The sequence below is a fragment of the Coenobita brevimanus genome, chromosome 68 (genome assembly GCF_032717465.1).
Source record: "Coenobita brevimanus isolate Jiangsu-jjx chromosome 68, ASM3271746v2, whole genome shotgun sequence".
In the NCBI taxonomy this organism is placed as follows: domain Eukaryota; kingdom Metazoa; phylum Arthropoda; class Malacostraca; order Decapoda; family Coenobitidae; genus Coenobita; species Coenobita brevimanus.
The window spans coordinates 4370674-4442762 of NC_137021.1; the positions used below are offsets into that span (position 1 = coordinate 4370674).

General features: G+C 41.9%; 2 protein-coding genes across 5 annotated transcripts in view; one reads left to right on the forward strand and one right to left on the reverse strand.

Annotated features, from left to right (window-relative positions):
- The first annotated feature begins 13181 nt into the window (after positions 1 to 13181).
- On the forward strand, positions 13182 to 42573 carry Scp1 (Sarcoplasmic calcium-binding protein 1). 4 transcript variants are annotated; one of them, XM_080277072.1, is made up of 6 exons: positions 13182 to 13313; positions 20113 to 20168; positions 34461 to 34627; positions 36088 to 36217; positions 41320 to 41423; positions 41877 to 42573. In XM_080277072.1, the coding sequence occupies exons 2-6, from the start codon at positions 20117 to 20119 to the stop codon at positions 42003 to 42005; spliced, it is 582 nt and encodes a 193-aa protein (XP_080133198.1). In that variant the 5' UTR covers positions 13182 to 13313; positions 20113 to 20116; the 3' UTR covers positions 42006 to 42573. The 4 variants fall into 4 exon arrangements, with proteins under 4 accessions (XP_080133198.1, XP_080133196.1, XP_080133197.1 ...); XM_080277070.1 differs by lacking the exon at positions 13182 to 13313 and adding an exon at positions 13348 to 13380; XM_080277071.1 differs by lacking the exons at positions 13182 to 13313; positions 36088 to 36217 and adding exons at positions 13348 to 13380; positions 37575 to 37704.
- Positions 42574 to 56902: 14329 nt separating this feature from the next.
- Positions 56903 to 72089, reverse strand: part of LOC145405815 (uncharacterized) — a 102276-nt gene continuing 87089 nt past the window's right edge. Inside the window, exons 4-10 of the mRNA XM_080277054.1 lie at positions 69140 to 69148; positions 67015 to 68289; positions 66618 to 66739; positions 65961 to 66113; positions 64560 to 64714; positions 62372 to 62480; positions 56903 to 59701 (exon numbers count right to left, since the gene is read on the reverse strand). Coding sequence (XP_080133180.1) covers positions 56950 to 59701; positions 62372 to 62480; positions 64560 to 64714; positions 65961 to 66113; positions 66618 to 66739; positions 67015 to 68289; positions 69140 to 69148 — 4575 coding nt within the window. The 3' untranslated portion in view covers positions 56903 to 56949. The remainder of the gene's footprint in view (positions 59702 to 62371; positions 62481 to 64559; positions 64715 to 65960; positions 66114 to 66617; positions 66740 to 67014; positions 68290 to 69139; positions 69149 to 72089) is intronic.

Genomic DNA, 72089 nt, shown 5'->3' on the forward strand with positions numbered 1-72089 from the left:
CCATACCTAATCCTTCTCTCCCACCCTTCCTCCCTTACCTAATCCTTCCCACCCACCCTTCCTCCCTCACCTAATCCTTCCCTCCCTCCCATCCTCCCTCACCTAAGCCTTCCCTCCCTTCCTTCCTCCCTTCCTTACCTAATCCTTCCTTCCCTCCCATCCCCCCTCCTGCACCCTGATCCAGCCTTGATTATTACACAGTCTGAAAAATGAAGCCAAGTTCTTTTCCCCTGCCAATTAAATTACATGTTGATTAGAGCACGGACTGAGGAGAACCCGATGCTGCTAACATTCTCTCACCCTTTACCCCATTCCAGATTTGCGAGTTTTGGGATGGAGGGAAGTTTAAAATATCGACATGGATAATTTTCGAAGTACACAGTCACCATAAATCGCGTTTATAATAGGTAAATATCATGTGCAAATAGCTTTGACGTCTTTTCCATTACTTGCAGAACATTATTATGCGTCAGAGCAAAAAGTGAAAGTAATAGGCTAAACAGTTTCTTAATATCGTCATAGCTTGCATCACTGATACACAAAGAGGGTATTGAAGTGTGATTTACAGAATAAGTAGCCACGGAAGAAGTGCTGCGAAGCTTCCTGTGCCACGTAGAATATCATATAAATCGCTAAGGAACAGGTACTACGAAGCCTTCTATATAGACCACCTGGAATAAATCCGTAACACGTATCCAAGTGCTTAAAAATATCGACCTCAGTATTGTCACTTTCCCAATTAATAATCCTCCCCCCCCCCCGTTTTTTTTTTTTTTTCTTTTTTCTTTTTTTTCTCTCACTAATACTCCGGCCTGATGCAACAAAGGGAATGAGACAATGGGGTGGCTGTGTCGGTAGGGCCTCGTGTGATTGATGGTGTTTGAACCTGTTGTAGTAGTAGGATTCCGATGCAGGTTTGATGGCGTCTGTTAATTACGCGTTACAGAGTGGTTGGGGTGGATGGTTGGCTTGTAGTGTAAAATGATTGATGTGGGTGGGTGGTTAGGAATATGGAATGGTTGGTGTGGGTGGTTGGTAAGTAATATAGAATGGTTGGTGTGGATGGTTGACTAATGTTGTGGTTGATGTGCATGGTTGGATAGTAATGTGGATGGTTAGTATTATAAAATGGTTGATATGGATGGTTGGTTAGTAATATAAACTGGTTGGTGTGGAGGGTTGACTAGTGTTGTGGTTGATGTGGATGGTTTGGTAGTATTAGTAAATGGTTGATATGGATGGGTAGTATTATAAAATGGTGAGCGGCGGTGCAAAATTATTTCCGTAGTATAAAAAATGTGGATTATATATGGTGGGGTAAGGATTATGTTTATATAAAATAGATATAGAGTGATATATAGATTGATTGATTGACAGGTAGATATCCAGGTAATTATTTTTTATCAGTGAAGCAAAAATATTAACATTTTGTGAAGGTGAAGCCAAAAGAATATTAACTTGTTATACGTAGGTGACAGCATATGGTAGAGTAATATTATTGACGCATTATACAAAGATTATTGCACATGGTTGAGTGAAAATAAATTATAGTGTTTTAAACTGAGCACTAGGTTTGAGTAGCATAATTATTCATACCTTTTTTTGGTTTAATGGCTTGATGTGTTTATTGAATGACCAGTTACTCGGATACATTATTTTCTTGTATTATTATTATTATTATTATTATTATTATTATTATTATTATTATTATTATTACTTCTGCTTCTATCATAGTCTTAAGGGAGATTTTTCGAACTGGAGGAGTTAGATAAGCATAAATTAACCCCATCAGTACGAGAGGCCATTTCGAAATTTAATAGACTTGGGAAAAAAGGAATATACTAAAATTTATCTCCTTGGACTGAAAGGCATGAATGTATATTTTTTCAGATTTTCTTTCCCATTTTTGTGCATACTTTTTTTTCTTTTCTTTTTTTTAATGATGTGTTAAATTTTAGGTGTACGTTTATGTGAATGTGTCTGTGTGTGTTCGTGTGTTTACATATCATGTCTGTATGTTTTTATACATTTGTATATATATAAGCAACGTTGGGTCTGGTTAGTACTTGGATGGGTGACCGCCTGGGAGCACCAGATGCTGTTGGCATCCCTACGTCAAGTGGGGTTGGTGGAGGATTAGTGCCCCTCCCTGTAAAACAATTAACTCTTAAGCCCTTGGCCACCCTGTCTGGGATACATGGCGTCTGGCAATGAATGAATGAATGAATGTATATATATAAATGTAACTGTGCCTGTAGGTGCAAGTGTATGTATGCCTGTGTTTTGTTGTTAATGTAGGTGTGTGTGTGTGTGTGTGTGTGTACAAACTAATCTGATTATACCGAGCTGTCCCTTATTGCAGTATTCAGAGCATCCTGGGGTTTGCAGGACATTCCCTACCCCGATTATTCCCCTCCTTTTTTTTTTTTAGGTACTTTGCGGTTTTGCTTAGTTCAGATTCCCTTAATTTTCACTTTGCCTCAGTTCAGCTTACTATCATATGTGTAGTTTGTTTGATATCGTGTGTGTGTGTGTGTGTGTGTGTGTGTGTGTGTGTGTGTGTGTGTGTGTGTGTTTTGCTTTTCTTTGGTTCATCTTCCTTAATTGCACATTTCTTTCGCTTCATTTATAAGCTATATACAATCGTCTTAAAGTTGAGCAGAACAAATTAAAATGCCCCGTTCTGTTCCACTAAGAGAGAGAGAGAGAGAGGGAGAGAGAGAGAGAGAGAGAGAGACGCTAACACTATCACTACAAGAATGGGTTATCCACAACAATATATAAATCTCCCCTGGTACTAAAAGGGGTTAATACGATTTGCTCTCAACCGCATAATTACTTCCTGCTTCCTTTGTCAAACAGATACGCGTGAGGCGAGGCAGGGGTGTAGGGGTGGGTGGTGAGGCAGGGATGTAAGGGTGGGTGGTGAGGTAGGGGTGACCAGGGGTGTTGTTGGTGGGGTCGGATGGTGAGGCAGGGGTGTTTTAGGTGAGGCAAGGGTTGTGAGTTAGGGATGAGGCAGGGGTGTTGCAGGTGAGGTCGGATGGTGAGGGAGGGTGATGAGTTAGGGGTGAGGTAGGAGTGATGAACATGAGGCAAGAATGGTGACTAGACAGGGGTTTATAGGTGAGGCAGTGATGTTGTACGTGAGACAGTATGGTGAGGCAAGAGTAGAGTAGGTAAGGCAAAGGTGGTGAGGGAGGGGTGTGTTAGTGAGGCAGAGGTGGTAACGAGACAGGGGTGGTGTAGGTGAGGCAGAGTGAGGCAGTGATATGTAGATGAGGCAGGGGTGGTGGGGCAGGGTGGTGAGGGGTGGCGTGGGCGGCGGTGGTGGCTAGGTAGGGATGGTGTGAGACAAGGGTGATGATGGTGGGTGAAGCAGGGACAGAGTGAGGCAGGGTCAGGTAGTGTGAGGGAGCGACAAGGTAAGGCAGGGCGAGCTACTGAGCAGACAGGCGAGGTAAAACAGGGTCAGGAAAGTTAGAACTGAGGGCTTGTACTTTGAGGTGAGGCAGGTGTGTGGATTAGGCAGAGCTTGTGAGGCAGCGGAGTGAGGCAGGAGGGATTAACAGGATAAGGCAAGGGGGCAGGAGATTGATGAAGGCAAGGGTAAGGCAGGAGGTGGATGGGATAGGTAGGTGGTTAGGTAGGCAAGGTGGTGAATAGGTTTGGCAGGTGTTGGATGGGTTTGGAAGGTGGATGAGGTAGGCTGATAGTGGATGGGTTAGTCAGATGGTGGATGGGTCAGGTGGGCATGTGGATGGGTTATGTGGGCGGGTGGATGGACCAGGTAGGCGGGTAGATGGGTTAGGTAGGCAAGTGGATGGGTTAGTAAGGCAGTGGAAGGGTTAGGTAGGAAGGTGGGTGAGTTAGGCAGGTAGGTGGGTTAGGGGCAGATTGTGAGATAAAGAAGTAAGGTAGGATGAGGAAGTAAAGTGAGGGAAAAGAAGTAAGATGAGGCAGGAACATGATGAGTAAGTGAGGAGCATCAGAGGGGACAGGCAGGTGGGATGAGGCAGGTGAGGTGAGGCAGAAGCGCGAGGGATGAAGCAAGCAAGGTAAGGCAGGTGCATGAGAAGTGATACTGATAAAGCAGGATGGGGTAAGATTGCAGAAGGTGAGGCAGATCAAGTGAGGTAGGATTGTGAGAGGTGAGGTAGGTAAGGTAAGGAAGAAAAATTGGAGATGAAACACGTAGAGTGAGGCAGGTAAGGTGAGATGTTTACAGGTGAGGTGAGACAGATAAGGCAGATGAAGTGAGACAGGTGAGATGAAGTAGGTAAGGTGAGACAGGCGAGGCAGATAAGGTGAAGCAGGTGAGGTGAGGCAGGTAGCAGGACACACACACACCTGAGGAGAGAAACAACCCGCCGTATGGAACTATCCCCTTTACCTCGTTGCCCCCACCAGGTTCACCTATGCTCCCCTCCCTTTACCTCCTCGTGTGTACACATACAGGCGATGTGTGTGTGTGTGTGTGTGTGTGTGTGTGTGTGTGTGTGTGTGTGTGTGTGTGTGTAATGTGTGCACCTAAAATTAGATGAGTGTTGGTTTGGATATGGGTAAACCTTAATGGAAATGTGTGTGTGTGTGTGTGTGTGTGTGTAATGATTTATGATGTGTGCCCTAAATTTCGATGATTGTTGGTCTGGATATGTGTAAACTTTAATGGAAATGTGTGTGTGTGTGTGTGTGTGTGTGTGTGTGTGTGTGTAATAATTCATGATGTGTGCACATAAATTTCCATGAGTGTTGGTCTGGATATGTGTAACCTTTAATGGAAATGTGTGTTTGTGTGTGTGTGTGTGTGTGTGTGTGTGTGTGTGTGTGTGTGTGTGTGTGTGTGAGAGAGAGAGAGAGAGAGAGAGAGCGGTCAAGCCTTTATTTCATATCTCTAATTTCTGTAGCATTTGGTGATGATACAATATGTCGGAAATTTATCGTTGCTGACCGCACTCTGTAATGTGGGATGCAGGCTAATCGCATCTAATAATTACAGGTGTTCCAGAATTTACCGTGAGAAATTAAGTGTTTTTAATCAGCTTCGTCAGGTTTAATAATGTGTTCGATAGCTGTGAGACAAAAGAATCTCTCTCTCTCTCTCTCTCTCTCTCTCTCTTCGTGACTAGCATCATATTCTAGTGCTAGTCTCTTGTTAGAACTCAACATTCAAGATGGAGAAGTGGCAGTTTGAGGCCAAGATAGGATAAAGAGAGTATACGGTAATGGGAGAAGAATTATAGCGTGTGAATTGGATTTGATCACGGACATGAGTGGCTACGGTATATATATAAATAGGGAACGCAAATAGGCAGGCAAATTATAATCTTATCTTTTTATAGCCAGACCCTTTAGTCCCGTAGGGTGTGAGTGTTACCATAAACAAATCGTCGAAATGTCACCCTGTCCTCAGTCATCAGGCTACACTTCCTCCAACTTGCACCACCCTCATTCATGTACTTCTTTACCCCATCCCTCCACGTCATCCTCAATCACTCCCAGCTCATGCCACTCTCGCTCATATTCCTCCCCACCCTATCCCTCCACCTCGTCCTTGGCTTCCCCCTCCCGTGCTCCCTCTCCACACATACGTCTAGTAAATATAACACCCAGAGCCTCACCCACTGATTCCCAAACACGGTAGGTACATAGATCACACTCAGGACCTCACCGACATGCATCCCAACACTGCAGCTACATACACCATCATCATCATCATCCAAGCCACCTGCTGAGCTATGGCCGTCTACTCAGCGCCGACTCTACGCTGAGCAGGCCAACACATACAATATTCAGGAGCTCGGAAGATACCTGCCGTGTTTGAGTGGTGTGTGCTGGGGGATAGGAGGGATGTATCTGGAGGAGGTGGGGGAAGGGGGAGGCAGGTACCAAGGGCATATCTGGAGGGGGAGGGGGAAGGCAGGTACCAAGGGCATATCTGGAGGGGGAGGGGGATGTATGGAATCCCTCGGTCTCCCATTCATCCAATAGACATAACATATAAATTGTGGTATGCACATAAATCAGTTGGGTCGTGGTATAGGAAGCTTCTTTGCGCCCTTAAAGAGTTATTTTGCGCATTTTATCTTGACATTCTCCTTCATGTTGTCTCTCTCATTTTCATACCGACGTAGTTTGCGAGATGCAGTCTACCAAACGGCAACATCAGTTCACTGCACGGGACGGTCCTGCAGGGGCGGTTGCTTGCCTGTGGTTGATGAGTCTGCTCGATCAGGGAGGCCGGGTTACTCAACAACAATAACAACCTCATTCCACCACACTTCCCTTCCACTTCATTTCACTTCCACCCCACAGTCCATTACCGAAACACGGCTAAATCCTCCCCAAGAGTTTTTTTTTTATTTTTTTTTTTTTATTTTTTTTTTTTTACTTTTTGGAAATATAAATCGATTCATAGTTTTTATCACAGAGTGCAGTTCCGGGTGGAGGTAGACAGGATATGTTTGGGTGGAAAAGGTGGATGAAGTAAAGCCATTTAAAATGTGGATTCCGTGATATGACAACAGGGATTTCAGATGTTGCTTTCTCTGTCTATCTGTCACCCTCCACCCACCTTTCTCTGTCTGTCTGTCTGTCTGTCTCTCTCTCTCTCTCTCTCTCTCTCTCTTCCACAGGTCATTTAATCCCTTCACTCCGATGACGTATGCAGTTATTCTTGGAACCTCCGGACGATTTTTCTTCACCTTAGAAAAACTTTTGTACTGAAGGGGTTAATATTTTACCTAACCCCTCCAGTTCGAAAAATCTCAAGGCTGAATAAAATCGTCTGGAGCGGCAGTAAATAAAAAATGTGTCATCGGAGTGAAGTGATAAACCCCTTCAGCACGAGGAAGCCGTTTTTATTTTTGTCTTCGTATTTTGGATCTCATTTACGTATTTATTTTTTGAAGAGATGTTTTGATTTTGAGGGGTCAGATACAGCCTGAATAACCACTTTCATTAACCTTAACCTGCATAAAATCGTCTGAAGGTAAGTTAAGGTTAAGTAAGGCAAGGTATGGTAAGGTATGGTAAGATAGGTTTAGGTAAGGTAAGGCAAGGTAAGGAAGGGTTAGGTAAGGTAAGGTAAGGCACGGGAAGATAGGGTTAGGTAAGGCAAGGTAAGGTAAAGAAGGTAAGGTAAGGTAAGGTAGGGTAGGGCAAGGTAAGGTATGGTAAACGGACAGATGGGCTTGATACCCTTAATCACCTAACACCTCTGTCCCGGGAACACACCTGGTACACCTGTCAACACCTGTCCAGTATTCTGCATTACATAGTTGAATTGAATATCCACCACGCCTGTCACACTCAACACCTGTCACACCCCACGCCTCGCAACACTTGTCATGCGCCACACCTGTCACACTCCACACCTGTCACACCCCACGCCTGTCACCCTCCACACCCGTCGATGCTACACCTGTCACTCAGCCTGGCAATACGAGCTACACACTTGATCAGATCCTGGCATCATGTTCTTCTCTCGCCAACTCCCCACCTCTCCCCCTTCCCTCCCCTTCCCCTCTGTCTTTTCCTCTCCCCTTTCTACCTCCCTGCTTCCCTTCTCCCGTCTTTCCCTTTCCTTCCCCTTTCCCCTCACCCTTCTCTCCATTACTTTCCTTCTGTCTCTCTTCTCCTTCCATTACCTCTCTTCCCTTCTTGACCTTCTCCCCTTCCTCTCCCTCCCTCTTCCTCCCTCCCTATCCCTCTCCTCCCTGTCCCTCTCCTCCTTCTCCCTATCCCTCTCCTCCCTCTCCCTCTCCTCCCTCTCCCTCTCCTCCCTCTTCCTCTCCCCTGGGCCACCTGCTTCGGGAACCTGTTGCATGTTGTCTGGGGGGAGGGGAGGGGAGGGGAGGGAGGGAAGGAAGGACAGGGTAGGGAGGAGAGAAGAGATGAGATGAGGGGAGGATGAACCAAGGATAGGTGAGGGGGAGGGGAAGGGAGGAGGTAGGAAGAGAGTGGGGAATGGAGGACCGAAAATAGGAGGATAGGCAGTGGGAATGGGGAGGGAAGGGGAGAAGGGATGAAAAGGTAAGGGTAGGTGAAAGAAGAAGACGAGGAGGGAAAGTAGGAGGAGAGAAAAAGAAAATTTCGTTTCGTATTTTGCTTTCTTGTCATGAGTCGTTTTTTGTTATTAAATATCGCGACTTAGGTTGTAAATATTTGGAATTAGGTTAGCTTAAGTTACGGTAGGCCAAGTAGTTTTTATTGCTGGATTTCTTTCAGTTATTCCTAGAGTGATTCAAGCATCGTTTTCCTTCTTTTTTTCACTGTGCCCTTTCCTCACAGTTTCCCTCGTTCTTCCAGGGCTGCGCTCTTGTGGGGACTAAGCTTGTGAGGGGAGGGGGTGAAAATTGTTGGGACCCAGTGAAAACAAAAGAAAATATTGGAAGCAAGACAGGAAGAAATGAAGGGAATAAAACTAGGAAGAAAATCGAAGAAACTGGACACATCATAACAAAATCCCACCCTATCCTTCGGTAAGAGTAATAGATTGGAATGATAAGGTATAGATAGATAGGTATATAGATAGACAGTTAGATAGATAGATAGATAGATAGGTAAACGTTTCCAGTACTATAAACGTTAGGGCTTGTTTCGTGGGTATACAATATAGGATTAAACTTTATAATAACACTTAACATTTTCTCTCGTGTGATTTATGCTGTTGGCTAAATTGCCCTGTTCAGTGTCCATATATAATTCCCAGCATACTCATTTGATAGAATAAACAGTGCCCCCCCCCCTGTCTCTCTCTCTCTCTCTCTCTCTCTCTAGCTGAGGTGTTTACAATTATACCTCGGCCACCTGTTGTGTAAGAGTGAAACGCTCTCACTTTTATACTGCGACACCTGAGAGAGAGAGAGAGAGAGAGAGAGAGAGAGAGAGAATCCTACACACAGGCGACGAGATTGTGTGTGTGTGTGTGTGTGTGTGTGTGTGTGTGTGTGTGTGTGTGTGTGTGTGTGTGTGTGTGTGTGAGAGAGAGAGAGAGAGAGAGAGTTTTAAACAATAATGCAGACAAAAAATTATTAGTGAGAAACGAAACTGAGGAGGAAGTTTGTGAATAGAGACGGGAAGTGCGGGGAAGGAGTGAGTCACAGATGAGAGAGAGAGAGAGAGAGAGAGTATGTGTGAGAGAAGAAAAGAGCGTATGTGTGTTGTGTGCGCACACTTGTGTGTTTGTTTATGTATGTGCGTTTGTGTTGGTGTGCTTGAGAGAGAGAGAGAGAGAGAGAGAGATTGAAAAGGGTGGGGTGATGAAATTGTTTTTGAATGGAGTGGGAGGGAAAAAAATAATACCTGAAAGAGAGTGAACAAAAGAGTGTGAAGAATTGGTTCTGAGGGAAGAGGCGTGAAAAAATATTAGAGAGAGAGGGGGGGGGGAGAGAGAGAGAGGCACTAAAACACACACACACACACACACACACACACACACACACACACACACACACACACACACACACACACACACACACACACACACACACACACATTGCTAGACTTTGCCAGATAAAGTTTCCCAGGTCTCTCTCTCTCTCTCTCTCTCTCTCTCTCGTTTCAGATCTACCGTTGTGTTTTTTCCTTTTTATTTGTCATGCTGTTTTTTTGTTGCTCTTACCGTACTTATTTTTATCCCTTCCCTCCGATGACGCAACAGGTTATTTTTAGCATCCGAAGACGATTTAAATAGCCCAGGGGAGTCGTGTCGTAGGGAAGGGGGTTAATGATTTCTCTGTCCAACCCCACCAGCCAGCAAAATCTCTACTAAGCTGAATAAAATCGTCTGGAGGTAGCAAGAAGAGAATGCAAAATAATTAATCGAATTGAGTGGATTATACTAACCTTATTTTTTCACGTAACAAGGAACCCTAACCCATTTCAGCTTAATTGATGGCCAGGTGTTGTGAGAGTGGGTGAGAAATATAAATGTAGTCCTTTAACCTTAACTTGGCCCAGATGTTCGTCCTTTTTGTAGCTTATTTCGTGTAGCTTAGTGACAGGAAAAGACAAAGCTACGGCACTACATCCTTCCCATAGCACTTCCTCGTGATTAGCACCACATTCTACTTTTGATCTAGTGTAACAACTCAGTATTCAAGATGGAGAGATGCAGTTTTGGCCAAGTTAAAGTAATGGGGTTTAGTAACCAAGGAGACTCATTTCTACCTCGGCCAAAAGTTGGATTTCATTCCACCACGATTTAGTAAAGTTCTAAAACTAACCCGGTTCCGTCATATGAAAACAAACCGACTATTGTTTGTTTTAGAGTAATTTTTTTTTATCTCTCTCTCTCTCAGAAGTCTCAGTCTCCTTATTTCACTAAACTTTTTTTTTTCTTATAATTATATTTGAAGGTTATATATCGTTCTTTCTCAGTTTTTTAATATTGTTCTCATGTCTTATATTTCCATTGTTTTTCTTCCCTTTACGTACTTTAGAATATTATTATCTTGTCTTTTATTGTTTTTTCTCATGCTTTCTCTCTCTCTCTTGCCTTTTCCACCTTAATACTCTTATACTGTTAGCTTTATCTTTTTTAATATATAGTTTGCCTCAGTAACTTAGTACAGGATATTAAAGCGCACTAGGCAGAGTAAATCGCAGATGAACAAATGTTACGAAATATTCATAGCCAGCGAGAGTGTAGCCCATTGAGATCAGATGTATGTATTTATTTCATATGTTTATTTGTACTGATTGATTTAATAGTTTGTTTATCGTATTTATTTGCGAGGGATCTGTTTACATGGATTCTCTTGATTAGGCTGTGTGTGTGTGTGTGTGTGTGTGTGTGTGTGTGTGTGTGTGTGTGTGTGTGTGTGTGTGTGTGTGTGTGTGTGACGGCCTTGACTCTCACTCTGCCGCCTGTCTTGTCCTCCCATGAGTAGTGACATTTATCTTCACTACCTGTCACTGTCACTTCCCTCATGCCCAGCCACGTGTTTCCCTTCCCTCACTGTCACTTCCCTCTTGCCCAGTCACGTGTTTCCCTTCCCTCACTGTCGCTTCCCTCTTGCCCAGTCACGTGTTTCCCTTCCTCCACTTCTCTCGGATCATTCTTTGTTCAGTCAGTCTTTATCTCTTATGTATTTCCTATCCTTCCCTTTCTTTCTCTGGGGTTAATCTTTCCATAATATTTTCATACCCATATACTTACGGTAAATATGATTCCCTAAGATGAGGAAGTAGATGAATTAAGATGAGGAAGTAGCTAAATAATTTCCTTTACCGGTGGAATATTTACGGTAGATATTACAAAAAATGATATTGCCTCTGTTTTCTTGGTATAATATTCCTTCAGTGATATAATATTTACATTAGATATCATAAACGAAGAGGGTAATATTTCTTCTCTCTTCTCATGATTTTTCTTTAACGATTTACAGTGTACGTTTGATATTATTACCTGATATAGTATGTATTTTCTCCCTATGTAATACGTGTAATTATCCTTGCCGATATACAAGTTACAGTAGATTATTCAGTATGTTATTTTAGTACACAAGAAATACTGTTACTTATGTCTTCCTGATATTCACCCCATCTTAAGTTAGGATGATGATGATGATGATGATGATGATGACAGTAATGAGGATGATGATGGTAGTGATGATGATGATGATGATGATGACGATGATGATGATGGTAGTGGTGATGATGATGATGATGATGATGATAGTGATGATGATGATGATATCTCTTCTTCAATGACTGTGAGTATAATTATCTTCTACCAGTAAATTATATATCTGAGATACTGTCAGCGTAATTTCCGGTTAAAAATATATATAAAAACTCTTGGCTCCTCTTACATAACTCTTGGTATAACATTCTTCACTTTTAATCTATTTTTATCACATATTTTCAGCCTTATTTCACTGGTAACAAAGACGGTATTATCTCGTATCAACTCTTATACAGCTCTTGGTATTATCTCCTTTAAGTTTATAGTATTTACACCACGTATTACCAGCGGCGAGTAAGTACCAAAGCCAGTACTATACTCCTTTAACCTTAACTTGGCCCAGATTTTCGTCCTTTTGCAGCTTATTTCAGGCAGCTGTGTGGTAGAATAAGATAATGCTATTGCTCTGTGTAATTTCCACAGTACTTCGTGACTACCATCGTATTCTAGTGTTAATATATTGTTACAACTCAGCATGCCAGATGGAGAGAGGTTAATTTTAGGTGAAGTCAGAGTCAAAAGAGTATCATTCTTGTCACCTCTCACGTAACTATTAGCATAATCATTTGCATTTATCCAGTAATATATTTCTAGTATCAAAGAGTTCATGTCTTAGAAGTATGTTGATATAATCTCTTTACCGCTACAAGATATAGCTTGATATTGTCAGCATAATTTTCTGATACCACAAGATTAATTAGCTCGTTTTTCTTCTTCTGACAGTTTAAACTAGGCATTGGCACCTTATGTTTCTCCTTCTTCATACAAAATAATTAGTATAGTTTCGCTTGTTTCGTGAAGCGTGTTTTCCTGGATGTGTTGGCGTAAATGGTGATTATGGTGGTGGTGCAGGTGTTGGTGATGATGGTTGTGGTGGTAGTGCTGGTGGTGTTTGTGATCGTGTTGATGATGATGGTGGTTCCTGTGTTGGTGATGATGATGGTGAGGAGGAGGATGGTATTGGTAATGATGATGGTGACTGGGTTATTGATGGTGATGATGGTGATGATGACGCTGGTAATGTGTGGTATGATGATGATGATGGGGATGTTTTTGGTGGGTATGATGTTGGTGATAGTTATGATAATGGTGATGATGGTGGTGCCGGTGCTGATGGTGGTGGTGTGGTGGAGGCAGTGAGCAGTAGCAGCCTGGAGGTAGGGCAGTGTGCGCGGCACTGGGGGTATTTTTACTGGGTCACACCTGAGGACCGCACAGGTATTCACCTCACCTGCCCCCTCCACACTCACTGAAATTACTTTTGGTTCCTGCCAGATGGTGTTGGGGAGGAGGGGGACAAGGCTTTTAGAGGGGGGGATGAGAGTAGCGGGGGGCAGGGCCGGGGAGGGGGGGGGGGGCGGCCACCAGTGGACCTGCTGGCAAGGAGTGTAACGGAATATGCAGGTGGTGTGTATATTTGGTGCGGCTAAAAAGAGGCAGGTACCTGGCCCTGCCCTCGACTTTGGCGTAAAGATGGCCAGGCCAGGGGTGACCAATCAGCGCGCAGGAGCAGCCCGCGCTACCAGTATATAAACCGCGGGTCCGGGCCACAGACGGCATCGTGCGGCTACGGCTTCCGAGAACAAGTGGTCTTAAGCGGTCAGACGACATCACCTACTAGGTGAGTTGAGGGAGTCAGTGAACAGACTCGGTGGTGTGCGGGTGTGTGGTGGTACAGGGAAGATGAGGTGAGGTGAGCGCATCAGGAGAGTCAGTCACCGTCACCAGTACAGTGAAGCAGCAGCAGTGTTCAGTAACCAGTAGTGACAGTGCAGTGAACTCCGCAAACACACTATACCCCATCACATTATACTATCTCTACAAAGTGACTGCAGAAGTAACTTTTCATCCGACCGGGAGTTTCGGTGTCAGCAAAGTGTTAAGCGCTGACTCGAGTGGGAGGAAAGCAGATCACCAGTTGATACATTAGTTTCCATCCAGTTGTTTCCCACGCTTTCCATCTTTCTAACCCACGTGTCAAAGGAGGAAACAAGTCACCAGTCGATAAAATTTCCGCTCAGTTATTTCCCACTCATTCCCACTTTCTAGCCCACGTGTCTGAAGAGGAACCAGTCACCAGTTGATTTGTTTCCACCTAGTTATTTCCCCCTCTCTTTCCTCCCTTCTCTATCCCACGTGTCTAAGGGAAAAACAAGTCGCCAGTTGATCTGTTTCTACCCACTTCTAGCCCACTCTTTCCTCGCTGCCAGTTGATATGTCCGCCCAGTTATAGCCCCACTCTTTCCCCTCTCCAGCCCACAATATATAAAGAGTCGCCCAGTTACAGCCCCACTCTTTCCCCTTTCCAGCCCACATGTATAAAGGGTCGGCCAGTTATAGCCCCACTCTTTCCTCTTTCCAGCCCACTTGTATAAAGGGAAAACAAGTCACCAGCTGCTATTGCCACCCACTTACAGCCCACTCTTTCCAGTCCACGAGTCTAACAAGCACTAGAAATGACCTTGCCTGGCCGACCTGCTGGAGATGATGACAATTGAGGAGGGGGAGCTAAAGAGGAACCACCCAGAGTTGAAGTAATCCCTCACTGACAGAGGTCTAGAGTCTCGTTCAGCCTCTCGGTCTCGCCCTTCTGTACTCTCTCTCTCTCTCTCTCTCCCTCTTTCTTTCACTCTCAACAACTCTCTTTCTTTCATGCTCTATAACTCTCTTTCACTCTCTAACTCACCCACAGTTTTTCGATTTGTGACTCATCCATAATCTTTCACACGGTCTTTTTCTCCGTGTCCTCTCCCTTAGATAATGTTGAGCTTTCTTTTACTCTCACTTTTTGCTCTCACTCTCTGTCTATCTGTCTATCTGTCTATCCATCTATCTATCTATGTATGCTGTAGTCGTTCTCACTTCGCTTTGCACATTCATTCACTCTGGTGCTCAACTCGCTCTGACATGGTTTTGTCAGTTCATTCACTTTCTCGCATTTACTATTTTACTCGTTCATGTTCACTCACTTTCACTAATTTTCTCATTTTCACACAGTCTTGCCCTCTCACTTACGCTCAGATACCCTACTATGTCTGTCTATCAGTCTATTTGTCTCACTCAAGGTTCGTCGCTTTCACTGATGTTTAAAATTTGTTGTGATAGTGATACAATGGCCGAAAGAAATTGGCTAGCGGCAGTTAACACGAGAGAGAGAGGGAGAGGGAGAGAGAAATGATTCGGTGTTGCAAAGGTTGATATAATGAGTGAAAGAGGGAGAATGTGTAATACTTCGGTGTTGCACATGCTGATGGAATGAGAAAGAGAATGTGTTATACCTGTGTTGCAAATGCTGATGTAATGAGAGAGAGAGAGAGAAGAGAGAGAGAGAGAGAGAGAGAGAGAGAGAGAGATGGTTATGTAAAAAAGCTAGCTCAAATTTTTCAGTGTTTTTCCCAAGTTCATTGCTTATCAGACCATCAGTATGAACTTAGATGGGGCGATAAGGGCACTGAGTAGAGAGAGAGGGAGAGAGAGAGAGAGAGAGAATTGGTTGACAGGTTATTATTTTTTTCTTCTCTTTATTCTTGTGTATTTTCATGTACAGTCGCGGTCAAAAGTCAGTTTACACGTCCTCCTACTTGTCAGTCTTGAATTCTGTCAGTTTATCTGCTTTCTAACTTCTCTTCCTCTCCCTGCTCTCCAGATTTCTTCCTTCATTCTTTCATTCCTTCTTAATGCTTTATATTTTCCTTCCGCCCTTTCCTTTCTCCATGCAGCACACTTTCCTTCCTTCCTTCCCTCCTACCTGCTTTTCTTTCTTCCTTCCTCCCCATGCAACACATCTTCCTTCCTTCCTTCCTTCTTTCCTTCCTCCCCTTGCAACACGCCTTCCTTCCTTCCTCCCCTTGCAACACACCTTCCTTCCTTCCTCCCCATGCAACACACCTTCCTTCCTTCCTCCCGATGCAACATACCTTCCTTCTTTCCTTCCCTCCTTCCGTTTTTCTTCCTTCCTTCTTTCCTCCTCACTCACCTACCCTGTGTCACTACAACATTTATAACCCTGTATCATGCCCCACCTGCTGCCACTCCATCCCATTCTTCTCTCTCTCTCTCTCTCTCTCTCTCTCTCTCTCTCTCTCTCTTATATTCTTTCCTCTATTAATCTCCAGGATGATCCCCCCCAGTGCACCGAATATAGATTTATTTTATATATATATATATATATATATATATATATATATATATATATATATATATATATATATATAATTTTTTTAGGATAATATCGTGCCAGATTAGGGTTCTGTCAGATGAAGCTACATATACCACATGGCCTCAGAATTTTCGTAATACAACTTCCTTAGCGTTTTCTTATTTCTTATTTTTTTTTTTTTAACCTCCGCGAAGGAAGTTAGGTTTTACCCCTCGTTGGTTTGTCTGTTTGTCCGTCTGTTAGCAAAAGTTATGAACAGATTTTGATGAAATTTTGTAGAAGGGTGGGCCATGGGCCAATGGCGAAATGATTAAATTTTGGGATTCGGATCCGGATCCGTAGTATCCCGCACAATATCTCCAAAAGTTCCCAGTGAATTTCATGAAAATTTGTGGAAAGCTGGGCTATGGACCAAGCAGTAATTGATTAAATTTTGGGGAGGATCCGGATCCGAATCCTTTTTAATGGCAATGGTATTGGCGGAGGTATACGTTCTATGAACGCTTTTTATTTCTAGAAATGAAGCTACAAAAGGACGAAAATCTGGGCCAAGTTAAAATGAAATGAGAATACCATAAATATCTCCTAAGGAAAAATGAATAAAAATGTCTGGTGGTAGTAGGACTAATATATACCAAAAGTCATAATAAAGTCAAGAGGTAAAGCCCCACTGTCTTACACTCTCCTAGACAGTCCCTCATTCTCCATTCTCTGCACATCGTCAGGTCATCTCAAAGTACTTATAACATTTTCCATTGCATCCACATTAACACCACAACGCTTCTGAACTTTCTCATTTACCTGTCTGTATCCACACAACTCACAACGCTCCTGAACTTCCTCATTTGCCTGTCTGTCTCTCCATGGAACAGTACACACTCCTCTCACACACTTCTAATACAACGCCTCTCCACTCCTTTCTTCCCAGTTTTGCCTGAAGATTTTTTAAAAACTAACGAAACATAACCAAACTCTTAATTGGACTTATGCGTTTCTCTGTTGGTTAGACTTTTTCGAGAGTTCTTCACTAACTTTGACACGATATTTGATTCTCTGTTTGTGCCATATTCACAGACTTTCTTGAGAGTAAGTTGTGAACAAGATTACTTTTTTTTTTTTTTTACGTATCTTCTGACATTAATTCGCTGTTTTAGAGGTTTGCTTATCGTAAAGAAATATTTGAATTAGTTTGTTGGGAGCCTTTATAATCACATTAATTAGTTCAGATCCCTTATGAACACTTTAACTGGTTCAGATCCTCTATGCACACTTTATTTGGTTAGTTCCAAGCCCTCATGAACACTTTAACTTTTCAATTCCTCTATGAACACTTTAATTGGCTAGTTCAGATAATTTATGAACACTTCCTCTGGTGCCACAGTGGATTCAGTATGGTCTTTAAGAATGTATAAATGTGGTGGACTATAATCAGTAATCAGATGAATATAATTGCGTCAGGAATTTGATAGTCCACGGCCCCCTCATCCTCTAACACCAGCCTTCCTTCTCTTCACTTCCTAGTTCCTTTCCCGTCCTTCCCAGTTCGTTCACTTCCTTTTCTTTCCTTCCCAGCTCTTTCCTGTCCTTTCCCTTCCTTTCCATCGCTTCCCAAGCTCTTCCCCTCCTGTCCTTCCCATCCCTTATTTTCTTTTCCAAGTGTTTCTTCCTTTTCCTCCTCCCTTCCTTCCCTTCGCGTTTTCCCACCCTTCCCAGTTCCCTCCTTTCCCTTTCCAGCTCCCTCCTGTCCCAGCCTCTTATCCTGCCATGCTTTCCCTTCTTCCCCATCCCCTGTCTTTTGCTTCCAGTCTTCCATCTCTTTACCCTCCCGCTTTTTTTTCCCCTATCCATCTCATTCACTCTTCCCAACCGATTCCCTTCTTCTCCCACCCATTCTCCCTCTCTTCCCCTGTTCATCTTTCCCTCCCTCTCCCTTCCTCCTTTCCCTCCCCCTCTCCCCTCCCTCCCTCCCAGCTAAATACTCCACCAATTAAGCCCCGGAGACAACCAGGCTGAACCAAAACACACACCACCTTTTCTATTCATTGCTCAAAATATTTTCAAAACAGAGTTAATGACCGCCTCTCCGTCCACAACAACTCATAAAAGAGGCCAGTTAAGGGGGGGCTTCAGGGCCAATTCAAGGGGCGTAGGAGATTACGTAACACTTTTTTCTTAGCGATGTATTCAGCCTGTTACACCTGGATAATCCCTTTACTCAACGTATTACATCTGGATATTCCCTTTACTCAGCCTCTTACACCTGGATATTCCCTTTACCTAGCCCATTACACCTGGATATTCCCTTTACTCAGCCTATTACACCTGGATATTCCCTTTACCTAGCCCATTACACCTGGATATTCCCTTTACCTAGCCCATTACACCTGGATATTCCCTTTACTCAGCCCATTACACCTGGATATTCCCTTTACTCAGCCCATTACACCTGGATATTCCCTTTACTTAGCCTATTACACCTGGATATTCTCTTTACTCAGCTCATTACACCTGGATATTCCCATTTTATTCAGTGCTCGTCTTAATTTCAAAACATAATCAATGACCGCCTCTCCCTCCACAGGTTGTAAAGAGGCTCCGTAGCACTTTTTTCTCAGCGATTTATATTACGTATCGGCATAACTTGTATTAATAGCCGATGGGAGAATATCCACCCTCAGTACAGATAAGAAGTGATAAGGGAAAGGGGGAGGTTGAGGCCACAGAGTATCTTTATTTTTTTCATTTCCTCACACCGATGATTATTTTGTTTTATTTTTGCTATTTTTAGACGATTTTATTCAGTTTGCGACCGTAGATTTCTCGAACTGGATGGGTTGATGGACTTCATTAACTCTCTCTCTCTCAAATAAACCAGTAGAGTAGGTCACCGGATTGAAGGGGTGAGTCCATGAGAAGGCAGCCCCCCCCCCCTGCAGTATATCATGTCGTTTAGCGTACTAGCAACGAACATAACACACATTTTCCTGGGCGAGCGGAATGTGTACCCAAGTGGTGGAAGGGGATGAGGGAATGAGGGCAGTGGGCAAAGTCGTTGTGACTCATTCACGCCAGGACGCTGCTTTAACCCCACCACGCACGCAGCAACAGGTTAAAGCCAGCCTGGGTTTGTGGGCTAGGGAGGCTCCGTTTAAAGAAAGTGGACTGGTGGGCTTGGTAGGCTCCGTGACACCCCATCCGCACAAGCTATCGTGACACCTTTTCATCTCTAACTTATTCTCACACTAATACCCCCGCGTATGACTTAAAATCCAGTCTCTCTCACTATCTCGTGTTGTGGAGCTGAGGCTGGCCGCTGCCTTGTCCAGCCCAGTTAAATAATGCACCTATCCCCCCTCCTTGCCTTCCCCAAACCTTCCCCATCTTCCCCTCACCCTTCCCTCTCCCTCTTCAAATGACCTTCCCATCCTCCCGTCCTCACACCCTCCCCCTTATCCCCCCGTACCTTTACATATCTGCGTGTTATTTCCCTTGTTTCCACCTCCTCCTTGCCATTCCATGCTTTTATGTATGTATATCTGTGTTCTTACCTCCCTTTTCTCCTTCACCGTCTTATCCCCTCTTCCCCCCTTCTCCACACCCTTCCCCCTTTCCCACCCCCTTCTTCACACCCTTCCCCCATTCCCACCCTCCTTCTCCACACCCTTCCCCCTTCTCCACACCCTTCTCCCATTCCCATCCCCTCTTCCACACCCTTCCCCCTCCCTTATCCCCGTTACTCTCGTCTTTCCCGTCATAGCTTTTGATGTCATTCCTCCTCCCTCCCGTCTCCCTACACCCTATCCCTCCACTCTCTCTTGCACTTCCATACTTTTATCTGTTTTGTTCTTCCTTCCTGTTTACTTCTTCACCATACCTTCCGTCCACTTCCATACGTTCATTTTATTCACGTACTGAAGGTGTTAAGGAAATGAATGAAATTGCTCATGTATATATATATATATATATATATATATATATATATATATATATATATATATATATATATATATATATATATATATTTTACTATACACACACTCTGAAATTATATATATACACGAGTATTTTGGGTTATATTGTCTTTAAGGTGGTTATATTTTACTGATTATGGATATGCTTGCCGAGGATATAATTCAGCTGAGTATAATTCCATTCTGTTTATACTCTTGCCATCGTAAAAAAAGATTTTTTTTTTTTTTTTTTATCTGTACCACCGCCTCGTTTCTCTCACGCTTATTTTTTTTCTCTCTCTCTCCTGCAGCAAAATGGCTTACTCTTGGGACAACCGCGTCAAGTATGTGGTCAGGTACATGTATGGTAAGTTGAACACCTTATTATTTTTTTCTTCCCTGTTCACTTTTACCTCTGAACACCCCACGTTAATGTTCCCTCTCTGTGTGTTTACCTTTATCTCACTTCCTCGATGTAGACAGTGTTCAGTTTTACTCTTTCACTCGTCTCTTGAACTCCATACTTGTGTTTTCTTTCAGTGTTAAGTTTCCCCTCATGTTCACTCGTTTGTTGAACCTCTCCTTTCAGTGGTCATTCCTACCGTGTTCACTTTTACATCATGTTCTCCCGTCCATTCAGGTTTGATCTCTGTGTTTACATCTTTGCTTCAGCGGTCTCTTCTGATGAATACTGTAATCTCTCTCTCTCTCTCTCTCTCTCTCTCTCTGTAATTCCCTCCTAACCTTCATCAGTGCCGCCTCACTAGATATAATCTTTCTCTCTCTCTCTCTCTCTCTCTCTCTCTCTCTCTCTCTCTCTCTCAGTAATCCTCTTCCCAGCTTTTGTAGAAGTTGCCCCGCGTAATTGGCCTCGACCGTCATTTGTTTCTTGTTCCCCCCCCCTCTCTCTCTCTCTCTCTCTCTCTCTCCACCTTCATAATTTCAGGGAGCCATCTCATTTTTCCTCTCTTCTTAAAATCATTCTTCCATCTCGATTATTTTGTCTCTTCCCCTTTGACATGGAGTCGAATTATTGTCAGGGAGCTCTCTCATTTTCTTCCATTCCCCTCAAGGTGTATCTTCCTTGTTTCCTATTTTCTTTCTCTCACCTTGACCTAGAGTCGTTTCCTCACTCTCAACAAGTTTCTGATATATTTTTTTCTTTTACACGTAACGCGTTTTCCAGTTTATTTATTTTCGCTGCTTTTACCATCAAGGAACGTTACTCCAGGAGCTTCTAATATTTTTTTTCTTTTACACGTAACACATTTTCTGGTTTATTTTCTCTGCTTTCACCATCAAGGAGCAACTTTTTTTTTTTTTTTTCCTCATTTCCACGTAATATAATTCTCCTGGCTTGTTTATTTGGTCTCGCGATGTCAGGGAGCTTCTTAATTTCTTCTTTCCCGCTTAAAACAGATCTTCCTTCTTTTATATTTATTCTATTTCCTCTTACTCTCTAGGACCTTTAACTTCTTGTCCTTCACATAAAATAAATTCTCTTTCTTGCATAAATCCTCTTGTTTCCTTCAGTCCAGTTCCTCTTATTCTCAAGGATGCTTCTAATTTTGTTTTCCTCCTCTTCCACGTAAAATCAATCTTGCTTATTTGTTTATTCTTGGTGCTCTCACTGTCATGTAGGTCCCCAATTTTTCGTCTCAATATTTTCACGTTAAATGAATCTTCCATCATGTTTATTTTTGCATTATTTTCCACAAACTCCTTATTATTAATGTCAAGGAAGTTTTTTTTTTTTTTTTCTTACACCAGTTTAGTGAGAGAGACTTTCCCCCCCCCTCTCTCTCATATATATATATATATATATATATATATATATATACCTACCTGTCTGCCCACTTGCCTTCCTCCATTCTCATCTTATCTATAACTCTTATCTATATATCTGACTGTCTCCATCCAGCTGTCTTTCACCCTATACTTCTATCTATATATCTGTCTAGCAGTTTTTACCTGCCAGCCTGTTTTCCTCAATTCTCCTCTCCTTCCCTCTCTCCTCTATCTGTCTGTCATTCTGTCTTTCAGCTTATCCATCCATCCATCCATCCATCCAGCTCACCTTTGCAAAGAGGGAGACGACACAAGGGGAAACAGAGGAGACCTTTAGGGAGCTTTGCGGTCAGGATTAAGTCAGGGCTTGCGGAGTTAGACTGGGGCTTCTCCTCTCTTTAATGGCACTACATTCTTTGGTGGAGGAGGCTTCGTTACACTCTTTTTCTTAGAGATTTAGTCTACATTATTACGCCTTGGTATACTCTCCTTATGTTACAGGTCTTTGGCGTAGGAAACTCCGTAGCACGTTTTCCCTTGCTGTTTAGTTAGCATTTTTTTTTTTCGTTGGCTGTATTATTGTCCCGTGTGTAAATGTTGTCTTCTGCTGATGTTGGGACTTCATATTATTATTACTCCGCCCTCTCTTCCTTCCCTTCCTCCTCTTTCTCCACCTTCTCCTCCATCCTTCCCTCTCTTCCTCCCTCCTTCTCTCTCTTTTCCTCCCTCCCTCCCTTCCTTCTCTCCCTCCTTCGCTGCCCAGTCTCCGCCATCCATTCTCTGTCTCTCTCTCGGTGATCTTTGACCTTTGCGATATTTGGAGGGATGATAATTCTCCTACTGTTATTGTTCTCTTTAGTCTGCTTCTGGCTCAGGGGAAAAGGAAGATCATGATGATGTTGATGATGGTGGTGGTGGTGGTGATGGTGATGATGATGATGATGATGATGATGATGGTGGTGGTGGTGGTGATGATGATGATGATGATGATGATGATGATGATGATTACCAGCTTCCATCCAGGTCTCCAGTTGCAGGCTGCTGCTGGGTGAATTGGGACAACGGGGAAACAAATGTAGTCCGCCAGTCTGATCGTCTCCGGGAACAGCATGAAGGGAAAACACAGGCTTGGAGAATCCTTGCCTTCCTCTCCTCTCCTCTCTCTTCATCTCTCATCGCTTCTCTCCTCTCCTCTCCTTTCAGTTATTATCAATGCCTTTGCGTGATAAATTCTCCTTCAAACTAAAAAACCAACTCATGTTAACGAAAACGAAATTGGAAAAACAAGAAAAAAGGAAGAAAAATGTCCCCAGAGAGTGGGAGGTTAGCCTTTCAGCCCGAGGACTTTTTTTTTTTTGTATTCTTGCTAACGTGGGACTTTTTTCCCTTTAATTTTTGGAGGAATTTTTCGAACAGGACGGGATGGATATAGTCTTAGTCAACCCCTTTGATGAAAAAAATCGTCTGGTGAAAAAATTTGGTGAAATAAATCGTCATGAAAAATCTGGTGCAATAAAATCTGGTGGAGTAAATCTCTGGTGGAATAAAATCGTCTGGCTGAATAAAATCGTTTGTTTGTCGTGGGAATAAAGAGGGAAAGGCAACAGTCCCCTTCATTCGTTTTAAAATGCTGGTTCCCTTGGGCTGCGATGCTGGGGTTTGATTCTTTGTGGCCTGGGGAGAGAGAGAGAGAGAGAGAGAGAGAGAGAGAGGAGGGTTATATCACGCATACATATGTACACACACACACACACACACACACACACACACACACACACACACACACACACACACACACACACACACACACACACACACACACACACACACACACACACACACACACACACACACCACCCCTATCCCCCGTTTTAGCACCATCATTATTTCACCCCCATCCAAGGCAGACCACACATCCCTATAATCCACCCTATCATACTGTGATTCCTAGCTCTCTGTGTCTATAATTTGGCTCCTATAATCACTCTAGGGATTTTCTTTTGTTTCTCTCTTTTTTCCTTGCTGCCGCTAGACAATTCTTTTTTTCAGTAGGGGAGTAGAATATGACTATAATCTGTTTCAGTTTATCATTTTGGGATTTCTGGTACGGTTTTTTTCTAGTTTTTTTTTTTTTTCTGCCTAGAGGATTTATAGTTGACATCCAGGGTGATTTTTCTAGTGAAAGTGTTTAGGGTTTGGCTTTCATCACCCCCCCCCCCCTCCCCTAGGCTTATTAAAATCGTCCGGTCTTAGTATAGCCTTCATGAAACCCTTCACATGTGGAAAAAATACACACACACACACACACACACACACACACACACACACACACACACACACACACACACACACACACACACACACACACACAGGTCTCAGAACGTGCTAAGACCCTTCCTGAATACACCTGAGCAGGGGAAGGGAGGAGGAGGGAAGAGGTGCGGAAGTGCGCATGCGTCAGGTGCGGAGTTCTTCATGAGATATTCACCGCGCCGCAAGTAACACCACTCACAGAAAAACACAAAACACAGCATCTCTTCCTCGCCCTCCTATACTCTCTTCACTGCAACTTGGCTCTTTACTTATACTTACTGCAACTTGGCTCTCTGTTTATACCCTTTTCACTGCATCTCGGCTCTCTACTTATACTTACTGCAACTTGGCCCTCTGCTTATACTTTTTTCACTGCAACTTGGTTCTCTACTTATACTCTTTTCACCGCAACTTTGGCTTCTACTTATACTCTTTTCGCTGCAACTTTGGCTTCTACTTATACTCTTTTCGCTGCAACTTTGGCTTCTACTTATACTCTTTTCACCGCAACTTTGGCTTCTACTTATACTCTTTTCGCTGCAACTTTGGCTTCTACTTATACTCTTTTCACCGCAACTTTGGCTTCTACTTATACTCTTTTCACTGCAACTTTGGCTTCTACTTATACTCTTTTCGCTGCAACTTGGCTGTCTACTTATACTCATTTCACTGCAATTTGGCTCTCTACTTATACTTTTTTCACCGCAACTTGGCTCTCTACTTATACTCTTTTTACTGCAACTTTTCTTTCTACTTATACTTTTTTCACTTAACCTTAGCTCCCTATTAAATTCTTTTCACTGCAACGTGTTCTCCTAATTATACCTATTTTTGTCGTTGTAACTTGGCCATCGCTGTCTTCCTCTCCCTCTTACAGTATTTCTCCCCGTCTTCTGAAAGTCTGACAGCTGTACAAACTCCTCCAAAGACAGCCCCCCCCCCCTCCAGCTATCCTTTTTCTCTCCATCCATCTCTTCCAAACTCCTCCAAAAACAGAACTCCCCCCCCTTCCATCAGCTGTCTTTTTTCTCTCCGTGCCTGCCTACTATTTTTTATTTTCCCCTCCATTTGGGTATTGATTGGAACATTATGTAAACTATAATTCAAACTTTTAGTCACAGAAGTTATTTTTCCGATGAAGATAGAACCCGTGAGCTGTATTCTTTCTTTAGTACAGGAAAATTCGTTACACCACTTCCTATTTCCCATATTACACGTTAATGATTTCGTGTTTTTTTGTAATAATTATCCTTGTCTAATTTTAACACACATTGCATCAGTAAAGCACCAAAGGATCTTCATGTGTAACTTGCAAAGCGTAAACAGAAAAGAGATTATCATGTTGAAAGGGTTATTTGGCGTTGTCTCACCTTCCACGCCGCTCTCTTTCACCTGTATCTCAATTGTCTTGCTTCTCCTACGTCGTCAGCGCCACGCCACGCCGCGCTCTCTCATCTGTATCTCATTTGTCCCCCTTCTCCCACGCCGACAACGCTTCACCACGGCGATGTCTCTCACCTCCGTCTCATCCCCCTTAATCGGCGTTGTCTCTCGTCGGCTGATCAATATTCCCTGTCCTCCGGCATAGCCCCCCAATTTTTCTACCTGGCTTGTTTCTACCTCGTCTACCTGCCTCACCTTGCCTCCAGGGCGTCACTGTCACTCATGTCAAAGGACTAGTAACGTAAAATTTAGTACCGTCGCAGTAGCCCAGGATTAAGTTCCGTCGCAGTAACGTAAATTTTAGTTGCGTCACAGTAGCCCAGATAAGTCCCGTCACAGTAAGCCAAGTTTAAGTCATGTCACTGTAGCTCAGAATTAGGTCGCGGCACAGTAACAGTCGTCGCGTCACACTAACCCAGATTTAAATGGCATCACAGTAACAGGGATATAAGTAGCACCACAGTAAGACAAAGCATAAAGTAACTCACAGGAACATGTCACACTGCAGTAACACTATACAAAAAGTAACTCAGAGGAACAAGTCACACCACGGTAACACCAAGTAGCATCACAGTTGCTCAAAGAAGCGTAACTTCCTCATGACCCTCATTGTCGTCCGCCGTCTCTTGTCCGGGCTCCCTCAGGCGTACATTTCAGGGTAAGCGCTTTGCCTCAGAGTTTCGTCTTGTTGCTTCGGAGCTTCGCCTCGCCTTTAGAAATCATGTGTAAGTGTTTGCCTGGCCGGAAAGACAGCCATCGCTCCACCGGCCCCCTGAGCGCCTCCCACGGACAATCTTTCACTGGAGGAGTTAGGATTCGTGGAGCATCTTAAGTAAATTTTCGAATAGCAGGTCTACAGAGCCGTAATTATTAGTTATTATCATTGTCAAAAGTCATTGGTGCATTTTTCGCTATGTTGTTTAATCTACGTCGGGAAGCGTTTGGTAGATATGAGTGAAAGTATGGTCTGGAAATCTTTTAGAAATCTTCATGTTCAAGGAAAGTTGTGTATACCGTCCTAGTGTCTCGCGATCCACTATTAGGGACGTCCAGGCTTATGTCCAAGAAGGTCGACATTCCTAAGCCATCGTAAGAGTGAAATGGTCTTTATGGGGAGAGGTGGGTTGGCAGGGTCTTGCTCAGGACGGCCGAGACTCCACCTGGGACGCCTTGAGGTGAAGTTCATTGGTAGGCAACGAGCAGATATTTCTCCGACCTGCTGGACTCCCTTCCCTCCTTCCTTAATCTCGCTTTCCTCCTCCAGCATTTCGTCTCCCAGTATCACAGAAATCTATCTATCTATCTATTTCCAGACGCCTCAATCCCGTTTGGGGTAGCCACAAACAAATCGCCTCCACGTCGCCGTCCCCCCGCCACTTCACTGCTCTGCTCCCAACTCACACCCCCCTCTCTCATATACCTCTCCACCCCATCCCTCCATCTCATCCTCGGCTTCCCCCTCCCTCTTCCCCCCTCCACCTCACTCACATACACTCTCCTCGTCAGTCTCTCATCCTCCATCCTCTGCCTTGGGGAATTTATTGTGATAGATTAATTCAGTGATAGGAAACGAGTAGATTTTTCGTCACCCTTCCCTCCATCGTTAATTTTGCCGGGCTTCTCCAGAATTTCATCTCCATGTATTATAAAAATCACATACCAGTATATAATCACATCAGTAATTTCTCACATCAATAATTTCCCCAGTGTTCCCTGTCTTATCATGCCTCCTCTCAACTTCTCCCCGCACACTTACTCCGCCAGTTCCCAGCCTCTTCGTGTCCATTATCGAGACAACACAAACTTCTCTGTACAAAACTCCCTTCCCGGCTTCCTTCCTCATCGCCTTACCTTCTTGACCCCATCGTACGCCTCCGTCCCCCTTCCCCGCCTTTTTTTTCCACTGGTATTTTTTGTCGTTCTTCGTTACCTTTTTTCAGTTGGTTTTCCCTCCTTCTCTGCTTTTTAGGTACCGGGTATTTTCCTCTTCATTATCTCTCACAGGTATTTTTTCGCTCTTCATTTCTTTTTTTTTTTACGATTATCTTCTTTTGTTTTTGTTTTTTTTTTGTTTTTTCATTTTTCGTTGCTTTTTTTATTATTTTCTTTCATTCTTCGTTACCTTTTTTTTTTTTTTTTTTCGTTCATTTATTTACCTAGAACCCTCCCTCCCCGTTACTTTTTTTTCCTTGTGGTCTTTTCGTTTTTTACGATTTTTCTCGTTCTCCTTTGCCTTTTTTTACAGTTCTTGGCGCCATAGGACTTTTGTCTGTTTTATTTATCCCTCTAGACTAACGTTTTTTTTTTTTTTTTTTACATAGTTTTCTTTTCGATTTTCATTTTTCTCCACCCTGCAGTCTTTTTCTGGCTGTTTATCACTCATTCTTCTTTCCCTTTTTGCCGCTTTCGGTCCCTTAGTCTTTTTACGCTTTAATCTATCGCTCTAGACTTCCTCCTTGTGATTTAGGTTTTTACTTCCGTGATCACTTTCTTCCTCGCCTTCAAACCTACAGCTTTTTTCTGTTTTTCTTACCATCGTCTTTACCGTTGCCTTTTTACAGCCAGATAGGCCATATTTTCGGTGCTGACCCGACTCCGAACTCTTCCCCACCCCCATTTTTTTTTTTCTAACCTGCTGCTTTTTCCAATGTTTTCATACCATCTTCTTTGCCGCTGCATCTTTATAGTCTCATATATTTTTTACGATGCTGTCTCTTCTTCAAGACTTTCTCCTTTGCATTCTTATTTTGCTTCCTGCCTCCCCCTTTCCCTCTTCTTTCAGCCTTTGATCTTTTCCAGTGACTTTCTAGGGACCTTCATTCTGTAGGGAGGGAAAGTCGGAGTGAAAAAAGCCGATAGGAGGAATACAGGGCTCTTTTAATGTCTGCTTCTCCCTTCCTGCCTAGAGATTAGTTCTTTCAAAGCCGATGAAACTTTTGGTCGAAGGTGGAAGCTGTATCTCTCTCTCTCTCTCTCTCTCTCTCTCTCATACTTTCATTTTGCTTTTCTTGCCACTTCCTCGCCTTGTATCTCACTTTTCATCTGCCCTTTTATCTCACCCATTACCTCTTTATCATCCTTTCCACCTCTCTTATCTCCCTGTGCACCTCTCTCATCTCCCTGTGCACCTCTCTTGTCTCCCTTTCCACATCTGTTATCTCCCTGTGCACCTCTCTTGTCTCCCTTTCCACCTCTGTTATCTCCCTGTGCACCTCTCTTGTCTCCCTTTTTACCTGCCCTTTCATCTCCCCTTTCACCCCTTCTGTGTCTGTCACTCTGCAACAAATGGCGGTGCGTGTGTTTACGTGTGTCAGTGGGGGAGGGAAGCGCGGGGTGTGAGGGCTACGTAGGTACACACACACACACACACACACACACACACACACACACACACACACACACACACACACACACACACACACACACACACACACACACACACACACACACACACACACACACACACACACACACACACACACACACACACACACACACACACACACACACACACACACACACACACACACACACACACACACACACACACACACACACACACACACACACACACACACACACACACACACACACACACACACACACACACACACACACACACACACACCTTGCCTCCCGTATCTGCTGCTTCCATTTCCATATTATTTAAAATCGTGAATATATACTTGTTTTTTTGAGATGTAGACGAATTTATTGAGTCGAGAGGACCCATTCCTAATGAGAGGAATTTAAAGAGAGAGAGAGAGAGAGAGAGAGAGAGAGAGAGAGAGAGAGAGAGAGAGAGAGATAAGTAAGGCAACATGTAAACCCTCCCAGGTCATAGTCTTTCCACACCTGAATAAAATCGTCTGGAGGTAGCAAGAATCACGTCCCCTGGGTGAGACGGTATAGGTATGTGAGCCCACGGTAAACATCAGCAGCTCCCAGCCTAATGATCACCCGTGCCACTCCCCAGACTCCTCTCAGATTCCGCCTCCACACATAGCCACGCACGTCTCGGGTTGCCTCTCGCACCTGTGGATTCACCTCTCATCTGTTGCCCCATTTACCGGCTCCATCCTTTTTTTTTTTTTTTTTTTTTTTTTTTACCCATACCACCCTTTCTCTTTAAGTTCATCCTCTTCCCGTTCCCCTCTTGTACATTTCTTATTAGCTCTCTCCTTTCTTTTTCCCCACCAATCTGTCCCGCCCTTTTCCCTCACCATTTTCCCCTTTCTTTAGACTCATCTCCTCCCTTCTTAGTCGTTCTTCTTTTCCTTATCATGTCCCTGTTTTCTCTCCACCTTCTCTCTTTTTCCTCTGTCTTCTCTCTTTTTTCCCAGTCCCCCTCCTCTTCTCTTTGAACTCACCTCCCTGTCTTCTAAGCCCCTTCTCTTTCTCATATCACCCCCTCTTTTTTTCCCCATCCCCCCTTCTCTGTTTTGCCCCACCACCCCCTTTTTGTAGACCCGTCCCTTCCCTTTCTTCCTCCCACACACTATCGCCCCTTGCTACCATTTTTTTTTTCTTCCATTCCCCATCTTTGTGAACTCACTTTTTCCCTGTAGTTCACACTTCCACATCCTTCCCTTTCTCTTTCCCACATCTCTCCCTCTCTTTCCTGAACGTCTTCCTTTCTCCCTTCCTTCTCTCATCTTCCTTTCCCCCCTCTCTTCCCATCCACTCCCCTCATCGCTCTTCCCTTTGCATCTCATACCTCTTCCCCCTTCCACTTCCCTCTTCCTTCCTCCTTTCTCCATCTCCCTCCACCTCCCTCATTCACATCTTTCTTTCCCCTTTCTTCCTTGTCTTAATCTGCTTCCCTGATCCACTCTCCTCTTCTCCCTTCCTTCTCCATTTCATTCCACCTCCTCATACACTTCCCTCTCCCTTCCCCATCTCATTTTACTTCCCTCATCCACTTCCCTCTTCTTCCTCTCCCACTCACCTCTTCCCCATATCTTCCTCTTCTTCCTTTCCCTCTCTCCACCCCCACATACCTTCCTGTCCCCCTCTCAGGCCTCCACAAGATAAAAATATAAACAGCACTAGAGAACACATCTCCCACAAAACATGCTACTTAGCGACCGGCCACCAGGGGGGGGGGGGTGTATATTTGTAGACGAGGGCGGGGAGGGGGTGGAGAGAGTTAGGGGAGGGGGTTGGGGTTTAACATGCTAAGGGATGAGGGAAGGGGGGAATAGGAGGAATTTAGGAGGGGGGAAGGAGTGCTGCGAGGGAGTTTTATATTTGTGTACGGGTCTAATGTTTCCGTAGCCAAATACTGCAGAGGTGCTGTTGTTACTCTCCCCCCTCCCTCTCTCTCCTACACCCCCCTCTCTCCCTCCGACTCTCTCCTACTACCCCAGCTCTCGGCTTCTACTCCCACCTGCCTGCTGTCTTTTATTTTATTCTATTTATCTTACTGAACCCCCCGTAGCCAGATACTGCAGAGGTGCCCAGTCCATTGCTACTCGTATTTTTCCTCTTTGCGTGTCTCATCCATCCTTTCTACTCGTACTCTATTGTACCATGACGCCCTTTATTTTTTTCATTTTTACTACCACCAGACGATTATACTTAGCTTGGGATCTCCACAAGGCCTTTCCAAACACTGCAAGAGTTGTCTGGTTAATTCTTACTCGGCCCTTCCTTCCTTTTCTCCTTCCTTCCTTCTTCCTTGACTCGCCCAGCCTGTTTGTTTTGCTGGGCCCTTCGATAAGATTACTGTACATCTTTATTTCTTGCTTTATTTTTCCACGTACCTGACGATTTTACTCAGCATCCATTAAGAAATACTGGGTAGGTGTCCATGTCATTCACCTTCCTGTCTCCCTCTACTCGCCCCTCTTGTGTACTTTGCGGGATCATGTTTTTGTTTTCACTTGTTATAATACTTCTCATTTATATATATATATATATATATATATATATATATATATATATATATATATATATATATATATATATATTATGGTGCCTCTGTGGTACAGTGGTACAGTGTGCGTTTCGTACACAGGTGGGCCAGGGTTCGCGCCCCGCCAGGGTAATAAACTTTGGGAGTGTTCACCCGGCCACGTACTGCATTGGCGGACATAAGGGGTTCTGTGGTTGAACCAGTGTCGCTTACTGTAAAGTATGCTTCCCCCAGTCGGCTTACTCGGGCCGATTACACTTGGTTCACAGACTACACACACATCCAATGCCACTACAATTACACTTACAAGCACTTCTCACCCTAAATACAATTTCTACCAGACAGCCTAAGCCACTTGGTAGAGATACATTGGCTGTATCCATAGGCCGGTCCTGCAGTGGATACTCAAACGGCTGATGATTATATATATATATATATATATATATATATATATATATATATATATATATATATATATATATATATATATGATTGTATGTACCGGTATGTGTTCTAAACTGCACTTCTCCAGGATCCTTGTTTGTGTTCAGTTGTAGCCTACTTAAGTACTTTCTCTCTCTCTCTCTCTCTCTGTTTACACGGAGATGCTCATATAACTAATCTTCCCACTCGACTTTCATTTCACACCGCCCCCTTTGGTAAAGCTGTTTCTCTCTATAGTTAGTTGCACGCGACCAAAAAACAGACGCCGCATTCACAAAATTTCCCGAGCCCGAGCTGTGTGTAAGACTGGCTGTTTATATTATTAGCCTCACACACACAGCTATCTTACACTTCACAGCTAAAACAGAGAGAGAGAGAGAGAGAGAGAGAGAGAGAGAGAGAGAGAGAGAGATGAAACCAAGTGATTCTCAGTGAAGTCTAGCTTATCTCAGGAATTTATTTATTGACCTTCTTTCGTTGGAGACATCTCAGGTATTCTGTCCCAGATTTTTTCATACCATTTTATCCAACTGAGAGTGAGTCATAGGAGCCTGAGAGTGTTAATACGATCCCCATTAGCCCTCTCACGGTCAGGGCAACTCCAGTAATATACTCAGCTGAGTGTGGGTCATAGGAGCCTGATGGACTTAAGCCCCTTTGTGAATACCTCTCCTGGTGTTTATTTATTTTCAGCGCATACTGGGCAGCCAGCTGGGGGCCTCAAGTGCCGGGCCCAGAAAACAAAAAAGAAAGAAAAAATAGAAATAGTTGGAAGAAAAAAAGGGAGAAAAAAATTGACCAAGATGAAAGCGAGGTCGAGTCTTGAACAACAGTCGTGTAAAAAAAAACGTGGCTAAAGTTATGTGTAAATATAATGATTCAAGTACAGGCAGGATCAGAAGTTTGCTCATTGTTTCATCTCTTCTGCCTCACACCTTCCTCTGATGGCTAATATTCCTGAGTTACAGCTGAGGTAGAAAATAAAGTACAGCCGAGGTAGAACAGACATAAGAGCGTAGGTAGAACGGAAATCATGATAATTGTTCTCTAGACGACGAGAGACTTCACAAGAACATTATTTACTGCACCCTGTGATGTTAAGAGAGCCAAGGGTATCTCAAAGGGGCGCTGTTTTCACTGCCAGGTTTAATAGCGCTGTTGCCAGGAGTAGGAAGAAGATAATTATCAAATCTCTACTGTACATCCAACACCAAAGTCCCTTTCGCCTCACTTGCTTCTTTCCCCATGAGCTTCGCAAGTCAGGTTGGTGTAACTTGTGAAGTCTGTATAAAGGACATAGCTAAATCGAGTCGTCTGTGTCGGCACCGGTGGACTTACTTCGCAAATTTTTCAAAGTCCAGTGAAAGGGGAGAGGCGGTAGGACTTCAGGTGGTGACTCCACGCGTGTTCTGTGTTCTCCAAAAATACGTGTCCGCCCCAGTGTTCACTACGACCATAACGTAGCACAAATAGTTCTCCTGTTGTCCTGCGTCAGTGCTGTGTTCTCCAGAAATAAATGTTCTCCCCGTTGTTCACCACAGCCGTAGCGTAACAAAAATAGATTCTTTTGTTGGGCAGGTAAATATAGACCTCTTTCCCTATTGAGCAGAAAAACGCACAGCGGCCTAGTATGTTTTTTTGTCCCCTCCTTCCCTTGTCCCAGGCGGCTTTTAGTACAGCGGAAGAATCGTGGCTTTTCATTTCTTTATTTTCTTCGTTTTCGTAATTTCCCTTATTATTATTATTACTATTATTATTATTATTATTGTTATTATTATTATTAGTTTTATTATTATTATCTTCATTTTCTGATTCTCTGAAGTGGCTCTGGAGATGGAAAGCAAATATTTGCTCGAATTTCACTGGGATTATGGATTTTCTTTCCCTCCTGAGAATCAAATTAAACTGTTACAAAGTACAATATAGTAGGAGAGAGAGAGAGAGAGAGAGAGAGAGAGAGAGAGAGAGAGAGAGAGATGAACAGAGGAGGGGAAGGAGAAGAGGGCGAAGGAGGTGTGAGTAGGGGAGGGAAAGAGAGCAAGGAAAGGGGGAAGGGGGAGGCTGATTGAAACCTTACAGTGTTTGGCGTGGATATTTGGGCTGATTGTCACGCTCTTCCCTGTGTGTGTGTGTGTGTGTCTAAAGAAACACACACACACACACACACACACACACACACACACACACACACACACACACACACACACACACACACACACCATATTATGACACTCTTTACCCTCACTGTTTACCCCGATACACATGCCACTCGTGAGACAATTATATCTATCTCCTAATTCTCTTATAATTTTACTTAACACAGGCACCAAGTTAGAGTCAGTCATTCTAAGTTATTTTATTTTCCGTATTTCTCTTGTTTGATATTACGGTTGATACTCTTAATTATGTTTTTTTCCATTTGGTACACTTTTCATAGTTCTCCCACTCCCGTGTTGTTTCACTGGACACACCGCTATTCATCTTCCTACTTTTGTTCTGTTTCTTGTCTGTGTTCCTGTACCCTACCCTCCGTACATAGGATTAAGATGACGATGATGATGATGACTGTAGTAATAATAATGATGCGTATGCTAACAGTAATGATGATGATAATGATGATGATAACAGGAGTAAAAATAATGATGACGGTGACAGCAATAATCTTGATGAAAGTGATAGTAAAAATAATGATTAAAAAAAAAAAAAAAACTCCACCAACTCCACTAACCGCACACTGTCTTTCTTTCTCCCCAGACATCGACAACAACGGCTATCTGGACAAGAATGACTTCGAGTGCCTGGCCCTGAGGAACACCCTGATCGAAGGCCGTGGCGAGTTCTCCGCCGACGCCTACGCCAACAACCAGAAGGTCATGTCCAACCTCTGGAACGAGATTGCAGAGCTGGCTGACTTCAACAAGGTATAGAGGGGAATTCTGAGGGGAGGGAGGAGGGAAAGGGTCGGTGGGGAAGGAGGAGGAGAATATAAAAGGGGAGGTCAATAGGGGAAGGGGGACATTGGTGAGCTGGCTGACTTCAACAAGATGTAAATCCGGGATTCTGAGGGGAGGGGGGGTAGGGGGGAAAGAGAAGGGAAGGCAGTGGAGAGGGGAAAGGGGAGGGGGAAATATAAAAGGGGAGGGTGGGGCGAGTTAGCTGACTTAAACAAGATATAGGTGGGACTACATGGAGAGGGGGGGGGGTGGAGGGTAGTAATGAAAGAGAGTTGGATTAAAAGTGAAAAAACTTGAGAGTTAGAAATGAAATCCATTAAAAGAACAGCAGGTAAATAATAGGAATATCTTAGGAACGGGAGGCTAGGTGGGGCCTGAGATTAGCAGGGAAAAGGGTTTGAGGTTAGCAATGAACATGTCCTAGTAATCAGTGAAAGGGTTTTAGGTCAGCAGTGAAAGGGGTTTAAGAGTAGCAGTGAAGCAATGTGTGGTTAGCAACGAAAAGGTTTGTGGGTAGCGGTGAAGACATGTGTAGTTGGTTATGATCAGGTCTGAGGGTGATAGTGAAAGTGTCAGGCTGAGAATAATACTGAACACCCTAATTATCAAACACCAGGCTGATGATAGACAAGAACGTACCAGCAAAGACGTCACCGTAGTGTTTGAGGTGAGTTATAAATCATCCTACACATGATCTAGTGAAGTATAGCAGACTTTGAAGTGTCCTTTGTATTTTGGGTTATTTCTCATTCAAGTTGATTCCAGATAGGCACCTTTCAGAGTTGTGCTTAGCCACTTCAGTATGATGACGTCCTTTGGGTGTTTTTCTTGCAAACATCAGGTAAATATATTCAGCTTGAATGAGACTCAGAGTAGTGGCTGGGCTAATGGGGGATATATCTAAAGTCTGCAGTTCTTGAAATATCATGTAAGCTGAAAAACCTTTGGTGGTATTAGAGTATCCTTTGGTGGTATAAGAGTACACAGGAGTCGTCATTGCAGTGAAGGGGTCAGGTATATGTGTTATCACGGTCAGTATTTCACCTCATCCTCATCATCCATGTAAATGCATTTTAACTTAAATATCCAACCTTATGTCATTTCCAGAATATTAAACAATGTGAATACTCCCACAGCACGGTAAATACGAACAGTAAGTGAAATGGTTTTAGTGCACTAGGTAGGTGTATGAGAGCAACATGGAGCAAAGGAATGACTAAGAGGGAGGGAAAGAGAACATGGAGATAGGAGAGAATAGGGGGGCAGTGAGTGGCAGGAAACAGGAAGGGTGCCTCATAGAACAGGGAAACGCCACCAGGGAAACTTTGTAGTGTAGTGCAGGGAGACATCAACAGGAAAACTAGGTAGTGTAGTGCAGGGAGACACCACCAGGGGAACTCTTGTACTTTAGCGCCTGATTTTCGCAGGACGGACAGGTTACAGCGGAGGAATTCAAAATCGCTGTGAAGAACCTATGTGTGGGCAAGACCTACGATGGTTTCCCAGCATGTTTCAAGGCTTTCATTACCAGACTGTTCAGGGCGATTGATGTTAACGGTAGGTGGGGAGTGATGGCACCGTTAGCGAAGAGACTAACTAGTGACGGCCATTGCTGCGTGGTTCTGCACTGCTGCTGTTGTTGCTGCTGCTGACTACTTAAATGCTGTTTCATAATTGTTGCAGCAATAAGTGTACCGCTTCTGTTTCGTCAGCAGAGCCTTTGCCACAATTAGTATGTTTAGATGGAATCAGTGTTTGGTTTGTGCCCTAATAGCAAATGTCATAGTCTTAATCCCTGCAGGTCATTGGTATTTTGTTGATTTTAATATTTTTTCTTTAATGTATCATTGTCACACACACTGTCATTGCAATGTATATTATGCTTTAAAATTTTCAGTGGTATTGTCATATTTCTGTGTATTTTACTACTGTGTTCTGTTAGCAATGTTTAGCACACATGCTGGGGCGAAGACTCCTGTAGCACCTTCAGGCTGATTCTGCTCATGGAAAAGGGACAGAAGATTCATTATCCAACAGCGATATCCAAATCTTTGCGTACTTGAAACATTTTCCTTTTTCTGTAGCTCCTCAAAAGTGTAATGAGGTATCTTGTTCCCGCCTTTGAACTGTCTGTTTGCAGAGTCAGCGATCAACCCCATCCTCACTCTGCCTCCAGTGTCTTATTATCCATCACAGATCATGTTGAAACTGGGTCATCAAACTTGATTCTTCAGGCGCTTCAAGCACTCTGTCCCAGGGTCCTGTTTATTTAGTTTGCAGCTTCTTTAGTAGATTTGTGTTGGCGTTTTCAGGACGGTGAGGTCACTGTTGAGGAGTTCAAGCAGGCTGTGCAGAAGCACTGCAGTGGCAAGACTTTCGGTGCCTTCCCTGCTGCCTTCAAGAGTTTCATTGCTAACCAGTTCAAGAGCATTGATGTGAACGGTACGTTACTTGGCGCGCTACTCGGCGTGCCAAGGATGTGCATCCCCCCTCATCCTCTTGCAGCTAACACCTTCACCGTAACTCCATTTGCATTTCGCGGCGCGGGAGGAAGTATGTCTTTGGGTTTTTCTTCTGCCAAATGAACAGTAAATTTGGCGTTTGCAGGACGGTGAGGTCTCCGACGAGGAGTTCAAGCAGGCCGTTAAGATGCACTGCAGCGGCAAGAACTACGAGGCCTTCCCTTCAGCCTTCAAAACTTTCATTGCCAACCAGTTTAAGACTATTGATGTGAATGGTACGTCCCTGCCTTCTTCTTTGCAGAGGTGTCAGTGCACATGTCACTCGCCAGGAAGGCTTTAGCTCACGCACCAACAGCCCCCACCACACCATCCAAACCATCAACACCATCGACACTTTCTCAACAGTACTCAGAGCCTCATAGTTCCCATCCTCACCTCACGCCTACTTCCAGGACGGGGAAGTTTCCGGAGAGGAATTCAAGCAGGCAGTTAAGGATGCCTGTGTTGGCAAGACTTTTGAAGAATTCCCCAATGCCTTTAGGATGTTCATTGTTAACCAGTTCAAAACAGTTGATGTCAACGGTATGTGCGAGAGCAGTATTTTTTTTTTAAAGCCATCTCTATGTATTTTTATTTATAGAGATATTTTCTTCTTAGTCACTATTTTTATTATGTGTCCGATTCAGTATTTTTCTCTTCAAGGTTCTCAGATCACACATCTCCAAGGCTTCCATTGTAAGCACATTCTTCTCATTTCTCCCTTTCAGCTTTTCACTTAGATCCTCACTAGATAGGCAGTCGCGATCATGGCATACCCATGAAAAACCTGTCCATTTATTTCATAGACTGCCCTTATTGGTTCCAGGATGGAGAGGTGTCAATTGACGAGTTCAAGCAAGCAGTAAAGAACGTATGTGTGGGCAAGACCATTGCCACCTTCCCCACGGCTTTCAGGACGTTCATTGCTAACCAATTTAAGACAGTTGACGTTAATGGTATGTTAAATATTGCTCAAAAAACAAACAGTACCCGGTATCTGCCTGAAGAGCACCATACATTGTGATTTTGGATGCCTCGGCTGCAATACCTCCCCTGTTAGCTTATCCATCGCTTATAATTCAGAGTCACAGTAAAATAAATTAGCACCGGTAATCACCAGTTGCTAATGTGCGAAAATTGGCACCACAAGCCTGGATCTGTCGAGTCCCAGTTTTTATTTGTAGCATCCCGGTTTTTAGCTGTTGGAACCCTACCTGTGTACTGTAGAGGCCGTTGCATTGCCTTGACCACTTCATTGTAGAACCTGTGTCCCCCTTAGTCGTTTCCGTTTTACCTCCTTTAGATTATGAAGTGTTTTGTGTCCTGAAGCTTTCTGCAGTAACCGCGAAAATTCGGCCAAAAAAAAAAAAAAAAAAAAAAAAAAAAAAAAATTCAGTGGAAGACTTTGGACTGTTGCTAAAATGTCTTTGTAGTTTTTTTTTTTTTAGCGCAAAGATTCGGTTTTGATCGTTTTAGAAAAAAAAAAAAAGTAGATTTCCCTAAGTATCACATCGTGATTGGTACAAGTATGAAAAAAAGTCTTTTTATAAAATGGCGCATGATTATCGTGACTAGAAAACGATTGGCAATGCATATTCCTGATTGGCACGAGAAAGAACTCTTCATCTTGATTGGCGCATGAATTACGTGATTGGAAAACAATTGGCACGCTTCCACTTCACTCTTCCTACTCTCAACACAGACATGCCCACCGACCGTCATCTTCTCTGTACCTGTTGCATCTTAGACCAATGGCCATCATCACCTGTGTATCTATACCATTAAAACAGTCAACCAAAGACACAATAGGAGAGGCAGGGTATAAAATTTTCCCTAACACGCATCCCATCCAGATCGTTAACCCCTTCATTCCGTGACGTATATTCTATTCAGGCTACCACCAGACGATTTTATTGAGCTTAGCAAGGACCTCTATCAGTAAATGTGGTGACGAATGCTATCCTGTTGAATGTCTTTCCTTTTCTGAATAAAATCGTCTGGAGATAGCGAGACTGCAAGATAGAACATTGGAGTGAAGAGGTTGATATAAGTTGATTCTCCACCTTCACCACTGAGCATATTCTCACACCGACACAATCATCACCCTTGGTCATCAGTGAATAAATTGAAATGAGTCCTTGTACAGTAGTTAGAGTCGCCCTTCCACCTCCCTTGTAATGATCTAGTTTCTTTATTTCTCTGTCCCTCTAATTTATTCGTCTTTTATATCTCCCTTTTATACCTCTGTCCCTCTTGGTGATCTTTCCCTCTGATAAAACGTAGCACACACTCGTTAAACACTTCCAAGCTCTTTGTCTCTGAAATTTTTCGAGCGATTCACGGTATTTTTTATTCTTTTACCGATCTGCAAGAAGCTTCCACCGACTTTTAAGAGATGCATATTGTCTTCTCGAGAATAAGACTCAGGTACATCCTTTTTTCTAGCTTTATTTATTTTAGCTTTCTCACAAATAGCTCGCATAAGCACATGTATGTCTGGCTTTTGCGAGCTCTAGTTCACTTTCAGCTTTTTTTTTTTTTTTCGTCCTTCAGTGGGGCTACAGACCAACTCTTGAAACAGATTCCTCTCAGTAGACCTCTTTTGCATTTTACTACATTCAGCCTAATTGTACATTTCTCCCGCTTCCTAACCCTTTGTATATTTTTAGTTCAGTTTCCGCTTAAAGCTTAACTAATAATGAGTCAGGGCCTGAGTCCACGTCTTTGCAGTTATTGTCTGTTTCAGTCTTACTTTCTTCGCATAGTACAATGTTTGATTCAAGTTCGTTTAAGTGTAAATGGAACTATTATTATTATTATTATTATTATTATTATTTGCCCTGATACTTGTAGATTCACGCCCTGACGTCACGCTGCCTGTCACGGTGCTGCATTGTATACCTTTATAGTTTATGGCTTTAAAGTGACGTGTGGGCCTGTTTGCGAGGCTCACCGTCATTGCTTGTGTTTGTGACTGTGTGCGACCGACTGACGGTCATAGAGCTTTCAGGCCTTTAAATTTTTGGTATTCTAAACCAACTATAAGTGGCTAAATGACTCTTGATATGTATTTTTTCAGACATGGAAAAAAAAAAAAAAAAAAAAAAAAAAAAAAAAAAAACGAAAAAGTAACATGGAAAAAAAAAAATCTGATCGCCATCTGACAGGAACCATGTGATATTCAGTGTTCAGCCTGGGGACATCTTTTTGTATTTTTTCTTGCAATTTCATGCCGGGGTTACTCAGCTTGGGAAACTCTGAGCTAGAGGGGTTAGATATCGCCTTAATAAACCCCTTCAGTATGAGTCACATCCTTGGCTGAATAAAATCATCTGGTAGCAGCAAGAATAAACAAAACTAGAATAATGAAGGACGTTACCCAATGTCACAGTGTTAAGTCAGAGGTAGAATATCAATACCACATGGTCTCCAATCTGCTCTGTGTCTGTCCAGTTTGCCTTCTTTTTGCCCCATCTCTGCATCTACCTGTAACTAGTGACTTATCCTCTCCCTTCTCTATAAAACATCCCAAGCATTGAATTTAAATAGCACATCAGACCGTAGATTATGACTATACTTAGATGTAATGCAGATACAGATGTAAATATAGCATATGAGACCATAGATATTAAAAGTTATAGTATCAGACCATTGGACTATAAATATACCTTAATATAACATAAATAGTCATATATATATATATAGCACTAGTCATTGTTTTTCTTAGAGCTTGAACACAGGATTCTCTGTTGCTTTTAGATCACGTGGTTAAATGTTGTGGTTTACAATTTGGAGTGAAAATTAACATTAATATCAAACACAACACAAGGTTAAGTAAATAATACTATTAGATTATCTTGTAACATAAACTTGTATAAACTTAACCTCCTTTCCTCAGTCACTTAAACACCCACCAGATGTAAGTAGAACCCTGATTAAGGAGATATAGAACCCCCCGTTAGCGTGATTCAGAACCCCAATTAGCGTGATTCACAACCCCGATTGGCGTGATTCACAACCCAGGTTGGCGAAATTTTGAACCCCTAATTGTGTATTTCGGAACCTGGCCTCCTCCCCCTCCATCCACCCACCCACACTAGATCCTACTCCCCCCTGTGACCCTAGCTGACCCCCGCTGACCTTCGTGCCGCCCCCTAGGTGATGGCCTGGTCGGTGTTGACGAGTACAGGCTGGACTGCATCTCCAGGACTGCCTTTGCTGACGTGAAGGAGATCGACGATGCCTACAACAAGCTGTGCACTGTGAGTCACCAGCATACTTTTTCATAGCCCTTGGGAAACATGTAATAAAAATAGGAGAAACACACACACACACACACACACACACACACACACACACACACACACACACACATCTATCTATCTGTATCTATCTATCTATATACTTAAAGTTCTGGGTGCTCTGTTCCGAAATCCAGTGTCCAGGGAACGGTTACCAGCACTGTCCTTTCAGAACTATTAACTTAGCATTTCAGCACAGGGTATTATAGCGCTGAAATGGGACGTTTGGGCAATAGTGGTGAGAAACCTTAAAAGAGCTGCCATAAAGAACTAGTGTAGCACTAAGCATTCTTCTTTTGTTGTGCAGAAAGAGGACAAGAATCTAGTGTTCTAGTATTCTTAGAGAAGATAATATTGAGCACACATCTATCACCGGCTGCTTAGATCTAAGCATTCTTCTTCTTCATGTTGCAGGAGGAGGACAAGAAAGCTGGTGGCATCAGCCTGTCCCGCTACCAGGAGCTGTATGCCCAGTTCATCTCCAACCCCGATGAGACCTGCAACGCCGTCTACCTCTTCGGACCCCTCAAGGTGGTGCAGTAAAGGAGCGTCCCAGGCTCGCATTCTAGGTGCCTTGGGGGATTTCATAACACCCCTTCCTTGGCGATTTATTCTGTACATTACACCTCAATATCCTCTTGTATATTATTAATGTCATCTATGCGGATATTAAAGCGATGTAAATAACATGCAAGAGAATGTAAATGTGTAGGATGCAAAATAAATCGCTAAGGCAGATTCGCTACGAAGCCTCCTATGGCACCTGTAATACGGTCCTAAGGCACCCTACGCTGCCCACGCGCGAGGCCCGGCGCTGTGGGTGGACAATCCCGCGCATGCGCAACCTGGGCTGGCCTTAGCGCCTGCCCCACACACCCACCAGTGCCCAGTTCCTCACCGCATCATTTTTATACTCACCACCCTCCGATGCCGAGCCGCAAAAGTCAGGCACAACACCGCCTGCGGCAGATGACCTAGCGTGGCCTCCCCAGCCGCACCTGGAATGGGGGAGCCCCGCGCCCCTGGCCTCTACCTCTGACTCAGGCCAGACCAACACCGGGCCAGGCCAGGACAGGTCCACTGCTGATGCGATCGTCTCTATTATGTCCAATAAACGTTGAATGGTTTTAAGCAGCCTTACCATTATCCTGCATGTTATACTGTCTGTGGCTCGTATGTAAGCTGATGAACACATATAACCCATACAGAAACTTTTGGAGCAACTCATCCTCGGAGTTAACCCTTCCTGTTTCACCCTAATATCCCCTTAAAATGTACTGATGCAAATTTCGTCGACATCAAAAGGAAAACACAGAAAAGAATGACGTTATCTAAAAAAAAAAAAATAAAAAAAAATAAAAAAATAAAAAAATAAAAACGACTCCCAACACAAGAATCATCAGTGCACTGGCATCTCGTAAACCAGATGCCTAGCAACCACCCACAGACACAACTCTGGACTGTACACGCCACAAACATGTCAAAGTTTCAAAATAACACAATAAGTCTTTGAGGATATTATCAGGATGTATATAAACCCCAGAAATATTGACCACCTGCATCCAAGAAACAAGTATTCCCATTCCAGGAGAAAATGGACATTAAAGGAGCACGATTAATTGTCTAAGCACAGGGTTCATCCCACCAAGTAAATTTATGCTACACGCACACACACACACACACACGCACACACACACACACACACTACACAGAATGCCTCAACAACTTCGCTCCTCCACCCAACACCACACTTCTCAAATACCGCTACTACTACTACCACCACCATTACCACAACGGCTACTTCTTCACTACTATTACTTCTACTATTACTGCTGCTGCTGCTACTACTACTATTACTACTACTACTGCTACTGCTATTACTAGTGCTACAAGTTGCCCCCACCACCGCTACCTCTTCACTATTAGAGGTCTTCATATCTTAAAGTCGCCCTGTAGTAACAAGAATAAGCCGCAAAGTCCGTCATTGGATTGAAGGAGTTAACACCTTATGAAGCGGCTCAGTCACAGACCCTTCTCTACGATGCTGTTCTATTTTGTATACTATTTACGTCTTTCATATCGATGTTGCTGAAGGAAGGGCAACCTGATGATAAACAGTGACCTTGAAGTTTGTTTATGGCCATCTCCTTCGGGATTAAGGCATCTGGCGATATATAGATAGATAATAGATCACATATAAGTATTATATGCAGCAATGTTCTTTCCCCATATCAGCCATTATCCCAGAATGTGTGTGTGTGTGTGTGTACGACTTCATCAGAACTGTTTACTGTTAATTGTATCATTACTGGTCCTGCTCTGTAGCTTGCATTAAAAAAAGAAAATGGATACTAAGTCTATGTTCGGAGAGCATTATAATCTGGAGCGTAAAATAGTGAACTGAATATAGCAGTAGTACTGCAGTCCCGGGCTTATCTGAACGTGAATCCAGTGAACTGCAGACCAAAGCTGCCTCTCTGTAGTCCACCATCATTCGGTCGGGAGATAGGGAGGGATTGAGGGATGCTTGTATGACGGTATCTCAACTGGTCAGTTATCATTGCAACCTCTTGAAGGCGTCTCTCTCCAGCACCGAACTGAAATATCGTACCTCCAATGGGTGGCTGTGTAATCATTTGCTCTTATTAACTAAAGTAAAACAGTATGACAGCACAAAATAACGTTTATAGTTATACAAATATCATGCACCAAACATCATGCGAAATAATGTATTGTCTTTCTGATTCCATCAGTTTCGGCAACGATAGTTGTGCATTTCGTACGCCGACGCGTCCCTTTAACATCTTGCTGCTTGTTATGTCCCGTTTTGGGATGCGGCGCCAAATAACTTTTTCGAATTGCATATTGGATTAATTGCTTTCATGGACTATTATAAGTCAGTTAAGCAATTTAATTTTACAAATATATAAAAAAGCAACCGAAAGCTCATAATATATTGGTTTAATATGAACTGTAACTCCATTTAAACCCGAGATGGTCTTTGCGAAAAGGTGAGGAAGCATCTGGTGTTTACCTCTCAGTCGGAGTGTGGTTACGTAAGGGGGTGGTAGTAGTGTTTTGGTTCCTCAGTGTTATTTATCTGTCTTGAGTCTGTATCAGTGGCCAGTTTTCGTGACGCGCGAAAGACATTGACTCCCGCTTTAGACGAAAGTGAACAAGTAACAGTCGAGCAGAAGCTGACTGGAAGTAGCTCAGCGGAGAACAAGGAAGATAGCTTCACCGCGATGCTTCGAGTCCGGAGAGATGAACGCAGAAAACTCTCCCGGCAGGTTGTGTGTGATGCCTGTGCTAACTTTGCCATTTAATTCAAATTACTTTGCCTCCGCTTATTGTAAGAATTACAGTATAAATGGAGGAAATAAACGCAATCACTGCAAGAGATAAGAACTTGGAATTATGAAAGCAGAAAATTCCACAGAGAATCTCTGTTAACTCGGCGGTTCTGTGAAGCTTTATGAAAGTGACTTGAATTCATAAGGCCACGCGGCACATTTTATCGAGGAAACCGAACGAAAATCCCATCGCAAAGGAAAGCATTGTGAAATCTGATTGAAACTTATGAAATCAGACGTTTCCTTTTGATAATGTGGTGTAGTTATGATCTCCGTGTAAGGTGTTTTGACAGTTCAATCCGTGACGGCGAAGAACAAGTGTATAAAGAAAATAACATGAAAACGCCCATCGCAAAGAATACTTATAATTGAGACACAGATTCCCATAAGTGTTGTGACGTTGCAGTAAGTGAAGTAACCCGTTTATGTTTGTGCTTATGTAGCCTATACTTGCAACTCGTAATGCTACTTTGCCATTCGAGGACGTAAATTCGGCCTGCATGTACTACTCTAGCATTTAAGCAAGAAAGGAGTCATGAAAATAATATAAAGTGGAATCAAACACAATGCAAAATGATAGAGATTTGCCACGACTAGCCTGAATGCTGCGGCTTTCACCGCTTCCGTAAGTTGGGAAGAACCTGCGCAGTTGTCTACGGCGCAATTGATCAGGTATGGGAAATTTTTATGATCGTTTATCCTGTCGCGTGCTAACACTTTACGTGTGTTTATTTGTTTGGGTTTACACAGAACGAACCAGGTAATTTCACTTGTAGAGTCACAAAAGTATTGGTGCACAACATGCGTGACACATTTGGGATCACGGAACGAAGATCACTGAAATATTTGTATCCGACCTACCACACGTTGGTATCCCTAACGTCGTGAGGTGTCATATATCGCCAACTAGCAATATCCTATTGCAAACATACAGCAAATGTAATGTTTATATAGACAGACACTGATGATACACAATGAGACGTTGGTAATGTTAGCAGTTGTTCGGACCTTTTCGGTAGGCATCGCACCCCCTGTGCACCGATGCTTTTTTGATTGAGTGTACTTTGGTAATATTAGGGATCAATGAGATCCAGTTGTCGTAGGGTGAAGATGAATGGAGTTGAGAATCACAAACGTATGAGCTTTGCCATTTCGTAACAAATATCTTTTCGCAGGAAGAAAGAAACAACATTCTGCACTCTCCTTGTCCCTCCCGTGAAAACATATCCTTTTTACGACAGGGCATTGTTAGCCGTGGAGGCTGTAACTTAGTACTTGCAAGATGTGTTGTTTTTCGGTATTCTTATTCCTTTTGTATATATTTCATCTCGGCCGTGTTTGCTAGATGGTTAGGTAGTATAAAATTCGATTAGGTGGTTAATGTTAAACTCTTGAAATCCATAACTCAAAAATATAACCACGTCCGCGTAATACTATGCGCGTGCAATAGCAGCAGGTGCAACAGACTTGGACCTTCCCTCCCAGTTTTCTTAGCACAGAACGATGATTTGCGACGAGATCAGTTGCATATGAATATGCTAATTGTGCAGTATGACCAACTGCCTACAACATGATCCAAACATTCACTGCTGTTTGTCTCATAGCAAGCCAAGGCACAAAAAACAAAACTTCTGCCTTATGCCGGATAAACTGAAACAATGTCAAGTGAACAGTGGCAGCCATTCATTGAGGAAAGAGTTGAGAATAATACACTATTTTGCATTAATCATTTTTTTTTTAGGTTGTTAGATTCCGTATGTGCATCTGCAGTTCATATTATGTGGGAGAAATGAATGTATCATTTGTCAACTTCAGTATAATGGCCGCCATGCTGAACACAGATGCTGCCACTGTGGTTTTTCTTATTTTTGCCCTTGTACGGTGGCTATTTTCTATGTTGTAGCTATATGCATACATTATTAATTAGTGATTACTGCATGTTCTAGAATAGGTTTAGAAGCTGAATATAATGCATTATGTTACTAGTAGTAAGAAAATAATCTTGTTCATTCTCGTACTCTTCGGTTAACTCATGCCATGTAACTTCATTCAGTAGTGTTGTGGTTGTAATTTAAATGGTGTTTTAAAGTTCAATCATTGGTCTTTAAACTCATTGACACGTGTCCGTTTATTTACTACGCCTCTGCAGTTGCCAGATACTACGATAAACGTAGCTATCTTACTGTAGCCAATGGAAAATATATATTCGAGCAACAACACCACACTGTAAAAGATATTCGTGTGGATAGGATTCTCCTGAACACTTTTGTGGCGATTTGATGTGCATAACCACATACTGTACACCTGATTGTTCTCATGTATGTTATTTCAAGCTTAGGTTTTATATCGACACATCATAGAAATACAGGCTGACTCCTTAACAGATATGACCATGTTTGTTAAGCACGACCATAAGATGTGTGCTAGAAGATAAGTTACGGTATATGATAGTAATGCGTGCTTAGTTTCTTTTTCTTTTTGATCCTTCGGACCGAGGATTTCATCCTTGCTCTCTCTCTCTCTCTCTCTCTCTCTCTTAATGGGGTGGTTAGTAGGGTGAAGAAACAGTGGGTGAAACGTAGTGCAAGATCGTGGCCGTATGGTGTTAGTTCTTGTTATTTTTCTTGCCTTATATATAGTCTCGCTACATACGTTGTACCGTATATATATATATATATATATATATATATATATATATATATATTACAGGGTGGGCCAAAAGTTCTTTTACCCAGTATTATTTGCAGAACACAGTTATTTGACAACTAAAACAGTTATATTTCAGCTTCCAAATCAGTTTGGATGCATGTTGATGCACCCCACTATGGCAGGAATGTGCGAGAATTTCTCGGTAACACTTTCGACGCATGGGTTGGAAGAAGCGGTATATATATACTGTTGAGTGACCTCAAAGGTCATCTGACCTAACGCCTTGAGATTTCGGTTTCATTGTCAGCGAAAACATTTCGAATATCTTCTTTTTATGAATTTATTGTACTAGTTATGAGGTACCGGTAGTAATGAGTCTCGTTGGTTACTATATTCCATTTCACCAAGTTTGCCACCAGCAGTGATGTCCTCAACACCTGTAGTGTTGAAGTAAATCCTTTGCACTAAGTGAAACTCTGTTTATTACCTTGAGAACCAATATAAAAGGCAATGCAAAAAGTTATTACACTGAGGACCTTGATCAGTGCTACAGGTGCTGAGGACATCAGTGATGATGCCAGACTCGATGAGATGGAGTACAGTCAAATTTGTCTCCAGTCTGGCTGCACTTGGTCATTGACAGAGTTAACTCTGCAAGAGGTTAGGGACCATCATCAGGTTAAAAAAAAATATAAAAATAAAGAGGAATGCCGCTCTATAGTGGGGAATGAGACGCAGACACTGCTCTCTTATTCGTCTCATTCTCTTTTAATATCCAAGGAACACATTGTAATTTATTCTGGCGTCCTAATGAGTGTTTAAACGGGCCGAACAAACACCGTCACCAGCCATCTTCCAGCCTTTCCACGCCGCTAAAAAAGGCTCAGACACGGAATACTAAATCACCGAGAGGCAAAGTCAACATGAGATTATTACCTTACAGCAGTGTTTCTTAACCCTCCAGATTCTCTCTCTCGTTTGTTATGTTAGCTTTTTAGATGCCATGAGAAGCTTCGTGCCATAAGGTAACTTTTTTTTTTTTTTTTTTTTTCAATTAAGTAATGCTGCCTGTGGACGAATATATCAACTTACGAACAATAATAATACTAGAGAGACTCATTGGAGCTCGTCTGTCCGACAAGGGCAACGTAATTCCGGATCCAGAATCTGTAATACGGTCCGTATTGGTCCCAAAAGTTAATCGACTGTTCTTCGAACATGAGCTATCTACCCACCAGATTTGGCCCAAATCTCTTAAGTTTTTGAGCAATCATGCCAACAGACAAACAAACTAACAAACACACAAACAGGGGTAAAAACTTACTCTTCTTGTCGGAGAGAATAATTGATTAATGATGTGAATACCATTATATTTAACTGATCAACATCCCAAAGTATCTCCTAACCAAAACAAAATCATACTACTACTACTACTGCTGCTGCTGCTACAACTGTTACTACTGATTAAAAATAATAATAATAATAATAATAACGGTAATAATAATAATAATATAACAAGGCCGTACCAGGCTAAGTGCCTATTTCTTGGTAACCACAATCTGAGTAACTTAAAGGTGTTGCGTGCTTTGAGGGAATTAATACAGCAATGAATGAAAAAGCAACTACTTCATCTTACGCAGGGTACACACTGAGGCGACATGTAAACTTTTTCAGTGTAAATAAGGTTATCGCCACACAGGAAGTAGCTTTGATTTGCACACCTATGTTGTAGCTTCTTTTTGCGCTGGGTAAATTCTCCTGTTATTTATGATATTTCTTGCTGGGTACCGTACGCTTACCATCCTCTCACTCAATGTAGTGACTGTATGTTGAATGACAAGCCATATAAGTTTCATGTTGCCTACTTCAGGGGAGAGATAGAGATAGAGAGAGAGAGAGAGAGACTAGGATTCCAGGGTGGGTGAGTGGGTGGAAGGATACATCCTTGCCACCAGCCTGCACCTACCATAAGTTCAAAGGTCCTTCCTGGCCTCGCTGGCTACTGCTCATCTCCTCTGTCTTTTGCTGCTATATTTTTCCTACTCCTGCTGTCTTTCTCCTTCTCTTTCTGTCTCATTTTCTTCTGCTTTCTCACTCCTACTGCCTCGCCTTCTGCTCCTTATGGTAACGGTGCTCCTTTTGCCATTTCGCTTCTCTTGTGTTTGACCTCCTGCTTCAGCTATATCGCTCCTCCTCCTGCTCTCTTTCTCCTCCTCTTGCTGTCCCTTCCTCTTCATGCAGTATCCTCCTGTCATCTCCTCCTACTACCTCGCCATCTGTTCACTCCTTGTCCTGCTCTATCTTCTGCTGTTTTCTCTCTTTTTCCTCTCGGTATCTCCTCCTCTCACTGTAAATTTTCCACACTCTTTCTATCTCACTTCTCCTCCATCTCCCTGCTGCCCATCATTGTTAACCCTTGCTATGATTATTTTATGCTTTCTACTGTCTCTCCTACCCTACTATTGTTAATCATTCCTGTACCATGATGCACTTTATACTTTTGTCCTGTTGTCTCCTCTTGCTCTTCCTCCTCCTTCTGTCTCTCTTGCTTCTTTTCCTCGTGTCTCTTCCTGCTGTTTCTCTTGCTTCTTTTCCTCATGTCTTCTGCTTCTTTTCCGCGTGTCTCGTCCCGTTGTTTCTTTTCCTCATGTCACTTCCTGCTGTCTCTCCTTGGGCTGTTTCTTCTTGTGCTGCCTCTCCATTTCTCTTCCCCTGCTGTCTCTTGCTCTTCTCGATCTTTCTCTACTTCTGCTGTCTCTTTGTTTCTTCTGCACTATCTCCACCCGCTTCTATTTCCTGCATACTGTTTCTTTTGCTGTCTCTCCTGCTGTTTTCCTTGTGCTGTTTCTTCCCATCTTCTGCTTACATCCTCGCTTTCTGCATCCCCAGTGTCCCAGTTCACCCACCAGTAAAATTAAGGACCTTGATGTCAAATCCACTATTGAGTGTTGTGACACAAAGGAAGATTGGGACTGTGAAAAAAAAAGTCCCTTGTACCTAACAGGCATAAAACCTAAGACTTCTTACCCCATTTTCTTCGATGATGCAATTTGTATCTATTTTTGTTGCCACCAAACAGTCATCGATGAAATAATTCACTACTAGTAAAGAAGTTACCGCTTCACTAGGTTTATGGTGCCTACTTTATCGCTACCTAATTATTGCAGTCGTAGACGATGAGGAAAGTTTGATACAGACTTCCCGGAAAAGGCGTAAGCTACTCATTTTGAAGGGGTTGAACACATCACAGAGTATTATCATATTTTGCTGATCTCACACAAATCATGTGAATAACCAGAGCTAAGCATGTAATGGATATCGAGGTTGGTGGGACTCTTTAACTCTGTGCTAAATGATAAAGAATTTTTAGTTCATCTGTATTAGTGAAGCCTCCCCACTTTGGTCTTGTCTGGTTCCCCTTCCCTTTGGGTATGTAATGGATATCGAGGTTGGTGGGACTCTTTAACTCTGTGCTAAATGATAAAGAATTTTTAGTTCATCTGTACTAGTGAAGCCTCCCCACTTTGGTCTTGTCTGGTTCCCCTTCCCTTTGGGTATAGGGAGAGGTCAGACATATTCCAGCTTCCTAACATGCTTCATAAATTATTCCTCAAAACTGAAGGCTTGACTTTTAAAAGAGTTTTATGAATGACTCTTCATACCATGTGTGCTACAAACTTGAAGATACAGGCAAGGATTTTAAGACACATTTTATGAATTTAGCATATACTGATAAAAAGGAAAAGTACATAAAACAAAGTCAGACTTGGTGTGACACATTAAGTTACTGCTAAGAACTGTATGCTATAGCAGTAATATTTACAAGAATTAGCTACAGTACATGAATGAAATTTGTAACTCTGACATATCATATACACATACTGTACAGTACAGAAGACATTCACAAGCAATACTGAGCCTTAACATTAATTTTGAGACTGTAACTAGATACTATAATGTAGATACGATAATTTACAAACATGGATTATGTTTTGACTTGGCAATACAACCTTTGAACCTTTCCTTGCTACTCTACTGAAATGTGTGGCTGCCATTAAAACTGATGATAACACTCCAAGAAGATATTATATACAGTGTTACCCTAGTATTACCATACTACTTATTCAGGTAGTAATCTTGGAATTATTTAACCCCTTCAGCCCAAGGATATCTCATACAATATTTCATACTTGTTACTAGCTACTGTATGTGATTGTGTTACTCAGCTTTGGAAAATCCTCCCTCCTTGTAGTGAAGGGCTTAACCCCTTCAGTATGATAACATCATTTGTTACTTCTGCTGCTGTCAAACAATTATAGTACCGTATAGTCAGGTAAGAGGATGCATTTAGTAGTGAAAGAGTTGTATAATGAAGGTTATATCTAACCCCTCTGGTCTGAAAAGTTTCTCATATGCTGACTAAAATAGTATCATGCCAGCAAGAAATAAATGTAAAAAGTCATCAGGTTGAAGGGGAAAATGACTGCTATCTATCTATCTCTCTGTCTATCTATCCCCTCCAGTTCAAAAAATTTCTCCAAAGCTGATTAACAACATCTGGAGATAGCAAGACTTTAATCAAAATTATGTGCTAAGGATGGCAAGGTTAATAAAGGAAGGAAACTTTGGAGAATATAAAATTAGATTTTTACAGGAGTGTCTAATCCAGCAGCCTTAATCTGTGCACTCGGTGAATTAGGCCTGTGGGTTAATAATGGCAAATATCAATTTGTACATTTGTATATTTGCTTAATCAAAAAATATTTAGCTTATTCTCCTGGCAATTTTATCCAGATGAAAGGAGACTTTTCAGTTGGTAGTGAATACTGATATCCAGATAACCCCTTCACTTCTACAGATTCTTTCTTAGTTGAATAAAATAATCTGGAGATTGCAAAAATAAAATATTAAAATATGGCTCTGGACTGATCGGGTTTACCAGAGGTCTTGACTAAACAGAATCAAATCATGTAGAGATAGCAAGAATTCAAATTTAAAAATGTCACTGGACCAAATCGAGTATATACTGTATAATCTTGTCATTTTTATCACTGGAGTCAACAGAGTTAAGCATTCTGGGAGGTGCCCAGTCAAGCACTGGCTGATGTGAACTGCATGGGTCCTTAGGCTCCACACTCTGTAGAGACACTGAATTCTAGTGAATACCCAGTACAGTACAGTGCATATGGCAATGCACTTTAGATAGATGTAATTTCTTGCTGTAATTAGTGTGGCTACTGTGCTTAATTTGTTCACTGGCAATGCAGTGTCAGACCCACAATACTAGAGATAAAATATAAAATGTGAGGTGTACTGATAATATCTGATTCATCATACTTGCCACTTTGAATACATAATTTTAAAAATACAGTCTTGCTCTCTATTTAAATCTATAGATACAGTCTTAAAGCATTAGCCCAGCATAGTAAGGTGGTCCTAGTTCACAGAAAGTGCTCTCTGCATGAACATATATTTTCTCACTTTGTCCAAACCACTCACCAAGCAGACTACACAGACTGTGCTAAATACATACAAGATTTTGCACACTTAACATTAAAAATGTTTCTTGCTGCTTTATTTTATTTTACAACTAGCCTACACAGATGCTCACACTGTAGAAAGCTATTGCCCACAAAACTTGATATAGGATAAACATTTTATAATGATTTTATTCTCTCTCTCATTTCCTCACCCCTTATATGTACTGCATTACATGTGTAACCCACAAATCAAGTTCAGGCATTCAATTTTCTAGCTTCTGCATCCCAGTGCACTAAAGCTTTCAGCACTGCAGTTATCCTCAAACCTTTTTACTTTTGTTTTCCTTGACAGTTTGTGCTTTCATACACATTTCAAATCTTCTGCTGCACCAGTATTGATCAATATGTAGATATATGAAGCAGTAAGTTTCTTCTGTCCTGTTTCCTTTCAGTCTTATATGCATTTCATGTTTGCTTATTGACCTTATTCTTATTATTTAGTAGCTGCAGTAGTACTGCTACAGTATTCACCAACTGGTATGAACCCCCAGTTACAATAGCTTCACGAACATGGTAACCATAGTTTTTTCTTTTTTACTCTGCAAATTATGAAGCTTCAAATGCAACTAGCAGCTGACTTCTCACCCAGTAATCATGATTTTATACCAGTATCACATATCATTCCTGTACCCATTCCTAATATTCTTTTTCATCCTTCATTGCTTACCATAACTGCACCACTTTCCTTTGACCTAATTCAGATTTTTATTTAACATCAGTAGTTTATAATGTTTTATATTTCCAAATTAAATATAAGTAGCTACTTAAAAAGAAAACTAACAATGCTCAAGAAAACCCAACACAGTACTGGTATGACTTTCTCTCCCTGCATGTCATCATTAGATCTTTGAGCCACGTTCCTTTTTTCTTTTTTTTCCTTTTCCTGCAGAAGATTAGCTTTAACCATTACTGTTGGAGGAAAATCAGTGCAGGAGACTCGGTATTCTATAACCCATGAACTGCAACTTAATATCAACTGAAACAGATTATGTATAGGAATCTAAAGTTTTTTTTTTTTTTCAGCCATCCTCCTTACTTATCTAACCTCCCTATTAATTTTTGTGATGCAGTCCATCCTAATATTCAAATCCTGAAACAACCGCCCTGACAGTACTGTGGAAGGTATTGACATAAAAACTTACATATCCATGTTTTAAAAATATTGCTGATTCATCTCATCATGTTAAAAACAGTGATGAAAATAAAAATTTACAATTTGCAGGGGCTTTGGACAAAAATCTAGTTGATGCCGACAATTCTCATTTTAAAAAATAACAGCACATCATACAGGCTTCACATAAAGAAATCGTATTGTAAAGGTGGCACATTATATCACATCCTGAAGAAACAAACATAGTACAAGCATATTGTTTATCTATACAGTCTGATGATATATTCTTTACTTTATTCTTATCTTCAGACTATTAAGCTCAGAAAGAGAAGTCAAGCTGTGAGAGACTTAATAGGATATCATTACAAATAATTTCCCCAAAGCTAGCAAGATCATCTGAAAGTAGCAATAACCAAGTAGAAAAATACATCAGTGGGTTAAGAATCCTGTAATTGAGATTCTTGAAAATTCTTTAGTGTGGTAGTTTTTGTTGGTAAACAATCAGGCAAAACTCACAAACTCTAAGGGAGAAAAAAGGAAGGCAATGACTGCTTACCACTTGGCACTTTCCATCCACATACACTGTACTGTACCTACTGTCAGGCAACTCGTCTCTTAAGCCCTGCCCCGTTCCGAAGTTGTTGCCCTAAGTCCATGGCTCCACTCTCTGGACAGTGAGTGAGGGGGCAGAAATTAAGAGACAGATGCCAGGTAATGTACCAGATACAGGCTACTGTTCCCTATTCTTTTTCCTTACAAATTTTTTTTATCTCTTTGACTGTGAACTACCTACCTTTATTTTATTTTGGCTTCTGCCAACTGACAATACAATGGTCAAGACAACTAGGGTACCAGAAATATTACCTGGTAATACGGTACATCACAACTTCACGTTTGGGATCAGTACAAATAACACTGTTGTATATATACCTGTATTATATTCTGGCTTACAGTATGACAGACCATTTTTTTCAGTTCAGTGAAGGTCACTGAAGCCAAAGGATTAAATTGAATGAGTAATGTTTATAGAACAACTTTCCCCATCATCATCATCACCAAACAACCTTGTTTTCGCATGGGATTGGAAGATCTCAAACAACACTCATGTTAGGTAAGGAGGCTCCCTAGCATCTCTTCCTTAACGATTTATTCGGCATATTATAACTGGATGTTCTGTTCTACTGAGTAGGTATGTTATTAAAATGTGCCTTTGTAACATGAACAAAGATTGCACAAATAACAGAAGCGAGTACGAATGGGCCATGTGCAAAAACACATCAGTAAGGCAGAGGTGCACGAAAGAATCCTAAACTGACAAGAATGCCACCTTCAGACTTGACATTATGGTTCCTTGATCTCTTCCTGGACAAGAATGACAGGAGATAAGGACCAAATTCTGTGGTAGCAGTAGATCAACCCGTGTCTGCCTGGACAAGCAGACCAATCAACTGCAGGCAAGCAGTTGCCCTTACAGGGCTGTCCTGCGCGGTGAACTGATGTTCCCTTATGATGGACAGCATCTTGCCACAGCAAGGCACAGGGAAGAGTGTGGAGGTTTGGTTCCTGGATGGATGCCACATTCGTGTCTCCACACAGATAATGGGCACCATAGTAGGCTCCACATCGCCCTGCTATTTGATTATTTGGTTACCACCTAATGTTGTAAATGGTTTTGCGGGTTACAGGAAACCATTAGGTTCCACATCACCTTGCTATTTGGTTATTTGGTTACTATTCAGTATTGTAAATGGTTTTGTAGGTTACATTGTCCTGGTTGTGCATTCTGCGATGAGGTTCAACCTACAACAGTGATTATTCTGATCTTGCATTAAGTACCACAGGGGAAAATATATATATATATTATAAACAATACTTTTTTTAAAAAATTAATGTGATATAATGATATGTTAATCAGAATTAATGCCTTAACTGAATGACAGATTAGCAACAATCATCAACAAGTCTGATGACTATAAAATCCTGACGGTACAATGCAGAATCACAACATAGCTATCATTATATTTATGCAGTATGCTATGACAAGCAGTGTTATAACTATTTTAAAAACATATAAATGTCTGCTTTGAAATAAATTAAAAAGTGCTATAATTAACTTTAAAATATGTCATGTCTAAATTAAAATAACAAATGCTTCTGTTTCTGGATAGGAAGATAATGATATGATGATATGATGATGATGACGATTTAATTTACAGGTCACAGCTACCAACTTCTGTGCATTTTCTCAATAAGTAAATGCTTTAAATGAATGCCCAGCATTGCACTATATCTCTTCTACTTCCTGTTGTACTAATCTGAATTACTGACTATGAGCACAGTACAGAACAATTAACATATTCATACTGTGCATGGTGTGGCTTCTTATGACCGTAATTATAAGCTTACAGCTTAATCTTTTTCCATTACATGAACATGGTAAGTGTAATAAGATAGTACTTTGAACATAATGTTAAAGTTGGAAGTACCGGTACTCTAGTTAATTGGCCAAAAATGTTTTCTGAAACTAAACACAGTACAGTAAATGTCCAGGCACTTGTTCTATGTAGTGGAGTTTGAAATAATGAAAAACTGTTAACCACTGCTGCTCTACTTATTTCACACTCTTAACATTTATTGTTTGCCTACATGTCCTAAAGTTCTAAAGACATGCTATGATAATTAGCTAAGAGAATGTTTGGAAAAGTATTGGTACCAGTAGTAACTGTGGTGATATATTGTTCCACCAATTAAACATTCTTGTAAGAAACATTAAAATCTTATTCATTTTGGTTTTGTCACAGAAAATACAACGTTATATATGTAACAGCTGCACGTTAAAGAAAAATGGATGATTGGTTGATGTTATCTACCTGTGTTGCTGTGTTTGTCACTACCACGAGGGAATCCAACTGTTCACAGTTTCCCATGGCATTATTTCTTGGTTTATCTGTTTCTGTCACTTCCATGCTGACCTGTTGGTGTGAGGGAAGATCTTGTGTGGCCTGAAAACTAGTATCTGGTGTGGCTTCCTGGTGTGAGGTTACAGAAGCGGTGTTTATGGAAGTAGCTTCAGCTATGACAGTGGGTAAATCATCTCCAGGTGAGGGCACTTGGTATGTTACATAGGTCCAGCTGTGGGGCACTGGACCCAATACAGATCCACCAGTAGTGCTTATGCAACCACTCTGAAGGAGTTGACTTGGCAGTATTTGACCAGGCACCATCTGATTAGCAACCAGTTGATTTGATACAACACTGACTGGATAAAGTGTACCTACATTGGTAGTACTGGGCATTGGTGCTTGAGCAGTGAAGGTAGTATTCTGACACAATGAATGGTCTTCCTGATATCCAGATACTGGAGTTGTAGCATCAACAAGTTGTATACTTACACCCCCAGGCCCACTTACTCGCTCATTTTCCTTCTCTCCTTCCAAAGTGCATCCCTGAGTGTACATATATTGATTAACAGTTTCTTCTGGCAGCTCCAATGATGCTACCAGGCTGCTGGCTACAGTTGAAAGTGCCTCAGCCTCAGATGATGGTTGAGTGGTAACAGCAGTAATATTCCCACCATCTTGTGCTCTCTGCTCCCTGCTTGTAGATGTAGTTGCTTCTGGAGGCTTTTCATTTTGCAATTCGGCAAGCACTGATTCTTGAGGTTTGCTGTCTTCCTCTTCTTTTGGTAGTACAGGAACAACTTGCACTGATGTCTGTGCAGATCTGTGACTGGATTTGCAGTGAACTTTGAGACTGTATGATCGGGCAAAGGTAAGGTCACAGTGTGGACATTTGTAACTGGTGGTGGGCTTGCTCTGACACAGCTTGGTTTGCATATGTCCTTGTAGGGCTCCAAAAGAACAAAATGTGACACCACAAACAGAACAAGTATAGCTGTCAGCGTTTGCATGTTGAGAGCGATGCTTCAACAGAGCTGCATCATTCATTGCAACGAAGTCACACAGATCACATTTTGGAAAAGTAAAGTTTCTAGGTACTTTGTTGTGTTCACTGTATTGGTGGTAGGCAAGCTCTAGTTTCCGCTTTGGTCGAAAACCGCAAATATTGCAAACTCGGGTCTCAGCATTACTATGTATTTCTTGCATGTGTTGCTGGTAACTATAATAATCACTAAATTCTAGTGGCTCATTTAAAAAACAAGTATAACAGGCATATGGAACATTCTCAACACTAGCTAAAATGGTAGTACTTTGATCTTTATGATCTGATGTAACATGTTTCTTAAAAGTAAAATAGGATTGAAAAACACTTCCACATTCAGGGCACTGAAAGCTCTGATAGTTTGTTATTGCACGGCCTGAGGTAACTGGATCATTTTTTGCACTAGTTTTTCCCAGTGACTTAGATAGTTTCCCAGACTTCCCTTTTGAGTCACCCTCACTAAGCACAAGGTAATGGACTTTGGATTTTACAACTTTCCCCCCATTGCCCTTTTCATTTCCTTTCTTCAAGATTTTAAGGCGAACATTTTTCTTGTCCTTGACTAAATGTGGATATTTTTTCAAAACTTCGGATATTAACTTAGCATGATTTGACAAATCACCCTTGCTTGTTTGATCCTGACTAGAGGACTGGGCTGATTCCTTTTTATTGAGCTTCATCTTTTCTATGCCTTTTATTTCACTGCCTTCAGAATCACCTAAAGACACATTCATCAAGACCTTTTTCTTCAGTGACAGTGTTACTTTGACAGGTGAATATGTGTCAGATGTTGGTTTCAAACTTCCAATGTTTTTCTTCACTTCTATAAGAGATTGTGCTGGTTCCTTGGCATGTGAATATGTTGCTACTTCATTTATTACTTCATCATTTTCATTCAGTGGGAAAGACACATGCTTCTTCTCTTTCACAGCTTGACGATCCTTTTTCTTTTTGAGAATAGACTTTGCTGGAATGTCAGTATTATTTGCTAACATGGGATTTTTGTTGTCTTTGGAAGCTTCCCCTTCAGTGTCCTGTGTACAGCTGTTTATATGGTCTTTGTCATCTGTTTCAGGTTTGCATTCAAAAGGTTCATCATTGTCATTATTTACAACTGCACCCTTTTCTCCATGCTGCTTGTGTATGCAAGGAATTTTGTCACATACTTCACAGACATCCAAACTTTCGTCTCCATTGTTAACATGCATATCCTTTTCTTCTTCATCTTTTACCTCCTCAGAGGGTGAACTTACATCTATACTATCAATAATTTTTCCAATTTCAAAATTTGTGTCTTTATCTTCCAATTCAGTTGATGGATCAGGCTCACTCTGTGTCTTTCGATTACGATCAACTTCCGGTGCACTTATCTTTGTGTTATCCATGTTTCCAAGTTGTACTGAGGAATAAAGTGGTGTTGATGAAGCCAGAATTGCATCAAATGGACTCAGTGAGGCAGATGATGTGGCATGAGTAGGATATGAGGGACCAGTGAGTCTGGTCTGAGTGTGACTGGCAGGTGGGAAGAATGGTGGTACTGAGGATGTTTTAGATGACCAGGTTGCTATTTGCACGTGAGAATGCTCAGAATCTTCCTCTAGTTCAAACCTTGTTGGCCTGGCCTTTTCAGGTGTGAATTTAGATCTGGAAAAGAATAAACTGATTATAATGTGAATAAAATGAAAGACGGATGACTGGAATTTAGATTATGGAAAAGAACAGACTGATTTCTTTGCGAATAAAATGAATGAAGATAAAATAGACTATAATTTAGATCTAGAGAAGAACAGACTGATTATCCATCCAGCCATCCATCATCCAGTCCTATGTTGCCCCATGAGCAGCTTAGAATAGGAGCCTGGGGCTGGGCAAGTTGGTCCTGACATTTAAGATGAGAGTACCGGTAACCAACTTCACTCATCCCTGAGTGGCATTACGTGAACAATAAACCCTAACCACCCCTTAGATATAAACCTACACAGGCTCAATCCAATTGGAGCACCTTAATTAATCACCAAACAACTAGGCGCCATAATTTGGTTATGGTTACCACCCAGCGTAGTAAATGGTTTCCTGGTGTATAGAAAACAACTTGGTTTGTCACTCAGTGTAGAGTCACCCAAAGGCAAAGAAAAGAGGAAAGAATGTAGGAAAGAAAGACAAAAGAGGGGGTTTATACTCTGAATTGAATGAATGAAGAATGACTGGATGGAAAAAGAAAAACTTAAACTACTACTGCTTTACAAAGTTTATTTTACTGTAAAGCTAATAATAAACTGGATATATGGCTGCTTCAGATACAGGCAGTATAAGACCATGAAGAGATAAAGTACCTGTGAATTGAGGTGATCTGTCTTGGGAATAATAACTTCTTCTGACTGTCAGCTTTTCTGCACTGACTGACTAATGTCACTGATCAGGAATCACAAGGATATTAAAGGTTCAGTGTCGTCTGGTAGGTACACTTGCTTACCTTGTGGATTATACCTTGTCAAAATGAAGCAGAAATCACTTGACACAGCAAACAGAGTACAAAACCATGCTGCTAGTGTTGTAAAAAATATATCAATGATATATATATGCTAAATATGGGGAGTGAACTGGTCGGATAATCAGAAATAGCAGAGAGAGATTGAGAGAGAGACATGGAAGCAGCACAGTATGATGGAAAGGGCTAACTATGGTCTGCTGAAGATGTATGGGTGATGAAAGGTCATTAATAAGGATACTGTATACATGTAGGAAGCAGAGGGTGAGAGAGGAAGGAGAGGTGAAGGAGGTGGAATAATTTAGTGAAACAGATTCTTAGTCAGAGGCCTGAGCATCCAGAAGGATGAAACTTGCATGCATGACAGCAAATTGTAATGTACCGTTATATGGATGATGATTATTCCCTTTTGATTTTAACTTGGCCTAAAAATGCCATCTCTCCATCTTTAATGTTGTGCTTTAACGGATTAATGCTAAAATATGATACTGTACTAGTCATGAAAGAAGTGATATGGAACGGATGTCGAGCCATAGTCTTAGCTTTTCCCTCCCCTGACTTACATGAAATAAGCAGCAAAAGGACAAAAATCTAGGCCAAGTACAGTACTGTATAAGTAAAGAGTATAGCTGTCAATCATCTGTAACAGGGAAGAGGTGAACCAATTGGGGTAGACTGCACAGTAGTTTGGGGTGTCTGACTCTCATGTTTTATGCATGTTTTGGTATACACATATGGCAGCAGAGAGTATACTAAATTAAAGTGCTTCTCCTGCTTAATGATATCATCTTGCTAAAGTGGGAAAAAATACTGCAGACGCTAATGTAATAATTATATTAAAACACTGATTAAAAAAAAAAAAAAAAGGAAAAAAATATTAATAATGTTCTATCCATCCATCCATCCATCATCCAATCCTACATTGCCCCATGAGGAATGTAGGTGCCTGGGGCTAGGCAGTTGGTCCCGACATTTAAGATGATAGTGACCAGCCTCACTCATCCCTGAGAGGCATTACATGAGCAATCAACCCCAACCACCCCTTGGATATAAACCTTCACCGGCTTAATCCGACTGGAGTGCAATAATTGCTACATAGGCCTAAACAGTTTAAGAACGCTAATATTTTCATATCACGTAAAAACTGATCTGAGAGTGCTGAATACTTTGGTATTGATCTGAGAGTGCTGAATACTTTATTTAACCAATCTTAACTATCAATCAGGAAATAAAAATTTTCTTTAGCAAAATTTACCATGTCGACTTCACTACATTTAGACAAATGTACCAGTATTCCAGGCAAATGTAACTGCTATACATTTACTTGGCTACAGCTGATTTATAGCAGTGTCAAACAGAGCCTACTTTAACCACTGTGCAGTGACTGAATCAGACATATTTGCTGCACTGTTAGCTGTGTTCCACAGTGAATCACTAGACTGATATCTTCCATCAGAGTTTCAGTAACTATATCTACCAGTATTGTAGACAGGGGCGTACCTAGAGATTTTGGGGCCTGGGGGAATAGGTTCTTTGCGGGGCCCCCCCTCCAACATCGAGTGAGATTTGATGAAAAAAATTTGCAATGAACAAACATGCTCCACCACTTAGTTGATAAAAAAGCCTAATATCCAATATCTCAGCCGGGATTGTCAGGATGATAAATATATGTACCGGGTATTTGTAAATATTAATAAAACCTTTTATAAATTTTTAAGGCTTTTGGGGGACCCCCTCAATTGGGGGCCGGGGGGGCTGTTTCAAACAGCCCCCCCTTGCCCCCCCCCCCCTTCAGGTATGCCACTGATTGTAGAGTGGTCTCTTACCTAAATACTCCATCTGTCCTTAAAGTGTTCTTGCTTTTTGGTACAAGAAGGTACATTGATCCATCTTGCCTCTCACACTCCTCCTCTTCTATGTCCATTTCACCCGTGTCTGGAAATACAAGAAAAGCCATCAGTACTGAATAATTTGTCATCTTCTATGCCTTGCTTCCTCTTGGGAAACAACATGAATACTGTATGCCCTTGTTTTATGATGGGGATGTGTTTGAAAGAATCCAGTTCATAAAAATTTATTGTATATTGAGTCAGGTATAACATGGGCTCATTGGGGACACATTTTGGCCAAGGGTCACCCTCATAACAAAGTTTAAATTCAAGTTTCAAACTCTGTTAAACCAGCTGTTATGGAAAAAAAAAAAAAAAAATCTAATGAAAAGTACAGTGGAATCCCCTAAATCGCGCGATCCTAAATAGCGGATTCACAATACGCGGCAACATCATACAACAGTTTGCAATATAAGTAACTCGCAGATATTACATGAAACTTGCGAATGCAGCCTCAAAAGTGGTGATTTTTTTATGCCTCGTGTAATACGGTATGCGCCACCTGAAGCCCGTGCGTCTAGCCAGGCATAAACCAATCATAGTCAAGCATGTTAATTACTAAACTAAACTTATTCAAGCATAGCACTTACTTATAAGCCTATCACAACGCTTCCCTCCCATTATTTACACACACATGGTGGCGACCATCATCCACTCACTTGATGTTGTGCTGCCTACTTCCTTAGCCTTTATTATTCTTTTTCTGTGCCTGCCCTCCTCTCTTCCTATTTCTCTCATCTTTCCTGTCACTTCTTATTGCTTTTCTTTTCTTTACAGGTGGCTTTACATTGAGTGACAAGCCAAATGGTTTCCTGTAAGCCAAGAAACCATTTACAACACTGGGTGCTAACCATATATCCAAAGCATACGTGCTCCCTACGTGTCAACAAGTGGGTTGGTGGAGGGTTAGTGCCCCTCCCCATAAAACAAATAACTCAGAAGTCAAATGGCCACCCCTTATGGGATTATGGTGTCTGGCAATAGACAGACAATATTAAACCATTGATATTACACACATGTGGAGAGAATGGAGAATGAATGACTGATTAAGAGGATGTATGTACGTGAAGTGGAGGGAGGGAGAGGGAGGGGGAGACGTTGGATGAGGTGGAGGGATGGAGTTGAGAGGTACAGTAGCCTATATGAGGGAGAGGGGAATGAGTTGGGGGGAGGACAGTCAAACGGTGGGTGACAGTGCGACCTGGAGGCGTTTTGTCTGCGGCCACCCTTTGTGGGATTAGGGCATCGGGCTGTAAATAGATAGATATTACACAAAGAATACATTAAACCATTCTTCAAAATGCTGACTGTTCTTCTATTAAAACTATTATTGGTATTGTCAGACATTTACAAGATACACATCTGATTACACTGGCCCCAAAACATTTGTACTGAGTTCTTTTTAAAGTTAGTGCATGTGGGGTGGGAGGTGGGAATGGTGACTGTAACAGTAAGTTAGGCATAACTGGTTCGAATCATCATGTACAGTCTAGATAATTTTATTATTAGTTTTCTTTTAGGTCAATCCATTTCAATACAGTGGCAAGGCTGTTGTATACCATGCAGCTAGGCTGTTCACAATCTTTTATTTCCGGGGAAAATAAGACTGCTTGTTTCTTCTTTGTCTTCTCTCACACAGTTACCATTCACTTCACAATGAAACTAAATTACAGTTAAGATTACAATGGAAAACTTCAGAAGCAACAAATTTTTGTAACATTGAACTACTATGATTTCTTTTACCCTGAAGGTTGGTTAAGACCATTCATAAATACGATCTCTCACCTTGGTCAAAACACAAACATGAATACACAGGAAGATGGTGCACTGAATTCAAACATGCTTGCAGTCAAATGCAGTTCTTTAGGATTGTTACTATTTGCTCTGTATTATTCTTTTAATGTCTCCTCTGACTGCTGGCAGTTTGTGTGCTGGTTAAATGGCGTTCTACTGTACTGCAACTAGGCAAACACAACTAGGTAAATACATGCACACATGTTATCACCTAAGAATCAAATTCCACAGTAAATTTTCCATTCAAGATGGCAATAATAGGCCTACCAACCCATAGAGTACTGGTAAACCATCATTACAGCATCATCGCCAGTGTTCTTTGATGACTTACTTGATGTTTTTCTTATGGATATGGTTCTATGGCTTGTAGTCTTGTGTGTACTGCTGTGTGATTTCTTTCCTGCTTCAGTAAACTTGCTGCACTTCTTTCTGGCATTCTCTCTGCTCTGATGGTGTAACTTTGGATTTCTTTTCCAAATTGGCAGCCTGAAAAAGAAATTAAGCATTTATCACATCATCTCCAATGCCCTGCTCTCTCCTCCTGAAACCCTTGATGAGATGCTCATGACATGCTGGTCTCCAGATTACTGTACTTTGTCTTCACGTACCTCTATTTCTCTGTCACCCTTCCTTTATGCCTCATGCCTCACCAGTGTTGCTACTGTTCCTCTAATTCTATCACACCACATACAATTTTCCTCTTCCAATAACATGGTACCTTCAGCCTTTGATTTGAAAGTTTCTTTGGCATCCTACCAAGTCTATGTGTGTTCTTTAAATATGTCAATTCCATCCCTGTGTATTTCTCTTTGTCCAGTCAACAACTCTGCATCACAGTCAAATATTCGTTTCTTCTGTTCCAAAAATCTTTTAAATTTCCATTACTGTACTTGGGCTACATCTTCCACTCAGCTTTTGGCCACAGAAGTTTTGTAGTTCATTTTCATTATTTGTAACCTGCACAACTCTGTGCCAATCAGTTTTCCAGGTTTTGTTTCCATAAGACCTTCTGAAGCAACACATTTTCATGCAGGGTCCACTTCATTTCCCAGATAATGAACCCATTAGAAAATAAGAGCCGACATACTTCATTACGTCAGTACATCATTTTTTAATATATTAACAGTGCAAGTACAGTACTGTAATTTTCATTTCTATAAATTACATCATACACTGTGCTGGAAAGAGACTCATGATGGCATTCATATTCCATAACAATGTAGTTCTGCTGCCCAGTCATACAAATGTCCCTCAGTTCCCTCCCTATCACCAGAAAGGATGATGATGGACTGTAGGAGAAAGGCAACTTCAGCTTTCAGTCCAGTATGTTCATGTTCAGATGAGCCTGGCACCACAACACCACCACATTGCTAGCTGTGGTTATGTAATGGAAATCAATTACATTGCAGTAGTCCTTTTTTTTTTCCTAAATGGGGCAGAATATGTATTTAAAAAAATTCTTTTTCTGGTCTGGAAAAAACCTATTCTAGCAACAAAGGTAGGACCTTATCCCTCACTCTTACATTTTCTTTGATATTTTGGGACAGGATGGACTCCACTGTAAAGATCAACATCTTACCACTGCAGATATTATCCACAGCACTTGCTTCAAGAGTATCCTAATAAATATGACTATTAAAATACTGTACATGTCTTTGTTCATTGGTGTCTATCTGTATGGTTGACATGGTGAGAACTTGGTAATTAAAAAGGAAATCCAAAGAAGTCCAACCTTCTTCGGGGGATAGTTGGGGCTGCAAGATATGGGAAGCGACTGTCCATAAGCCTTGTCAGGAGAGGAACCTGCAGTCTGTGGGCAGCAGTGTAGATAGACCTTATCTCTTCATGAAGCCCTTGTGTGTCTAGCCTCCCACTGTACACAAACCTGTAAGCAGTTACATTCACAGATAAAAAATGCAACTCTTTTACATTAAAATGTCCATCCTTTTGTTCTCTGGAAGGTATAAGTTATGATGGCAAAGCCAGATACTATGTAATCATGGCTGTTTTCCACTGAATTCGAGGCCTGGGGGGAGGGGGACTAGGATTGCAATTGATGGGCCAAGAGGAAGGATGGGACTGGAATGTACTGGTGTTATGATGATGATGATGATGATGATTAGATTGAGATGGTTTGGGTATGTTGAGAGGACAGAGGATGATGGGGGCTTAAGGTGAGAGGTTTAAGCATCTGGTACCGTATATAGGGTTGCATGAGGCAGATTGGAAGGGGCCTGAGGTGGGGTCATAGTGTGACTTCAGGGATAAGGGGACTGAATAGGGAGGTTACTAGAGATTAAGCAGTGTGAAAAGCCACCATCAGGTGACCAAGGCCAATGCATGCAAGCATGTTGGATCCTTTATAAATGATACAATGATACAATTTTACCTAATAACAGGTTCAACATGAGAGTAGCTGAGGTCAGGTGGGACTGCAAACTCGCTTATACACTGTGCAGGATCCTGGTCTGAAACCAGTGATGTGCATGCCACCATCACCGCACGATGAACCTGAAAATGTTTTAATTGCTAGCATTGCCTCCTTAACACAAACTTTGTTTCCTAACTTGAAAATTGTGGCATTAACTTTAATTTTTCCATTGCATTCTGTAGCGTACAAAAACACACTAAAATCTGATATTCATGAGAAATAAGTGTATATCTCACAGTGAAAGATATGCTGATCTTTGTTTATACATTACAGTACAGGTCTTTTTCATTCATAGTTTAGCTAATTAGAAGGAATTTTTATTAGTTATGATGCTCTGCTATCCAGCAGGACTTACCTTCAAAGTCTCACCACCATAAAACTTGAGGATAAGATCACATTCCTGCTCTTTTTCATACAGGTGTTCCAGTCTCTGTAATAAATAGGTACCCCAGTTTTCAATTTGAAGAAAATTTGGTGATGTGGAAACACTACTGCTGCTATCAGATGGGGCTGAATCTTCATTTTCTTCTACTGACAGGGAACCACTTCTACAATTACAGCTGGTGACAGAGAAATGATTATCACAAGTGTTCTTATCTTCTTCAGTGTCAACTGTCTTTTTATCATTTTCATCTATTCTTATGTTCACTCTAGAAGAACAAAACTGCACACCATTTCCCTGCACATGCTGGTGGATGTTTGAATTATTTGTCCCTTGGCTAATATGCTTTTCACTAGAAGCAGTTAGTGTTGTAGGTGGTGTATTGTGAACTTCTTTATTAGTGCTTGAACTGCTTACAGTGACAGCTCCTAAGGGCACTCCATTTGCTATCTCTGGTAATATTGGCACAGTTGTTATAGGTGTAGAGATTGCTGCTATGGCTGATGTAAGGTGATGATGTGTGGATGAAGGTACTCCTGCTCCATACATGGGCTGTAGTACTGGGGCAATTGTAGAAAAATTGTAAGTCAATGGAATGTTGGGTGATGTTACCACCAAATCATTAGAATTAGCTTTGGTTATTGCTAACTCAGTGACATCATGATGCTCACTTCTTGCTAATGGTGTGATGTTATTGGTATCGATCATTTTGCAATTATTTGTATTCAGGCTCTGTTCACTTGGTTTACAGTCATTGTTTAGTGAAGTGTTAGTGCTTGTTTCATTTGATAAACAGTGATTGTTCAAAGGTGGTACTGTGCTATCAGTGTTCTTAATGCTTTTAACACTGTGCCTTGATGCAGTAGTGCTTCTCTTGCCATGATGCAACACTGACACCTCTCCATTTTCATCTTCACTGTCTTCTTTAATTAATTCAACCTGAATATTTTCTGATTTATCCTCTGAAGTATGATTATCTGGCACCAACCCACTGGCCAATACTGATCCACCACTAGTTGACACTGATCCACTAGCTGATGCTGATCCACTACTAGCTAACAGTGATCCACCACTAGCAGACAGTGATCCACTTGGTCTTCCCTCATCTGTCACACTGGCTGCATTTTTCTTGGGAGAGGCATAAGTTTTTGTAACACGGCTTCGAAAATTTGATACACCATTATCCCTATCTGGTAAAGAGTCTGTGCTGATGTTTCTCACATGTCTGCCATAGCTTTTAGTGGCTCTCTGTGAAGTGTTGGTACTGGAAGTTTCTTTACTTAAACATTTTAATAACTTACAACTGTCACTGGTTGCATCTGCATAATCTCCTTTGCATCTTTTTCTCTTTGAATTACCGGTATATGTCACATTCTGTAGTCCTTTTTCTGCTTCTACCTTCTTCCCCTCCAAGCAGTCTCTATCCCTCTTCCTTCTTGTTGTCATACTGGATTAATCTTTAATCTGAAAGTAAAGGTCTGTTTCACTAAGGGCATACTGTATACCAGAATTCAGACAACCACAAGGAACTGTACTGAAACAGACACAACAAAATGTCTGCTGACTGAATGCTTCATATTACGTTAAAGTGTACCTGATATTCTGTTTTTGAACATTTTTCTTTAGCTTCACTATACTGTATAGAAAAGATACCGGTATATTATCGTGATTTAGGATTCTTTGTACCTATTGATCATAACCATGTCTGCTAGCTTTGATTATTCTGTATATTGCACAACATTGTTTACTGTACCTTTACTCTTTCACTGCTGTGGTTTCAATATGGCTGGTGCCTGATGACTTTCAACCACGGGAAACCCCTCAAAGCTAGTTATAGAAGTATCCCATGTAGCTGGGGGATTTTCTTCATCATCTTGATTACTAGCATCCATAATTACTAAACAAGGTATAAAGCATTTACACTTACTTGAAGTCAGACAACCAATTTTCCAAATAAAAAACATGTGCATACTAGAACTGCAATATTATGTCAAGTCACATAGCCTATGCTCAAAATCTTGGATACCACTGCTTCATGGTGACCACCAGGGAAGCACACAATCCAGAGCTGAAGTATTCCTTACTCCTGGGTTCTCACTTGCAGCTCCTGTAAAATAAGAGAAAACTGCACAATGAATATCCAAGGAATCCAGAAAGTCATTATAGATGTGGGAAGGAGGTGGAAAGAAACACAGGTGAAATTGAGGTGAATGTTCTTCCACATTCTTCCTACATGTATCACGCTACTTGTTATAATGAATGTTGCACTTAAACACCTCAGTTCTCCTAGTCACTGAAAATTGCGGGTGCCACATCACCTGGTTATCTGGTTACATTGTTACTACCCAGCACTGTGTTCCAGGATTACAGGAAACCATTTGGCTTGTCACTCAATTTATAGAGCTGCCTGAAGTGGGGAAAAAAAGGGTGAGAGGAGGGCAGACACAGAAGCAGAATGATACAGATTAAGGAATTGGGAAGCAGCACATCAAGTGAATGAATGATGGTCACCACCACCTACCACCTAGTGACATGTACCGTAATATACCAGTTATACTTTCAGAATCATAAGTGCACTTGTGGGTAATACTGCATCATTTATTGGTTTGTTCCAAACTGAAAAAAAGGATGGGCCTAGCTGTATTGAGGGAAAAAAACAAATAAAAAGTGAAAATAACTTGCTGTATTAAAATGGCACAGTTAACTGAATAAAAACCTTAACTTTTACATAGGAGTATCTTTGGGGAGGAACAGGCTCCACTAGTATCTGCTTGATTCATTTTCGTTTTCGTTTTTAAAGGCTCCAACATGCTTGCATGTGTTGGCCTTGGTCACCTAATGGCGGCTCTCCACACTGCACGATCCATTGCAGCCTCCCTGTTCAGTCCCTTAACCCTAAGGTCACACTTAATGACCTCGTCCCATGTCTTTCTCGGTGTACCCCTCATAACCCCACCCCTAATATTAACACTTCTCACCTTCCTCACCCAATTATCATCCCCCATCCTCTCCACATGTCCAAACCACCTCAATCTACCTCTCCTCATCACAACACCAATACACTCCAGTCCCATCCTACCTCTCAACTCTTCCATTGTAAACCCAGCCCCTCCAGGCCTTGGATGCAGGAACGCACTGCACATCCACCTAATCATTGTCATTTCTGTACGTCTGAGCCGGCGAATGTCTTCCTCCTTCACTGCCCAGGTCTCACTGCCATACAGCATTACACTCCTAACACATGCTGCATACAAAGACCCCTTAGCACGTAGGGAGAGCCCTCTCAATGTCAGGAGAGGCAAGAGCTCCCTGAACTTCTTCCAACCACTTCTCACCCTAGCCACAGAGCTAGCTCCAGCCCCACCTCCAGCACACAACATGTCTCCCAAATAACAAAACTCTTCCACACACTCAAGAGATTCACCAGCAAGTTCAATCCTTTCACGTCTGACGATCTCCACCTGCTCACCCCGGCACGCCGTACACATAAAATCAGCATTATCTCGCAGTCTACCTCTGATACCACTACATCTCTTATGCACCCATTTATCACACACACCGTACAAGATGGAATTACTTCCCACGCCCTTGTGGCAAACTGCACATGGCCCCTCTCCCTCGTCTTTGACAGTACCGCCACCAACCCTAGATATCATCACTTTTGTTTTATCTGCATTTACCCTTAAACCCTTTTGCCCCTTACAATCTCTCCACCTCCCTTTCATTCTCTGCAATCAACACCAAATCATCAGCATACAACAACTCCCACGGGAGTCCGTTTCTAAAGTCACGTGAAAGGGCTTCAAGTACCATGATAAACAACATGGGACTCAAGACTGACCCCTGATGCACACCAACATTCACGGAAAACTCATCACTCAAATCTCCATTCACTCTCACCTGGGTGTGAGCACCCACATACATGGCCATAACCACCCTAACCAGCCACTCCTCCAAGCCTAGCTTTCTCATTGCCCACTTCACCACCTCTCTAGGGACTCTGTCAAAGGCCTTTTCCAAATCAACAAAAACAAAATAAAGATCCCTTCTCCTACCAATATATTTTTCCTGAAGCTGTTGAACAATGAATATGGCATCAGTGGTCCCCCTACCTGGCATAAACCCAAACTGCATCTCATCATTATTCACTCTTTCTCTAATCATACCTTCTAAAACTCTCTCCATTACCTTTATTATCTGATCTAAAAGCTTTATACCTCTATAATTTCCTCTTTCCAGGGCATCACCCTTCCCTTTATACACATTTACAATTACACTCTTCAGCCAATCATCTGGGACAACACACTCATTTTTTTTCATTCATTCATTGCCAGACGCCATGTATCCCAAACGGGGTGGCCAGGGACTTAAAGTTAATTGTTTTACAGGGAGGGGCACTAATTCTCCACCAACCCCACTTGACACGTAGGGAGAACGTTATGCCAACAGCATCTGGTGTTCCCAGGCGGTCACCCATCCAAGTACTAACCAGACCCAACATTGCTTAATAAATAATCCTATTTATCAGGTCAGTGACTAAACTCACCCCTATATCGCCTGAGGCCTTCAACATTTCGGCAGTCAACCCAGACACACCTGCTGCCTTCCCCACCCTCATCCTGCCTATTGCCTCACTCACAGTAGCAGTATCAATCAAAGGCCAAGGGCCAGACACTTGATATAGTTAAAAATGACAGAAGTATTTGTTAGTGTACTGTATTCAGGGTTTTACCTACTGCATACCGGTAATCAGTTTGTATGAGTACCATAACTTTTATAATATTGTACCTACTGAATAAATTTGTGTATTTGATACATCAACTGTCTTTAAGAGGTGTCACTTGTGGAAAAAGTGCATAAAAAAATATATCCCACTACTTGTCATATTCCCATCAATTTATTTCTATCCTACCCAATTTATATTGGTACTGGTATACATCTTGGATTGGATTAAATCCCGGTCTGTGAAGTACCATATTGCCATAATTATTTTATTGTTATTTCCAGACAATTTTACTCAGCTTTGCAAAGAATTTTCAGACGGGGGG

What these genes read in the sequence shown, in the direction of transcription:
- Scp1 (XM_080277070.1), top strand. An exon ending in CAGGGCGATTGATGTTAACG is followed by an intron (nt 36,218 to 41,319) that starts GTAGGTGGGGAG and finishes GCCGCCCCCTAG; the next exon opens with GTGATGGCCTGGTCGGTGTT. An exon ending in CCTACAACAAGCTGTGCACT is followed by an intron (nt 41,424 to 41,876) that starts GTGAGTCACCAG and finishes TTCATGTTGCAG; the next exon opens with GAGGAGGACAAGAAAGCTGG.